At 38.6% G+C, this 60,948-nt stretch overlaps 7 protein-coding genes across 7 annotated transcripts; all 7 read left to right on the top strand.

The window, feature by feature from the left end:
• Nucleotides 1-2,927: 2,927 nt before the first annotated feature.
• Nucleotides 2,928-9,508, top strand: LOC306699412 (metalloreductase STEAP4-like). Its single transcript, XM_079164022.1, has 10 exons — nt 2,928-3,335; nt 3,705-3,812; nt 3,906-3,976; nt 4,078-4,165; nt 4,976-5,254; nt 5,365-5,459; nt 5,561-5,671; nt 6,867-6,909; nt 7,034-7,198; nt 8,755-9,508. The coding sequence occupies exons 1-10, from the start codon at nt 3,111-3,113 to the stop codon at nt 9,010-9,012; spliced, it is 1,443 nt and encodes a 480-aa protein (XP_079020148.1). The 5' UTR covers nt 2,928-3,110; the 3' UTR covers nt 9,013-9,508.
• Nucleotides 9,509-11,462: 1,954 nt separating this feature from the next.
• LOC306699584 (C-reactive protein-like) lies at nt 11,463-15,075 on the top strand. Its single transcript, XM_079164227.1, has 5 exons — nt 11,463-11,561; nt 11,757-11,811; nt 14,135-14,237; nt 14,331-14,628; nt 14,782-15,075. Exons 2-5 carry the CDS (start codon nt 11,757-11,759, stop codon nt 14,998-15,000), a joined length of 675 nt encoding a protein of 224 aa, XP_079020353.1. The 5' UTR covers nt 11,463-11,561; the 3' UTR covers nt 15,001-15,075.
• Nucleotides 15,076-16,710: 1,635 nt separating this feature from the next.
• LOC306699583 (C-reactive protein-like) lies at nt 16,711-18,975 on the top strand. The gene is made up of 5 exons (XM_079164226.1): nt 16,711-16,822; nt 17,062-17,116; nt 18,069-18,171; nt 18,265-18,562; nt 18,716-18,975. The coding sequence occupies exons 2-5, from the start codon at nt 17,062-17,064 to the stop codon at nt 18,932-18,934; spliced, it is 675 nt and encodes a 224-aa protein (XP_079020352.1). The 5' UTR covers nt 16,711-16,822; the 3' UTR covers nt 18,935-18,975.
• A 4,608-nt stretch (nt 18,976-23,583) lies between these two features.
• On the top strand, nt 23,584-33,793 carry LOC306700440 (uncharacterized protein). Its single transcript, XM_079165459.1, has 9 exons — nt 23,584-23,741; nt 24,678-24,780; nt 24,874-25,171; nt 25,325-25,535; nt 31,869-31,921; nt 32,143-32,197; nt 32,879-32,981; nt 33,076-33,373; nt 33,527-33,793. Exons 1-9 carry the CDS (start codon nt 23,687-23,689, stop codon nt 33,743-33,745), a joined length of 1,395 nt encoding a protein of 464 aa, XP_079021585.1. The 5' UTR covers nt 23,584-23,686; the 3' UTR covers nt 33,746-33,793.
• Nucleotides 33,794-48,174: 14,381 nt separating this feature from the next.
• Nucleotides 48,175-49,880, top strand: LOC306700439 (serum amyloid P-component-like; the record flags this gene model as incomplete). Its single annotated transcript, XM_079165458.1, has 4 exons — nt 48,175-48,229; nt 48,999-49,101; nt 49,202-49,493; nt 49,641-49,880. The coding sequence occupies 4 exons, from the start codon at nt 48,175-48,177 to the stop codon at nt 49,878-49,880; spliced, it is 690 nt and encodes a 229-aa protein (XP_079021584.1).
• Nucleotides 49,881-52,479: 2,599 nt separating this feature from the next.
• On the top strand, nt 52,480-54,163 carry LOC306700438 (C-reactive protein-like; the record flags this gene model as incomplete). The annotated part of the gene is made up of 4 exons (XM_079165457.1): nt 52,480-52,534; nt 53,278-53,380; nt 53,479-53,770; nt 53,924-54,163. 4 exons carry the CDS (start codon nt 52,480-52,482, stop codon nt 54,161-54,163), a joined length of 690 nt encoding a protein of 229 aa, XP_079021583.1.
• Nucleotides 54,164-56,790: 2,627 nt separating this feature from the next.
• On the top strand, nt 56,791-58,507 carry LOC306700437 (C-reactive protein-like; the record flags this gene model as incomplete). The annotated part of the gene is made up of 4 exons (XM_079165456.1): nt 56,791-56,845; nt 57,622-57,724; nt 57,823-58,114; nt 58,268-58,507. 4 exons carry the CDS (start codon nt 56,791-56,793, stop codon nt 58,505-58,507), a joined length of 690 nt encoding a protein of 229 aa, XP_079021582.1.
• Between the last annotated feature and the right edge of the window lie 2,441 nt (nt 58,508-60,948).

Raw genomic sequence — 60,948 nt, 5'->3', positions numbered from 1 at the left:
GCAGCAGGGGTCAGTAGGGAGATTTCACTGTAAATCTCTACAACGATCTCAACAATAAACCAATGAGAGAGAAAGAAAGAGACAGAGAGAGAGAGAAGGGGGGGAGGGGGGGGGGGGGTGGTGTAAGCACAGCTTGCAACACTGTTCCTGACTCTGTCCAAAGCCAAGATAGGTTTTACTAAGGATGTCATCTGCTGCCAACCAGCCAGCTGGACTTCATTTTCTTTTGTTACACTTTTAAACGGGCTTTGCCAGCTTAGACATGTTCTGAACAAATAGTGAGTACATGTGGGTTTGTTTTCTAGCCGGCCCTCTCATGTTCCTGCCTTAAGAAAAGCTGTTTTTAGATGTGGCCTTTCTGGCGGTGTCAGGTCACAGCCTGCAAACCCAAAGCATAACCTCAAAAGGATGGCTCATAGGGGGCTCATATGAGGACGCTCTGTGCCTCAAGGAAAACACAAACAGCAGATGTGTCTCGTGGAGGAGAAGTGAGAAGAGGGAAAAGTCAATGTACCAAATATCCTGCCTCAGACCAGAATGATTCTCACTCTCCTTTTTTGCACAGCAGCTCCTTGGCTTGGTCACACCTCAGATCCAGCTACCTCTACCCGCCAAACCCCTGCAGTAGTGTGCAACCATTCTCTAACAGGACACCCACCCCTCGTTCTATGCCATCTCCCTGTTTCTTTTTGACATCAAATCACACTCTGCAACAAATCTTTCCACTGTAGATTATTAATAATTCATCCCCTCAGACCATACTCTCCACTGAATAATTGCTATAGTTATTCATGTATCTGATAACCCATTACCTGAGGAGCATCTGCTCTGATAACCCCATCACTGAAGAAAACCTACACCACTTCTTCCTTCCCCCTCTTCCACTCAAGGTCTAAATTCCACTATGGCCCCAAACATTTGTTAGAGCTACTTTAAAAATAGCACAGAACCCTGCACTTTACTAAACACAACACCCTGCATTCAAAATAGTGTACGCAATTCTAGTACAATGATCTTGAAAGCAGGATGTTACTGTACAGTGTATTCATGCACCAGAATTCATTAGCATAGACTTGTGGGATAATGCACACTGCGTTTTGCTTAGACAATCAGATATTGTGCAGAGTAAAGCCAATCATGGTAATGGCTGTAGCCTGGGAGTACTGGATGGTCCAATCATCACCCTGGCCTGAGAGTGCCTTTTTCCAGACTTGACATTTGATATGTGATTGCTGCTTCCATTCAGTTTTGTTTTGATCATTAGAAATACTCCCACACTGTTCGAGGCGGAATTGTTTGGTGTGTTGCTCACGAGTACTTGACTGCAGCTCTTGTGCTCACTGAGGTCGAGCTCTGTTTTTTTGTGCCTGGGCTGTTACTGGTTGATCTTTGAGCTTGGCTTCAGAGAGGAATGAACTCTTGGTCAGTTATAACTGACCACTGGATGTGGGAAAAATGAAACCCCTAACCACAGCTCATAAATAACACTGACCTGCCAGATGTACATTCAACTTGAACACTTTTTCTATCAGACATCCTTTTGTTTACTTTTGTTGTTATTTGCTGATGCAAAAGGTCATGATTTTTATCTCAAGAGCATCACTTTACTTTAGGATCTTCTGGAGGAGGAGAAGTAATTGTTTACCAAACTGCAGAATTGTTGTTAAGTTCTCAAGCTGAATACTGGCCAAGATTCAAGATCAAATTTCATTACATTATCTCAATGGTGTGTATGTGTGTGTGTTAAAGTGAAATACTTTTATCTGTTTCTCATACAGACTCACACAAACACACATTGGCCACTTCACGAGGCAGCAGAGCAGAGGGAGTAATTAAAGTGTAGGACAGGTCACCAGACCCGCGGTTCACCTCAACCCTGAACACTGGAGCTATTCTGGACCTCTGGGAAAATAAGAAGGGCTGCACTCAGAGGCCAACTTCAGTTACCAGGCCTAAAAACATGAATTACTCATAGGGCCAACACAAGATTAGACTGTAATTGGTGCTTTGCCTGCTCACATGAATCAGCGAGTGCTTCTATTGACCACAATATCAGTGACTGATTATAAGGATTGTGTTCTTTCACTCCAGGTGCATGGCAAGTAACCGCCCTCTCTTAAACATGTGTGTTATTCAATTTTCCCACATGTCAAAGTAATTATGCACTTGGTAGGGCATGTGAATGTTACGGTCATATAATGGAGATAATGGGGGGGAAGAGAGGAGGGGGTTGGGAGCATTCCAGCACACTGTGTTTGCATACTGTGACCTCAACACGGTCCAGATGTGTGCGTTTGTGACCGTTGTGATGAGTAAACGGTCAGATAATCACATTCTTCTCTGAGTTGCACTAAATCCAGTACACTCGTTTGAGATTTAATTTTGTTTTAATTTATTTGCTTTTATTCTATGTAAATGCCTAAACCTGTTAAAATGTTTTTCAAGACATTAAGCTACAATTTTTTAAAATCTGTCTCATACTGTGCCAGTCAGAGCCTCTTGTGTTTTTTAGATGTGCATTTACTTCATAGTCCTTACATTAACTGGGACATCCACCTTCTGCTTTCCTCTGTATGTATTTCTTAATGTGTGTTGCTGCGACTTGGCTAAACCAGAAAACCACAGTATTTTGGCATACTGTAATGAATTTAGTTTTTTCCAGTGTTGCATAATCTGGCACAGAAGATTCAATGATTGCCCAGAAGAAGGCCATGATTGAAACTTTGCCACAATATTCCCCAGAGAAACCTTATCATACACAGCAGAGACAGACGTACCTCCCACCTTTGGAGTTTCCTTGGAGTTTCCCAGTTTAGGCAGACTTCAGCCTGGGAAGGGATGGGCTAATACAAAAACAAAATCAAGGCTGAAAAATCTGTCAGTCTAAAGAGCAATGAGCAAGACTGGACACATGGGCATGAGGGGCAGACAGTTGATTTGCTGATACTTGTTTTTTTACAGAAGAACCCAGAAGAGCTGTTATTTTGAAGACTATTACTTTGTTACATCTGCCTTGAATCTGGACACATTCTGACAAAAAAAGCTGGTGGAGTATTTTGTTCTGTCAAAACCAGTAGAGAGACCATCACTGTTTGTGTGAGACTGTGGCCATGTCGGCTGACAGACTGAGCAACGTGTCAAAGGAAGTGAAGCCAGAGAGTGTGTTGCTGCATCCTCTGGGCACAGCAGCTGCCCCTGAGCAGGAGCTGCTGTGTATCTTCGGGACGGGGGACTTGGGGCGCTCTCTGGGCCAGCGTCTGCTCCACTCTGGCTACAGGGTGGTGTACGGCAGCCGCAGACCTCACAGCTGTGGCCCCTTGCCTCAGGGAGCTCAGGTACTAAACAATGCATGACGTCTTCTCAAACTCTGGGATTCAACTTTTTTGCTGGCTTTTTTTTTGCTGATTGTTCAGAACATGAGTTGCATGATGGTCCTGAGTCAACTCAAACAACTGTGTCGATAAAAGTGCTGGAAAAAATAGAAACCGTTGTTGCCAGGCTTTGAAATTCGACTGAGCTAAACAAAGTCACTGATAATGTGTGATCATGCGTGTCTGCACATGTTGAGGCGTTTAATTTGTTCTGTTGTGTAGTATGTGTTTAACTAGAGTAAACTATCACTGAGCACGCTGAGCCTAAGCTGTGTTGCCACATGTAATGTTCATGCAATGTTCAACACAATAGTGTTTGTGTATGTTGTGCAGGCGACGAGCCACGAGGCAGCAGCCCAGTCAGCTGGTCTGGTCTTCATTTGTATTCACAGAGAACACTATGACTTCCTGGAGACACTTGCACCTCAACTCAAGGGGAAGGTACCTTGTTGCACATTCAGATGCCTTTGTGTAACGTAGCAGTTTGTTGATTTCTACTTTTTCATCCACTCTGCTGATTTCATTGATTGTAAGGTGCTGGTGGACGTCAGCAACAACCTCAAGAAGAATCTATACCCAGAGGCCAATGCTGAGTATCTGCAGAGGTAAGAGGAAACCAGGCACCACTGTAATGTCATTTCCTAAAATATTGGGACATCTCATACATCATGTGATTTGAATTACCACTGTGTTTGTTGTTCGTCAGGCTGATCCCTGGAGCTCATGTGGTGAAGGCTTTTAACACCTTGTCTGCCTGGTCCTTGCAGAATGGACCCTCAGATGCCAATAGACAGGTGCTGAATGTGTTTGAGATCTGTTGAAAAAAGTGCCAAATTAGGTTATTTAGGAATTAATTTTTTTTCTTCCTAATGGTGACATCTATTTTTGGAATTAAACTGTTCAGCACTGCTTGTCCCACTGCATTTTACAATTCTCTAATGTGATAACACAACGGGGCATTGACCAATGAGTTAAAAATAATAGTCTCTTTCAGACAGAAAAGTATTTCAGGCCAAACTATATTATTAACTCATTTTGAAGTTTTGATCAAACCAAATCCAAGTAAAAGAAGCCAAATCTGAAGAGTCAGCCTTGTGTCTTTGCTGTGAATGCCATCTCTGATGTATCCTTGAATCAATTAACTCCACAGTCTCTCTTAGATCTAAGCTCTCCGTCACGTGCTTTGTGCTCTTCCTCTGTACTGCAAAGCTGCAGCATATGTGGGTTTTTCATTCATTCCATTTTGATCTGGTTGTGCAATCCCAGAGGAAGGTAAAAAGCACACAGTGTGTGTGTTGGTGGGGGTGTATGTTTATGTTTATGTATGTGTGAGTTGGTGTATTTGGAGCACAGTCAACAACATCAAATCGGTGTTGACTGAGCATTGGTGTTAGTTGTTACCAGCTTTATTACAATAAATTTAGTATTTCATACAGAAAGCCTTTCCAGGTAGTGTTCAATCCTCTGGAGTCAAAACAATCCTTTCATCATTGCGTGTGCAAATGCATCAACATAAATGCATAAACATGAAATAATGAAGACATATACTCCCCACATGGGGCATTTGGAGTGCTTTAAATACAATGGGTGTTTTCATGCTACAGGTGTACCTGTGTGGGAACAGTGCTGAGGGGAAGCTGACAGTAGCAGAGGTGGCCACCAAACTGGGCTTCACAGCGCTGGATAAAGGGTCTCTATCAGCAGCCAGAGAGCTGGAGGACTTCCCCCTGCATCTTTTCCCAGAGTGGAGGTTACCGCTACGTGTGGCCGTCGGCCTCACTGCTTTATTCTTCTTCTACTTGCTCATTCGAGATGTCATCTACGCGTATGTTGAACAGGGGAAAGACATCTCCTTCAGAATCATGGTGTCCTTGGCCAACAAGGTAGAGTGTTTAGTGTCTGGTAAATTAGTGTAAGTTCCTCTTTAAAAGTAACTGACTTGAATCTGTCTTCCTCTCAGTAACCACTTTTGTGTTTATCCGTCATCTTTCAGGTGTTTCCCATTGTGTCTCTCATCATGTTGTCTCTGTGTTACCTGCCTGGTGTCATAGCTGCCTTCCTTCAGCTCTACCGAGGAACCAAGTACAGGTCAGAGATCAAAACTGGATGGACTGATATTTAGTGCCTGCAGAGAATACATACCAAAGTGTTTTATTGTATCCTACAAGTCAAAGTATGTTTTGTTTAAGGCGTTTTCCTGACTGGTTGGATCGCTGGATGCTGTGCAGGAAACAGCTGGGACTGGTGGCACTTGGCTTTGCTTTTCTACATGTGCTTTATACTCTCATCATCCCCATAAGGTATGTAACAGGTGCACACATCCTCATACTGGTTCATTCAATAAATGTTCAATCACATTTGTGTTGACAGTATCAACCGAAACAAATTACAACAGCTTTGAGCTAGTAATCATAACTGCAATTTCAACTGCAGTCAGTTGCGAGTTCATCAGGAACACAAAGATAAAACTAATCTATTTAACAGACAGCCCTGCATAAATCCTACTTTCATGACGGTTTTAAAGTTTAGTTTGTACATAAATATATGTAAATATGTTTATTTTTACCCTCATTGATCTCTAATCTGCTGACTGAGTGTGTGAAATAAATAAATAAATAAGGAAGTGACACAGGAAAGAGTTGTGAATTTTTTTGCAGTAGCTAGGTAGTTGCTAAATTGGAATGGAAGTGGATGGAAGGATTTTGATTGGCTGTTGCTAAGACTGAGCATGTATCTTCATTCATACCAGCATTTTCAAAGCTTTCGATCACATCTCAAAGTCCTTAGTTAACGTGTCACGTGTGACAGGAGGTTCAGGGATGTTGATAGCGAACTCCAGACAGCTAGAAAGTTACTTGTTGGTTTTCTGCGGCGTTACGATCAGCTGCTTCAAAAGACTGAGGCGTTTGCTTTGGCGATTCAGGGAGGTAACTAGGGTGTATTGAAGGTTTAACAGGGTATAATATATGTCACAGAGGTATTACTAGTAGAAATAGGAATGGCAGCAGTACTGTTAATGGCAGCAGTGGTAGTCACAGAGGAAGTAGTAGAAGTTGTCTTAGTAGTAGTAGTACTAGTGATAGCAGTAGCAGCAGAATGAAGAGTAGAGGCACTCACTCTTTAAGAAGCACTTAAAACTGAGATGTAATGCTACAGGTTGAATGAATTGTGATTGGGTTTTAAAATCTAGTGTATTAAATAACACATAATGATAAAAAATAAGGCATAGTGGAAACAAATGAGAGAAAGAAAGAGCTGTGTGATGCTGACCTGTCAATTGTGAAGATTAATTGCAGCACACAGAAAGACAATTTAAACCCTAAGTACCCTCAAGAAAGTGCAGCTAAATTACCAATCATTCAGAGTTATAATGCTAAACCACAGATGAATATCAATAACACTAGGAGTCTTTTTTTGTTAGTCATGGTAACTACTACCTTAGATATGTAAAATACTTAGGCCTGGTTTAAATGGTTTCATCCTTTTCTTCCCCAGATATTATGTGAGATTCAGGATCGCTGCCAGTACCATCTCACAGGTAAGACATGAATATACTTATTCATATACAACCAAATACATTCAGATCATTTTGCTTAATTCTGTACTGTTTCAGTACATAAATGGATTAAACATATATCCGTCCTGTTTACTGTTGCTTTAAGATCAGAGAAAACAAAACGTCAGTGTTTGACACCACCACGGCCTGGCGAGCTGACTCTTACTACTCCATGGGGATTCTGGGATTTGGCCTGTACCTCTTGTTGGGAATAACCTCTCTCCCCTCTGTCAGCAATGCACTCAGCTGGAGAGAGTTCAGCTTCATACAGGTAGATACTTGCATGTTTGTCTGAGTCATATGATATGTGGGTATCTGGATGTGTTAGAGTGTGAGCTTCAGTGTGTCTGCACATTCATAGGGACACATTATGGTCATAAAATACAAAACACTTCTTGGGCTGCATCTTGTTTACACGGACAATCATTGGCAGTTGCAACTGGAGGAATGTGGAATTTTTTTATTACAGTTTCCAGTGGTGCTGGCCCTATTGATTCCCAAGCAATCTGTCCGCCTTTCCATGAAACACACGCGTGTGTTTGTTCCCGTACGTGTTTTTACAGAAGTTGTTGAATCACAGATTCAACCTAAAATGACAGCGGTTTGTTTTTCTCAAAGAACTTCACCAACCCACAAATTGAGAAGGTACATATGTGTGTATACTCTCTAAATTGCTTTGCACTTGCACAACTTTTTTTTACAACATGGAAGACAGCTAAACCTTCACACCTTTTGTAGCCAACAGATTTGGTGCTCGTAGCTCATAAAAAGGAAACTGAATGGCATTCAAACACGTTGTTGGTAATTTTAGAGCCATTTCTATGATATTTCATGAGTATTTTTCTGAGAAAATGAATACAAACAAGCTCATCGGGAAAGAAAATTGGGACAACTGATTATCTCACCTCTACACTGTGGCCTTGAAAAGCTGCAAATGACAAACAGATTGATGATTCAGTTAACACAGAGATACATGCTCACAATATTAAACAGGCTCAGTAGGTATCCACTCACAATGTGCCCCGTTGGAGGTATTATAAAGTGCGTGATGAAATGTTCTGTCTACTGCCACGACAGTATTGCACCTGTGTATGCACTAGGCTGCTGAGATTCAGTTGGTGAAGAATTTTACAGAGAAGCTACGGGACAATATTTGCAAAGATATTCCCATCATGTCCATTAGCCAAGATTCCAGCTATGACTGAGAAGGACGATTGTGTGCGTCAGCCCAGATGGAAACAAGCTACGTGGGCCAGATGGCTGCTTCCAACTTCCCGTTGGATAACCTATTGAAAGTGTGTTGGTGTTATTTCCATCCTTCCCTTGCAAAAGCTTGTGATTGTTTTTACTCTTGCAGACACAAAAGTTTACCTTTTTTTCCCACTTTGACCAATCGAAAATGAAATCAGCCTCACTACAGGAAACAAACTAATTCATAAATGTAACTGGGTCATGTCAAGCTCATTTTCTCATTCCACACACCTCCCCTTTACTCAGGCCCAAATTAGAGCGATGCTTTAAATGTTAAGTTATTCATCAATTGTAATTTGGGGGGCATACATTATCTTTCACCACAGTCTTTAGGTGTAATTCATGTGTATGGAATGGATATACTTGCTTGTAAATTTGCAAGTGTGTATGTGTATGCATGGTCTCTATTAGTAGTGGAAATATCTGTGTGCACAAAGTAGATAAGTGTGTACACGTGTGTAGGTCAAACGCGTGTCTCTGTAAAGGTCAGTCTATCACTTAATAAGCCTTTACACAGTAATTAGGTGTGTAACTATGTGAATCGGTGAATGTCTAACTGCTTTTTCTCTCTTCCAGTCGAAGCTGGGATACCTGACAGTGTTCTTCTGTACCTTTCACACCTACTTGTACGGTTGGGACAGGTTCCTTAATTCCTCTTCCTACAAATGGTACACTCCTCCAGCCTACTTGCTCTGTCTGGTGGTGCCTTCTTTGTTGATTGTGCTCAAGCTACTGCTCCTCCTGCCCTGCGTGGACCGCAGCCTCATCCGCATTCGACAGGGCTGGGAGAGGAATGATCCAGAGGACGGCAGTGCGAAAGCACTGCTAACATAGAGACTATCAGAATTACTGACACAAAACAATGAGGCACAAGAAAACGCAGACACAAAGACCCTTGGCCTTCCAAAATCAACAGGTAACCCAGGGTCATTGTTTTGGATGTTATAGACAACTTACAATAGCAGAGACAAATGATTGGAACTCCTTTCAGTGTCTCATTGTGTAATCATCTTTTGTAAATACCCTGGAACAACATAAACAGTCAGGCATTAAAGCAGCCATACAGCATTTTAACACTAGTGTTTAATACTTTCACTATACCCAAGTACATCCAGAGTTATTACAGCCCCTAACTCTGAGACAGGCAACTTTGTTGCATTTCCCGAAACATCAGCAGCAACAGTTTGACTATTATATCTCAGAGTTTCTCTTCAACCTTCCTCTACAGTATATGGCGGCTTTTGTTTGTTGGATTTTCTTTGTATTTGTATTATTTTATTTTTTTTCGTATTAATGCTGCTATGTCAAATTGAACAACTGTTCAATAAACTCAAGCGTGAATGAACATAACTGTCTTCTACCTTCCATATATATTTCATCCTGTCTGAAAGCTCATTTAAACTCAGAGTGTCTCCCTAAAGAGCTGAGTGTGCTCTGTCTATGGTCCCGGTCTGATCCCTCTCCAGGGTTCATCCCTCTGGCTGATCTGATGCAGTTCTCCAGGAAACATTTGTTCTGAGTTTCAGGATCTCCCAAGTCACTACAGGATCTCATCACATCAGTGATGGAGGAGTGTGCAGACTCCTCCATCACTGAAGTCCTCTGCAGAGAGGATATCATATTTGGATGTGGCAGTATAGATTGGCCCTTGATGTTGTGCTGCAGCAAATCATTTTAGTTGATCATGAAGTGAGTGAAGAAAGCATATAACTGATAACTGGTAGTTGTTGGTGACACATGATCAAGCATTAATCAATACACTTGGACAAGCAGGCATGAAGACATGCAATATGTTGTCACATGCATGAATGCATTCAAAACACTGCACGAACACACACCTGTAGTGCAGGAAGAAAAAATAAAACATGCCTCAAACAAAAATACTCACCACATGGTGTCAAATCACTTTTAAAATAAACAATTTCAATTGTAATAATGAATGATTATGCTGCATTTTATGAATCATGCTTCTGTGTTTTCTCCTGTCAATGGAAAGGCCTTGACAGAGAACCATCTGCTATAAACTCTATATGCATATTTGACAATTTCACTATTTGCAAACTTTCCTATTAACCCTTTTACCAATAAAGTCAAACCTCAACTGGCTCAACAGGAGAGTGGGCTGGCTAAAGCAGCAATCACTGCCAGCCTAAGTGAATAAGTGAATATGTTAGGACATGCATACATTTGCTTCACTGGACACAGTTATTTATAGAAGAAAATGATCTACATATTAACTTGTGCAAAACAAAAGACAGGTATAACAATAAGTTAACTAAAAGGCTAAGTGGGATATCAAAAACGTTTTTGTTTACAATATTCTCTCATGGGAGCTGTGATCTTCCTCAAAGCTTCATTCTTTATTCATAAACCATGTGCAATGGTTGGGCCACATGGGGAGAAGTGTATAGTTCCTATTTTTCTGTTTGTTCCTGAAAATTCTGCAGAACTTTCACAAAAAAATGTCAACGCAACAGATTTTTTTATCTTCAATTCATGAGCATTTTTCCAGGTTTGTTCCTATAATGATTTTTAACATTAAATGTCTGAAAAAGTATTGGGTATATTTAGTGCATCTTGACACGATCGTCAGGTGTGGTTAAACATGAAAAAAAAAAACATAATCTCAGCTAACCCACCTTGGTGCAATGAAGGAAAACTCCAAACAGGAACAAATGAAGAAATAGACCACCGCCCAGTGAAAATTGCATTTCTACTGCATTTGTACTATACTTCACAAAAAACACATACATGAAAATGTTACAGTGAGAGTACAGATTGGCTATATATGTTGTAAAGTGTCAAGTCATTTTATCTGATCCATAGGTGAATGCAGAAAACATGAAACATCTCTGGTAACCGTTATGTGTTAGTCATGAGTGATCAACCTTTAATCTATGTGTGCGGATTCATTGTTGTGTACAGCTGATGCATTCAAATCACAACAGCATGCACAGTTGTTTGGGAACTATGTGAGAAAATATTGTACTCTTCAAGCAGTAATATAGTAATTCAAACCAATATGTATTCATATCAAATTCAGAAATAGTAAAAACAAGACAGAAATTTACATTTTTAGAATATTTCATATTTCTTATTGCAGTGATTCATTCTTTCTGAAAGAGAAAAAGTAAAAGCACAAAAAAGTGCCTCACTTCATTTCAGCTTCATGGAGTACCTCTAAAGAACGTGACTATTTCAACACGAGGATGCAGTGGAAAGTGGTAAACAGCATTTTACACAACAGGAATCTGAAGGCAAAAACAATAGTGTAGATAAGGAAGGAAACACAGAGACACGCAGACAGAAAAGAGGAAGCAGTGATTGCACAAATCTCACAATCCTGTTCATGCTGCACACAACATCCACACTCTGATTTCAAGGTAAGGAATTTAAAGTTATTGCATTATTTGAAAACCTTTTGTTTCATTTTATTTTTTACTTTTTCCACCTGCATTGTTTATTCTAGCAGTTCAAGATAAATAAGTTAATTAATTTGTTGTACATAGAGTACTAAAAGCAAATCAAAAGTGTCTTCAAATGAGTGTCTTCATGGTCTCTTTTCCCCTTTATATTAGATGAAGTGTTTTCTGCTGTTGGTGATATTGACAGCATGTGCTGCCACTCCTCAAGGTAAAAAAAAATCCGTATTTAACAGAGGGAATAACAAAAGGAAACATTGGAATATGTAGCAGTTTGTTGCCTTCTTCCTCAAATTTGCTCACACACTTGTCATGCAAAACTCTTTTAGACACAAGAAACATATTTATTCCAAATTCAAGGTTTTGCAGTATATTAATAGCAGATTTCTGAATTGGGCAAAATATGTCAGATATCTCTACTTATATTACCAATGTTGACTTAAAGCATATGTCTGCTACATTTGAGATAATACATTTATTATTTTCCATTTTCATTTAAATTTTCAAGTAACATTGTTCTACAAAATTACGGTTAACAAATCTAACATAACAGAAAAGTAAACAAGAGACTATTATGTTTTAATATCAAACATTTCCTTGACTCGACACAGCCAAAACACTGGTGCTCCTTCCAATTTCAATCATTGCATTTGAAGATTAAATTTACCTCTATATACTTGTGGAAAACAAATAGATACCAGGCAAAACAATAAGCAAACCAAAAAGCTAAGTGGAGTATCAAAAAGATTCATAATCACGGTATGTAGTGTCTCTATATCAGTGACGGGCCTTCTGTGCTGTCCTACTACAGTTGAATCAATCCAGCAAACCTGCAGCGGATCCACGCAATCCACCACACAAGAGCACAAGCCATTCAAATACTATTCATAACAACGACACGATAGACAAATGACCAGTAGTAACGTTACTATGTAAAAAAACAAACGCATTTTGTCACTTACCGAAACTTAAAGAGTTTAATCCCAGTACATTGTTTCAGTTCCAGTAAGAAGTCATTCTCGATTCATGGACGCCAGTGATGACAGTCGAGCCTCCCCAGTTGTATTTCGCTGGTTTATTGCGGCAGGTTCGCAGCGGGGCCAGGTTCGCAGCGGGGCTGGGATCCCACCTCCACCGGGGCACCCGCCGGCCGGTGCACACCGCACGCCGGGCCGCGGTTGTGGAGCTGTTTCCCTGCGAACGTGTTCGTTGAGTTGTAGATCCACTCGAGCCTCTCCAAAAGTTTTCAAATGCTATGGTGTCCTCAGGTTAGCGTAGCGTAGCTCCAAACACCAAGAGCTCAGTTAAAATGAAACACATTCCCAGCCATAAAATGTGCAACGCTTCTCCGACGCTATCAGCAAGAAATACCGTTCATACAAATCCTTTTCCTGGCTGAGTCAGGGCTGCCAGCTGTGGCGTTGACTGACCATTTCTTACGATGTCCAGCTTTTCCTGAAATGTCTTTCTTGAGAAAGACGTTGTCAGTAACTCCGCCACTAAATCCATTTCTCCTCCTTATTCAGCCATTGAGTGCTAAAAAAATAAAGCTCGGTAAAAAAATAAATAAACTACACCAAGCAAAACCCTAAACATTTTATAAATTCTTCCATATCTTTCAATTTGAACTCTTACTCCTCCAACTAAGCTCTGCTGGCTAGTTAGGTTTCGGTTCACAATAGTCATGTGCTCGCCCACTGACCAATCACAGCACACGCTGCACCTCACTGCAGAGCTGCACCTGAAAACTGAGCTGCCCGTAGTGCTGACGTAGTTGTAGGCCAGCTAGCCGCTCTGGCACGTCAAAGAATACGCCCAACATGTCAAACTAAAGATCTGATTGGTTGAAGACTATGACAATCAACAATATCGTCCCCATTCACTTAAACTGCACATGGATTCACCAGTGAGTCTGCAGGCCTCGGGCGTTTCTTCTTACCTAGAGACACAGACGTGAAATCTGATTGGATAAAAGCTCTACTTAAAACAAGCTGCATTGGAAGCAGAGCAACTGAGGAAGACAGTAGCTGTGCAATGAGAAAATAAGATAATGGGAAAAATATTTTTATAAATTATAATACATGTAGTGTATTTAAGAAAAATTATTAAATTATAAAATAGCTATAACTTTGTGATTCTGTTTAGGCCAGCAGAGAAGGCCTTGAAGGCCCTGACAGCCCACCTCTGCTCTATTTGTATAAGACATCATAGTTGACATCATAGCAAGTATTTTCCTTCCTCAAAGTGTTCTTATAAATCCTGAATGATGGCGTGCAGAGCAATGCTTACATGTTTGACAGAGTTAAACAGACAATGGTTCATATGGTACTGTTTCTAATACCGTGCAAGATGACGTTCATACAAAATATCATGTCATGTGTCACCACAATTTTTGAATAATATTGATAACGAAGATAATGTAAAATGTAGTTAGTCAACTTTTACACTGCTACACCATATGGCTGGAAATAGTAATCCATGCTGTCAAAGAAATCAATACATAAAAAAACTAAAACGTCGCTCTCTCTTTTCAGATCTTTCAGGTAAAATGTTCACCTTTCCACAAGAAACCAACACAGCTAATGTGAGACTGACAGCATCAAGACAGGATTTTGGTGCTGCAACCGTCTGTCACAGGTAAAACTGAATGCTCAAAATTTACAAAACAACCCATTGTATCTCTGACTGTGAAAAGTATCATGCATGATAATGTCTTTTCAATGCCTTCAGGTCCTTCACAGACCTTAAGAGAGACCACGTCCTTTTCTCTTTGGCCACACCCAGTAACTCCAATGACTTCCTGATTATCTGGGAAGAACCAAATAAAGAGATGGAGCCCCATATCAAGAATGCAAAGATAGAATATAAAGGGTTGGACTACAAGTCGAACATGTGGCACTCTATTTGTACAACATGGGACTCTGAGTCCGGACTGGTGCAGCTGTGGGTTGATGGACAACCTTCAATTAAGAAGTTTGCCAGCTCTGGATCAAACATCAGTGGCTCTACTATAATTATCTTAGGACAGGTACAGTTTTATTAATAAGCACCATAATAAATGATCTAAATAAACACATTTATTCTTGGTTTATTGTGTGTATCTAGTGTATAGATTTCAGTACAAATATTGTACAATTTAGCTTTTATTAATTGTATCTCAAACCACATTTGTAATCTACAGGAGCAGGATTCCCATGGTGGGGGGTTTGACTCGAAGCAGTGTTTCATTGGCATGATGTCTGATGTCCACATGTGGGACCACACCCTTTCCGCCTGTGAGATCCAGAAGTACATGGATGAACTAAACTTCACCCCAGGGAATGTGCTCAACTGGAGTGCGCTGGAGTTCCAGATCACAGGCAGAGTGCTGATAGAAGATAAACAAAAGACCTGTTACTAAAATTCTAAACAAAACTACAATAATTTGAGTTACGCAAATCAAGTGGCTTTGAAATATTTCTCAATAAAGTCCTGCTACAAAGGTGTGTCCTCACAGTCATCTTTATTGTGTGGTTAAACACAAAAATGTTCGTCTAGAGGCAGAAATGTTGGATTCTAATGCTGTGTTCACACCAAACGCAATGTGATTTTTTTGCGTGACAAGATTACATACAAAGTCTATGCAAAGACGCAAAAGGATGCGGGTAGAAGCAAAATCTATGGATGCTAATGCATGCCACGAATACTCGCAAGTTGAATTTTTTCAACTCTGACGCAAAATTTGTGTGACGCTGTGAAAGCCTATCAGCGTTGAGAATATTGTAGCCATAGGTGGGCACCGGGAGCTCTATGATACCTCATATTAGTAGAGACCGGATGAAACTATGTGTATAAACCATATGGTACAGGGAATGGTTTGACAGAGAACCATCTGCTATAAACTCTATATGCATATTTGACAATTTCACTATTTGCAAACTTTCCTATTAACCCTTTTACCAATAAAGTCAAACCTCAACTGGCTCAACAGGAGAGTGGGCTGGCAAAACACGGCAATCCCTGCCAGCCTAAGTGAATAAGTGAATATGTTAGGACATGCATACATTTGCTTCACTGGACACAGTCATTTATAGAATAAAATTATCTACATATGAACTTGTGAAAAACAAAAGACAGGTATAACAATAAGTAAAGTAAAAGGCTAAGTGGGATATCAAAAACGTTTTTGCATACAATATTTTCTAATGGGAGCTGTGATCTTCCTCAAAGCTTCATTCTTTATTCATAAACCATGTGCAATGGTTGGGCCACATGGGGAGAAGTGTATAGTTCCTATTTTTCTGTTTGTTCCTGAAAATTCTGCAGAACCTTCACAAAAAAATGTCAACGCAATTGATTTTTTTATCTTCAATTCATGAGCATCTTTCCAGGTTTGTTCCTATAATGATTTTTAACATTAAATGTCTGAACAATTATTTGGTATATTTAGTGCATCTTGACACGATCGTCAGGTGTGGTTAAACATGAAAAAAAAACATAATCTCGGCTAACCCACCTTGGTGCAGTGAAGGAAAACTCCAAACAGGAACAAATGCAAGAAATAGACCACCGCCCAGTGAAAATTGCATTTCTACTGCATTTGTACTATACTTCACAAAAAATACACATAAAATGTTACAGTGAGAGTACAGATTGGCTATATATGTTGTAAAGTGTCAAGTCATTTTATCTGATCCATAGGTGAATGCAGAAAACATGAAACATCTCTGGTAACCGTTATGTGTTAGTCATGAGTGATCAACCTTTAATCTATGTGTGCGGATTCATTGTTGTGTACAGCTGATGCATTCAAATCACAACAGCATGCACAGTTGTTTGGGAACTATGTGAGAAAATATTGTACTCTTCAAGCAGTAGAATAGTAATTCAAACCAATGTGTATAAATAGTAAAAAAAAAGACAGAGATTTACATTTTTAGAATATTTCATATTTCTTATTGCAGTGATTCATTCTTTCTGAAAGAGAAAAAGTAAAAGCACAAAAAAGTGCCTCACTTCATTTCAGCTTCATGGAGTACCTCTAAAGAACGTGACTATTTCAACACGAGGATGCAGTGGAAAGCGGTAAAGAGCATTTTACACAACAGGAATCTGAAGGCAAAGAAATATTGTAGATAAGGAAGGAATCACAGAGACACGCAGACAGAAAAGACGAAGCAGTGATTGCACAAATCTCACAATCCTGTTCATGCTGCACACAACATCCACACTCTGATTTCAAGGTAAGATCTACAAATGACAAACTGCTAAATATTGGAATTTGAAGTTATTGTAATATTTGAAAACTTTTTGTTTTATTTATATTCATACTTTTTCCACCTGCATTGTTTATTCTAGCAGTTCAAGGTAAATAAGAGTTTATACATGTTTTGCACATAGAGTACTAGTAGCAAATCAATTCAATCCATTGGAATAAAACCAAAATGAGTGTCTTCATGGTCTCTTTTCCCCTTTATATTAGATGAAGTGTTTTCTGCTGTTGGTGATGTTGACAGCATGTGCTGCAACTCCTCAAGGTAAAAAAAATCCGTATTTAACAGAGGGAATAACAAAAGGAAATGTTGGAGTTTGTAGCAGTCTGTTGCCATTTACCTCAAATTTGCTTACACACTCGTCATGCAAAACTCTTTTAGACAAATCGCATATTTTTTTGTACTATATTAATAGCAGATTTCTGAACTGGGCAAAATATGTCAGATATCTTTACTTATATTACCAATATTATCTTTAAGTATATGTCTGCTACATTTGAGATAAAACATTTATTATTTTCCATTTTCATATAAACGTTTCAACTAACATTGTTCTACAAAATTACAAGAACTTACGGTTAACAAATCTAACATAACAGAACAGTAATCAAGACTATTTTGTTTTAATATCAAACTTGGATGTTTTAATGATTTCATAACTGTTGTTAATTTGTTTAATTGTGGACATTTTCTTGACTCGATACAGCCAAAACACTGGTGCTCCTTCCACTTTCAATCATTACTGCATTTGAAGATTAAATGTACCTATATACAGTATACTTGTGCAAAACAAATAGATACCTGGCATAACAATAAGCAAACTAAAAAGCTAAGTGGAGTATCAAAAAGATTTTTAATAACGGTATGTAGTGTCTCTATTTGTATACGACATCATAGTTGACATCACAGCAAGTATTTTCCTTCCTCAAAATGTTTTTATAAATCCTGAATGATGGCGTGCAGAGCAATGCTTATATGTGTGACAGAGTTCAACAGACAATGGTTCATATGGTACTGTTTCTAATACCGTGCAAGATGACGTTCAACCAACATATCATGTCATTTGTTACCATGGTCTTTGTATAATATTGATAACGAAGATAATGTATAATGTAGTTAGTCAACTTTTACACTGCTACACCATATGGCTGGAAATAATAATTCATGCTGATGAACAAATCAATATAAAAAAAAAATCGCCCCTTTCTTCTTTCAGATCTTTCAGGTAAAATGTTCATCTTTCCACAAGAAACCAACATAGCTAATGTGAGACTGACAGCATCAAGACAAGGTTTTGGTGCTGCAACCGTCTGTCACAGGTAAAACTGAATGCTCAAAATGTACAAAACAACCCATTGTATCTCTGACTGTGAAAAGTATCATGCATGATAATGTCTTTTCAATGCCTACAGGTCCTTCACAGACCTTAAGAGAGACCATGGCCTTTTCTCTTTGGCCACATCCAGTGACTCCAATGACTTCCTGATTTTCTGGGACGAAGCAAATAAAGAGATGGAGGCCCATATCAAGAGTGCAAAGATAGAATATAAAGGGTGGGACTACAAGTCGAACATGTGGCACTCTATTTGTACAACATGGGACTCTGAGTCCGGACTGGTGCAGCTGTGGTTTGATGGACAACCTTCAATTAAGAAGTTTGCCAGCTCTGGATCAAACATCAGTGGCTCTACTATAATTATCTTAGGACAGGTACAGTTTTATTAATAAGCACCATAATAAATGATCTAAATAAACACATTTATTCTTAGTTCATTGTGTGTATCTAGTGTATAGATTTCAATAAAAATATTGTACAATTTAGCTTTTATTAATTGTATCTCAAACCACATTTGTAATCTACAGGAGCAGGATTCCCATGGTGGGGGGTTTGACTGGCAGCAGTCTTTTACTGGCATGATGTCTGATGTCCACATGTGGGACTACACCCTTTCCCCCTGTGAGATCCAGAAGTACGTGGATGAACTAAACTTCACCCCAGGGAATGTGCTCAACTGGAGTGCGCTGGAGTTCCAGATCACAGGCACAGTGCTGATAGAAGATAAACAAAAGTTGTGTTCCTAAACTTTAAAACAAAACTACAATAATTTGAGTTACGCAAATCAAGTGGATTTGAAATATTTCTCAATAAAGTCCTGCTACAAAGGTGTGTCCTCACAGTCATCTTCTTTGTGTGGTTAAACACAAAAATGTTCGCCCAGAGGCAGAAATGTTGGATTCTAATGCTGTGTTCACACCAAATGCTATGTGATTTCTTTGCGTGACAAAATTACATACAATGTCTATGCAAAGACGCAAACGGATGCTAATGCATATGACACGGAAACGCGCAAGTTGAACTTTTTCAACTCTGATGCAAAATTTGTGTGACGCTGTGTCGCGAAAGCCTATCAGCGTTGAGAATATTGTAGCCGTAGGTGGAAACCCAGAGCTCTGTGATACCTCATATTAGTAGAGACCAGATGAAACAATGTGTATAAATGGATGTGTATAAACCATATGGTACAGGGAACAATAGCATGCCACACCCTGGACAGGCAGATATGGGTAATCTGAAATGACATGAAGGCAGAATGGCAACACCACTAACAAATCAAAAAAAAGGTATGAATTAGCTTGCATGCTTGTATTAAGACTAAATACAACCCTTTGGCTTAAGTATTTTTTGATTCAGGTGGCTATCTGAGATTACTTTGTCGTCTGACATTTGCAGTAAAGTAGCTTCAAAATAAAAATGTGACATTCACCATTATTTCAAAACATTCAGGGATACACCATTCATCATTAATGTCATTCTGCAATCTGTGTGATTATGATCCCAAACATTATTTCCTGGTCTGTTTAAATATAATAGTTTTTCAAAATAAGTTATGAATCCGACAAGAGAAAAAATAAAAAAGTGAATCAACTGGCCACATGTAATGCTTATCACTGCATCTTTACCAGTGGCGGGCCGTGTGTTTTACACCTGGGCCTTCAGTGCTGTCCTACTACAGTTGAACCACCTCCTAATAACCTCAATATGACGCCACAGCTACGGGCTATCATTTTTTGTGTGTAAAAACGTCATATTTCCAAAACACTGCAACATTTGACAAGTGAAATAAAATGTTACATGAAGCTCAGCACCTATGAGGGCTACAAATACACTAACTGCAGAGTGCAGATACATGAATACACGCAAAACTATAAAGGCTGCAGGTCTATCACTATGACGCAGCATGACGGGATGCTGCGTCATTAACGAGTAATGCATATAATCAAAATTAATGTAATTAACACAATGACAAGAACAAACACACAAGAACCAGTCACATATATTTATATGACAACAAAGCAGGTAGAATAACATAAAACCCAAATAACACGATTCAACAGGCCTCTGCACATTCTAGCAAAACTGCGGCGCTGAAACATGCATTCATCCACACACTCGAGGGCAACATTCAAATATTATTCACATCAGAGGGAACAATATTAACCAGATCATAAAAACGACACGATAGAAAAATGAACACAGTAGTAACGCTACTGCAGATGTAAAAAAACAAAAGCAGTTCACTTACCAAAGCTGCTGTTCACTATTTAAAGACAAAATCCATCCTCCTTTCTTTGATTACAAAGAGTTTAATGCCACTGTTGTTCAGTACATCTGTGCGTTTCAGTTCCAGCAAGAGGTCCTTCTCGATTCAGGGACGCCAGTGATGACAGTCGAGCCTCCCCAGTTGTATTTCTCGAATATGTTTTAATGCGTTTGAGGATTGAAAATGTCCACTCGACAGAGGCAGTAGATATTGGGATTGTCACCGCCAAACATGCCAAAACGCAAACAATTTTATGTCACGTAAAAACTTCTTACATATCTTTAAACTTTAACTCTTACTACTACCAAGTTCTGCTAGCTAGTTTCACAACAGTCACACTAGCCCACTGACTAAAGCCTATTTTTTTACTTAGAGACAGCATTGGGGCGAAATCTGATTGGATAAAAGCTCTACTTAAAACAAGCTGCGCTGGAAGCAGCGCAACTGAGTAAGACAGTAGCTATGCAATGAGATAATAAGCTAATGGGAAAAATATTTAGAATCCATGTAGTGTATTTATGAAAAATAGTTAAATTATGAAATAGCTAAAACTTTGGGATTCTGTCAGTGTCTAGGCCAGCAAAGAAGGCCTTGCTGGCCCACCACTGCATTTTGTATATAGTATGTGACACAATGGCAATGTGTAGGCTTATGTAACTACCCTGGAACAACATAAAGACTCAGGCATTAAAGCACAGCATTTTAACACTATTTTTAATACTTTCACTATACCCAAGTACATTCAGAGTTATTACAGCCCCTAACTCTGAGACAGGCGACTTTGTTGCATTTCCCTAAACATCAGCAGCAACAGTTTGACTTTTATATCTCAGAGTTTCTCTTCAACCTTCCTCTACAGTATATGGCAGCTTATGTTTGTTGGATTTTCTTTGTATTTTATTTTTGCATCTTTCTTATTAATGCTGCTATGTCAAATTGAACAACTGTTCAATAAACTTAATTAAGCGTGACTGAACATAACTGTCATGCCTCTTTTTTCCCCCTTCCATATATATTTCATCCTGTCTGAAAGCTCATTTAAACTCAGAGTGTCTCCCTAAAGAGCTGAGTGTGCTCTGTCTATGGTCCCGGTCTGATCCCTCTCCAGGGTTCATCCCTCTGGCTGATCTGATGCAGTTCTCCAGGAAACATTTGCTCTGAGTTTCAGGATCTCCCAAGTCACTACAGGATCTCATCACATCAGTGATGGAGGAGTGTGCAGACTCCTCCATCACTGAAGTCCTCTGCAGAGAGGATATCATATTTGGATGTGACAGTATAGATTGGCCCTTGATGTTGTGCTGCAGCAAATCATTTTAGTTGATCATGAAGTGAGTGAAGAAAGCATATAACTGATAACTGGTAGTTGTTGGTGACACATGATCAAGCATTAATCAATACACTTGGACAAGCAGGCATGAAGACATGCAGTATGTTGTCAAATGCATGAATGCATTCAAAACACTGCAGGAACACACACCTGTAGTGCAGAAACAAAAAATAAAACATGCCTCAAACAAAAATACTCACCACATGGTGTCAATCACTTTTAAAATAAACAATTTCAATTGTAATAATGAATGATTATGCTGCATTTTATGAATCATGCTTCTGTGTTTTCTCCTGGCAATGGAAATGCCTTGACAGAGAACCATCTGCTATAAACTCTATATGCATATTTGACAATTTCACTATTTGCAAACTTTCCTATTAACCCTTTTACCAATAAAGTCAAACCTCAACTGGCTCAAAAGGAGAGTGGGCTGGCTAAAGCGGCAATCACTGCCAGCCTAAGTGAATAAGTGAATATGTTAGGACATGCATACATTTGCTTCACTGGACACAGTCATTTATAGAAGAAAATGATCTACATATTAACTTGTGAAAAACAAAAGACAGGTATAACAATAAGTAAATGTGGGATATCAAAAACGTTTTTGTTTACAATATTCTCTAATGGGAGCTGTGATCTTCCTCAAAGCTTCATTCTTTATTCATAAATCATGTGCAATGGTTGGGCCACATGGGGAGAAGTGTATAGTTCCTATTTTTCAGTTTGTTCCTGAAAATTCTGCAGAACTTTCAGAAAAAAATGTCAACGCAACAGATTTGTTATCTTCAATTCATGAGCGTCTTTACAGGTTTGTTCCTATAATGATTTTAAACATTAAATGTCTGAAAAAGTATCTTGACATGATTGTCAGTTGTGATTAAACATGCAAAAAAAAAACATAATCTCAGCGAACCCACCTTGGTGCAATGAAGGAAAACTCCAAACAGGAACAAATGCAAGAAATAGACCACCGCCCAGTGAAAATTGCATCGCTACTGCATTTGTACTATACTTCACAAGAAATACACTTAATTAAAATGTTACAGTGAGAGTACAGATTGGCTATATATGTTGTAAAGTGTCAAGTCATTTTATCTGATCCATAGGTGAATGCAGAAAACATGAAACATCTCTGGTAACCGTTATGTGTTAGTCATGAGTGATCAACCTTTAATCTATGTGTGCGGATTCATTGTTGTGTACAGCTGATGCATTCACATCACAACAGCATGCACAGTTGTTTGGGAACTATGTGAGAAAATATTGTACTCTTTAAGCAGTAATATAGTAATTCAAACCAATGTGTATACATATCAAATTCAGAAATAATAAAAACAAGACAGAAATTAAAATATTTAGAATATTTCATATTTCTTATTGCAGTGATTCATTCTTTCTGAAAGAGAAAAAGTAAAAGCACAAAAAAGTGCCTCACTTCATTTCAGCTTCATGGAGTACCTCTAAAGAACGTGACTATTTCAACACGAGGATGCAGTGGAAAGCGGTAAACATCTTTTTAATCAACAGGAATCTGAAGGCAAAGAAATATTGTAGATAAGGAAGGAAACACAGAAACGCAGACAGAAAAGAGGAAGCAGTGATTGCACAAATCTCACAATCCTGTTCATGCTGCACACAACATCCACACTCTGATTTCAAGGTAAGATCTACAAATGACAAACTGCTAAATATTGGAATTTGAAGTTATTGTAATATTTGAAAACTTTTTGTTTTATTTATATTTATACTTTTTCCACCTGCATTGTTTATTCTAGCAGTTCAAGGTAAATAAGAGTTTATACATTTTTTGCACATAGAGTACTAGTAGCAAATCAATTCAATCCATTGGAATAAAAACAAAATGAGTGTCTTCATGGTCTCTTTTCCCCTTTATATTAGATGAAGTGTTTTCTGCTGTTGGTGATGTTGACAGCATGTGCTGCAACTCCTCAAGGTAAAAAAAATCCTTATTTAACAGAGGGAATAACAAAAGGAAATGTTGGAGTTTGTAGGAGTCTGTTGCCATTTACCTCAAATTTGCTTACACACTCGTCATGCAAAACTCTTTTCGACAAATCGCATATTTTTTTGTACTATATTAATAGCAGATTTCTGAACTGGGCAAAATATGTAAGATATCTTTACTTATATTACCAATGTTATCTTTAATCATATGTCTGCTACATTTGAGATAAAACATTTATTATTTTCCATTTTCATATAAAATGTTCAACTAACATTGTTCTACAAAATTAGAAGAATTACGGTTAACAAATCTAACATAACAGAACAGTAATCAAGACTATTATGTTTCAAAATCAATCTTGGATGTTTTAATGATTTCGTAATTTTTTTAATCGTGGACATTTTCTTGACTCGATACAGCCAAAACACTGGTGCTCCTTCCACTTTCAATCATTACTGCATTTGAAAACTAAATGTACATCCAGTATATTTGTGCAAAACAAATAGATACCCGGCATAACAATAAGCAAACCAAAAAGCTAAGTGGAGTATCAAAAAGATTTTTGATAACGGTATGTAGTGTCTCTATTTGTATACGGCATCATAGTTGACATCACAGCAAGTATTTTCCTTCCTCAAAATGTTTTTATAAATCCTGAATGATGGCGTGCAGAGTAATGCTTATATGTGTGACAGAGTTCAACAGACAATGGTTCATATGGTACTGTTTCTAATACCGTGCAAGATGACGTTCAACCAAAATATCATGTCATTTGTTACCATAATCTTTTTATAATATTTATAACGAAGATAATGTAAAATGTAGTTAGTCAACTTTTACACTGCTACACCATATGGCTGGAAATAATAATCCATGCTGATGAACAAATCAATATAAAAAAAAATCGCCCCTTTCTTCTTTCAGATCTTTCAGGTAAAATGTTCATCTTTCCACAACAAACCAGCACAGCTAATGTGAGGCTGACAGCATCAAGACAGGATTTTGGTGCTGCAACCGTCTGTCACAGGTAAAACTGAATGTTCAAAATGTACAAAACAACCCATTGTATCTCTGACTGTGAAAAGTATCATGCATGTTAATGTCTTTTCAATGCCTACAGGTCCTTCACAGACCTTAAGAGAGACCATGGCCTTTTCTCTTTGGCCACACCCAGTTCTGCCAATGACTTCCTGATTTTCTGGGACGAAGCAAATACAGAGATGGAGGCCCATGTCAAGAATGCAAAGACAGAATATAAAGGGTTGGACTACAAGTCGAACATGTGGCACTCTATTTGTACAACATGGGACTCTGAGTCCGGACTGGTGCAGCTGTGGTTTGATGGACAACCTTCGATTAAGAAGTTTGCCAGCTCTGGATCAAACATCAGTGGCTCTACTAGAATTATCTTAGGACAGGTACAGTTTTATTAATAAGCACCATAATAAATGATCTAAATAAACACATTTATTCTTAGTTCATTGTGTGTATCTAGTGTATAGATTTCAGTAAAAATATTGTACAATTTAGCTTTTATTAATTGTATCTCAAACCACATTTGTAATCTACAGGAGCAGGATTCCCATGGTGGGAGGTTTGACTTGAAGCAGTGTTTCATTGGCATGATGTCTGATGTCCACATGTGGGACTACACCCTTTCCCCCTGTGAGATCCAGAAGTACGTGGATGAACTAAACTTCACCCCAGGGAATCTGCTCAACTGGAGTGCGCTGGAGTTCCAGATCACAGGCAGAGTGCTGATAGAAGATAAACAAAAGTTGTGTTCCTAAACTTTAAAACAAAACTACAATAATTTGAGTTACGCAAATCAAGTGGGTTTGAAATATTTCTCAATAAAGTCCTGCTACAAATGTGTGTTTTCACAGTCATCTTTATTGTGTGGTTAAACACAAAAATGTTCGCCCTGAGGCAGAAATGTTGGATTCTAATGCTGTATTCACACCAAACGCGATGTGATTTCTTTGCGTGACAAAATTACATAGAAAGTTTATGCAAAGACGCAAAAGGATGCGAGTAGATGCAAAATCTCGCCGGGCGGCGTGAGGGGACGCTAATGCATGACGCGAATACGTGCAAGTTGAACTTTTTCAACTCTGATGCAAAATTTGTGTGACGCTGTGTCGCGAAAGCCTATCAGCGTTGAGAATATTGTAGCCGTAGGTGGAAACCCAGAGCTCTGTGATACCTCATATTAGTAGAGACTGGATGAAACAATGTGTATCAATGTATGTGTATAAACCATATGGTACAGGGAACAACAGCATGCCACTCCCTGGACAGGCAGATATGGGTAATCTGAAATTACATGAAGGCAGAATGGCAACACCACTAACAAATCAAAAAAAAGGTATGAATTAGCTTGCATGCTTGTATTAAGACTAAATACAACCCTTTGGCTTAAGTATTTTTTGATTCAGGAGGTTATTTGAGATTACGTTGGCGCCTGTCTTTTGCAATGAAGTAGCTTCAAAATGAAAATGTGACATTCACCAGTATTTCAAAACATTCAGGGATACACCATTCATCATTAAATGTCATTCTGCAATCTGTGTGATTATGATCCCAAACATTATTTCCTGGTCTGTTAAATGTAATAGTTTTTCAAAATCAGTTATGAATCCGACAAAAATGTTACATGAAGCTCAGCACCTATGAAGGCTACAAATACACTAACTGCAAACTGCAGATACATTTTATACGCAAAACTATAAAGGCTGCAGGTCTATCACTATGACGCAGTATGACGGGATGCTGCGTCATTAACGAGTAATGCATATAGTCAAAATTAATGTAATTAACACATTGACAAGAACAAACGCACAAGAACCAGTCACACATATTTATATGACAACAAAGCAGGTAGAATAACATAAAACCCAAATAACACGATTCAACAGGCCTCTGCACATTCTAGCAAAACTGCGGCGCTAAAACACGCATTCAGCCACACACTCAAGGGCACCATTCAATTATTATTCACATCAGAGGGAAAAATATTCACCAGATCAGGGGTCTTCAACGTTTTTTAGGCCAAGGACCCCCAAACTGATAGAGAGATGGAGCAGGGACCTCCGACTATATATATTGTATACAATTGTGTTTTATATTAAACTGGGCATAGTGCCATGTATAAACATACCTTGTTATTGTGAAGTCAATGCTAAGTTATTCAAATAATATACAGGTTCATATATTCATGTTTTTGTTTTAAACATGTGCAAGGTACAGTGAGTAGGGTGGCCGTGCCACTGCCATTAAAAACATACCTTGTCAACTGCTACCAATGCCAATATCAACATTGTCTGTCAATTGCATGATAATCATGAATACAAGCTAATCAAATCGACGTTTTTATTTTAAACATAAATGTGGAAACCAAAATGAGTGATGGCCTATTAGTGCCACTACCATGCATAAACATACCTGTTATCTTGCATACAATGCTGGACTATTAAAATAATAGGCAGATTCATATTTTAAAGAAAAAAGAACTATATCATAAAAAAACGACACGATAGACAAATTAACACAGTAGTAACGCTACTGCAGATGTAAATACAAAAGCAGTTCACTTATCACTTGCTCCTTTCTTTAATTACAAAGAGTTTTATGCAACGGTTGTACATCGGTGCGGTTCAGTTCCAGCAAGAGGTCCTTTTCGATTGCCATGGACGCCAGTGATGACAGCCGAGCCTCCAGTTGTATTTCTTTAAGACGTTTTAATGTGTTTGATGACTGAAAATGTCCACTCGACAGAGGCAGTAGATATTGGGATTGTCACCGCCAAACATGCCAAAACGCAAAAAACTGTAATGTCACATAAAACCTTCTTCCAATCTTTAAACTGTAACTCTTACTACTACAAAGTTCTGCTAGCTAGTTTCACAACAGTCAGACTAGCCCACTGACCAATCAAGTCGCACGTTAATGCTGACGTACTTGGCTCTGCCAGCTAGAAGGCTCTGGCATGTCAAAGAATACGGCCAACATCCATCCATCCATCCATTTTCCTCCGCTTATCCGGGGTCGGGTCGCGGTGGAAGCAGGCCAAGCAGGCCAGGCAGGCTGACCCAGACTTCCCTCTCGCCCACAACATTTTCCAGCTCATACTGGGGATAATAGGCTTAAGTAACTATCCTGGAACAACGTAAAGACTCAGACATTAAAGCAGCCATACAGCATTTTAACACTAGTGTTTAATAATTTCACTTTACCCGTGTACATCCAGAGTGCGCATACATGGAATTTGACTCCGGTTACACATTACTCTCATCGTACATACACGCACATGAAATATACAATAAACAAGAGAAATATAAAAACAAGGACATTAAAGACAACAAGTAGAACAGAGAAACTAAGCATAAACATTTAACATTTAAATACTATGTAAGGTATAAATATATATCTAAGAATATATATGAGCATAAAGAACAACACAATGACAATGGACAATGGATTTGGGATATTAGTGCAGAAGGTGATAATAGTGCAAGTAGTGCAAATGAAGATGCAATATGTCTGTTTACTTGTTCATGAGAATGACGGCCACTGGAAAGACGCTGTTCCTGTGTCTGGTGGTTTTGGCGTACAGAGCTCTGTAGCGCCTACCAGAGGGGAGGAGTTGGAACAGCTTGTGTCCAGGGTGTGAAGGGTCAGCAGTGATCTTTCCTGCCCGTTTCCTGACTCTGGACGTGTACAAGTCCAGGATGGGGGGCAGGCTGGAACCATTGATCCTCTCTGCAGACCTGACAATCCGTTGTAGTCTGTTTCTGTCCTGTTTAGTGGACGAGTCAAACCACACAGTGATGGAGGAGCAGAGAACAGACTGGATGATGGTGAAGTAGAAAAGAATCAGCAGCTCCTGAGACAAGTTGAACTTCCTGAGCTGGCGCAGGAAGTACAGCCTCTGCTGGGCCTTATTCCTGATGGTGTCGTGTTTGGGGGCCCACTTTAGGTCCTGAGAGATTGTGGATCCCAGAAACCTGAAGGTCTCCACAGCCGACACAGTGTTGTTGAGTATGGTGAGGGGGGGCTTAATACATCAAACACACAATGAACACACAATACCGTGTTCCCGTTCAAGCTAGGTGCTTAACCGTTAATGAAGAAACTCTTATTGCAGAGGAATATCTTATGAGCACTTTTCTTTTAGTCTGCACCATCAATTATCTTACTTTTCTTTATGTGAAGTCAATTGAGTTACTATACTCTGACAAGATTTGTATCTGCTTCCGGATTCGCCAGGACTTCAAAATAAAGGACCCAAAACGTAAAATGTTACAATGGAAAATAATAAATGTATTATCTCAAATAAAGCAAAATAAAAGCTAGCAGGAAGTCATTATCTTAAGTAACTAGCAAATAACGGTTTGTAGGAAATAGTCACCTTATTAACAGAACCTCTCGGGAGTTATTTACACCTTAAAATTAAGCAAAACACAAACAAGACGATGACACACACGATGACTTAACTAAGCCCAGACACCGTAAGTAAGCCTTGCGGTGAGATGACTTTGTGGCCGACGGTGTGGTCCTTCTGAGTTCCTCGGTTGAACTCAGGCTGCGCAGCTCCGTGCTGGGCGATAATAAAACTCTCTGTGGCAGAGAATTTCTTCGAAAGTCAAGGGAATTCTCGTCCTTGGAACCGGCATAAAGTCAACTTGATTTCTCTGAAGAATCCGTTTTCTTCACGTCTGCAGGCAAATTGTCCTTCTCTTTTAAGGATGCAAAACAAAAATGGAAACTGTTGGTATTCGTCCCGCGAATTGAAGACTGGCCTAGGGAATCTAAAAACAAGCAACGTTACTGTGTGCTTCCATACCCTGACGGAGGTCAGAGGGACAAGCGGTGCATTCAGGTACATTCAGTGATTTTGTAAGTTGGCGGCATCCGGTCGTAAAACCGGAAGTCCCGCCTCGGCATCCCTGGCCTCGTCCAATGAGAGCAGCTCTGAGTTCTCTCAACCGAACTACCTCAGAATTTCACAAGTAGATGTGAAATGGGGTTTGAGTGCCATCTCTAACTGCAATCAGGCCTCTGAATGAACATACAGGCCCGATCCCTATGTTTCAAAGCACATGGTCCCAACTCAACCTTGAATCTATGGGTGCGGATTCTTTGTTGTGTACAGCTGATGCATGTGAAACAAAGATGAAAACATTCAAATCACAACAGCATGCACAGTTGTTTGAGAACTATGTCAGAAAATATAGTACTCTTCAAGCTTAAGTATAGTAATTTAAACCAATATCCTGATACCACTCCTGTAAAATTAGCCTAAAACGCCTATCCAAGGCATACCCAAAGTAAATTGAAAGCTGTTATTGAACCATTGCATTGTTTTGGTCTCTTTTGAAAGGTAACACTGAAGTTTTTTCCCCAACAGTCAGAATCACTGTAAGTGCTACTGGCATTGAGTAATAGAAGTTTAAACACACTGAAGTAGAAGGTTTTTATTTTCGCCTGAATATTTTTTTGCAAACAGATGCCTGCAGATGACTATAGCTGGGACTTATTAGCTGGAAAACACAATGGGACCACAGCATGAAGCCTCACCTAGTCCCAGTTCAAATTTGATAACAATACCACAGAAAATGAATATTTTACACATGTTTTTCTGAGGGTATGTCTAGGCGTTTTCCAAAAAAGGCCATTTGGAGACGCTTGTTAACCATGGTCACATACCTAGGCTAAAAAGGCCTAACCCACTCCTGATCTGAAGCTACATCATATGATTGCCTATTATGTAATGTATAAGTTATTTTGCCATTATTCACTTTCTTAAAGTCTCCAAAACTCTCAAAAACCACACGTTTTACGCACGGACGCAGGGAGCTGACCTTCGCTGTCACGCAGTGACGTCCTGTGTTGTGGCTCTAAATCCACCCACTGAAGCTGTATATCGTTATTTTTAAAATTGTATTGGCTATATGAAGCATCAGTAATCAGAACGATTGGTTGCAATTGGCTTGGTCTTTACACGAAAGAAGAGGGGCAGGCACTTACATGCGAACTGGAGTTACGACAGAAAATACATAAATAATTAGGCATATCTGCCGGCTAATTTGAAATGATGCATGTTAGAAAAATTCACCCGAGACCGATGGAAAATCATCTAACAATAGGCCATTTATTCTTGCAAGAAGGAGACAGAGTTGATTCACATACAGTATACATGGATCAAGGCTGCTCAGAGGTCTGACTCTGAGCTTTGGATATTTGTTCCAAGTAAACAATAGTGTCACATGCAATCTATGTTACAAAATCACAACACACACAAATTGCCTTCATTCAGCATATTCTAAGTATCAGGACACTTTCACAATTCGTTCTAGTACAAAGGTCACTTTTATCATCGGAAGACGCCAGACTAAACAACTGTGGCGTTTAACGTCAGAGGACACATAAGGACACCAGACTGTGTAAGCACACCTTATAATTGGTCATTTAGATTTTCCCCAATAATGCAACAGCAGTCCGTGCGTATTTATTCGCGTAATAATGTGTTTTGGACTGAATATTTTACTGAATTGGATCGTCTGGACCTTTACCAATGTAACAAGACCGTTTTTGTTGGAATATTATCGATGGGTGGATTACTATGAGGCTTCATAAGAGAGTTGCCTCAATTTTGTAATTGTTTATTTGTTGGTGGTCTGACATATCTGTTGATTGTACCTGCTGTTGTAATTGTATCTTGAAATGGTTTCCATAAATCGAATCACAAGAATCTTAGCTTTCCAAAGATTTGTCGCATCAGTACCTATACATAGCAGTGGTGTACATAACACAGATGTACACTTAACACTGTTACCCTGCGTTAACAGGATATGTATACATATTAAATTCTGAAATAGTAAAAACAAGTCAGAAATTTTAATGTTTTGAATATTTCTTATTGCAGTGATTCATTCTTTCTGAAACACAAAAAGTAAAAGCACAAAAAATTGCCTCACTTTACTTCAGCTTCATGGAGTACCTCACAATGAGGTGACTATTTCAACATGAGGAGGACTTTGACTGTAAATTCTGTTGACTCAGTGGAAAGCGGTGAAGGAAACACAGAGACACGCAGATATAAATGAGGAGCAGTGATTGCACAAAACTCACAATCCTGCACACAACATCCAGACTCTGATTTCAAGGTAAGATCTACACATGACAAACTGCAAAATATAGGAATTTAAAGTTATTGTATTATTTGGAAACCTTTTGTTTTATTTATATTTTTTTTTTTACTTTTTCCACCTGCATTGTTTATTCTAGCAGTTCAAGGAAAATCTGATTTAATTAATTTGTTGCACATAGAGTACTAAAAGCAAGTAAAAAGTGTTGACTTCATGGTCTCTTTTCCCCTTTATATTAGATGAAGTTTTTGCTGTTGTTGGTGATGTTGACAGCATGTGCTGCAACTCCTCAAGGTAAAATAAAATCCTTATTTAACAGAGGGAATAACAAAATGAAATGTTGGAGTTAGTAGTAGTTTGTTGCCATTTTCCTCAAATTTGCTCACATACTTGTCATGCAATACTCTTTTAGACACAGGAAACATAATCTTTTCCAAATTCTAGATTTTGCAGATTTTCTTGACTCGATACAGCCAAAACACTGGTGCTCCTTCCACTTTCAATCATTACTGCATTTGAAGATTAAATGTACTGTACCTATATACAGTATACTTGTACAAAACAAATAGATACCCGGCATAACAATAAGCAAACCAAAAAAGCTAAGTGGAGTATCAAAAAGATTTTTAATAACGGTATGTAGTGTCTCTATTTGTATACGACATCATAGTTGACATCACAGCAAGTATTTTCCTTCCTCAAAATGTTTTTATAAATCCTGAATGATGGCGTGCAGAGCAATGCTTATATGTGTGACAGAGTTCAACAGACAATGGTTCATATGGTACTGTTTCTAATACCATGCAAGATGATGTTCAACCAAAATATCATGTCATTTGTTACCACAATCTTTTTATAATATTTATAACGAAGATAATGTAAAATGTAGTTAGTCAACTTTTACACTGCTACACCATATGGCTGGAAATAATAATCCATGCTGATGAATTTAAAAAACTCCCTTTCTTCTTTCAGATCTTTCAGGTAAAATGTTCACCTTTCCACAAGAAACCAACACAGCTAATGTGAGGCTGACAGCATCAAGACAGGATTTTGGTGCTGCAACCGTCTGTCACAGGTAAAACTGAATGTTCAAAATGTACAAAACAACCCATTGTATCTCTTGTCTGTGAAAAGTATCATGCATGATAATGTCTTTTCAATGCCTACAGGTCCTTCACAGACCTTAAGAGAGACCATGGCCTTTTCTCTTTGGCCACATCCAGTGAGTCCAATGACTTCCTGATTTTCTGGGATGAAGTAAATATAGAGATGGTGGCCCGTGTCAAGAATGCAAAGATAGAATATAAAGGGTTGGACTACAAGTCGAACATGTGGCACTCTATTTGTACAACATGGGACTCTGAGTCCGGACTGGTGCAGCTGTGGTTTGATGGAAAACCTTTAATGAAGAAATTTGCCAGCTCTGGATCAAACATCAGTGGCTCTCCTATAATTATCTTAGGACAGGTACAGTTTTATTAATAAGCACCATAATAAATGATCTAAATAAACACATTTATTCTTAGTTCATTGTGTGTATATAGTGTATAGATTTCAGTACAAATATAGTACAATTTAGCTTTTATTAACTATATCTCAAACCACATTTGTAATCTACAGGAGCAGGATTCCTATGGTGGGGGGTTTGACTTGAAGCAGTGTTTCATTGGCATGATGTCTGATGTCCACATGTGGGACTACACCCTTTCCCCCTGTGAGATCCAGAAGTACATGGAAGGACTAAACTTCACCCCAGGGAATGTGCTCAACTGGAGTGCGCTGGAGTTCCAGATCACAGGCAGAGTGCTTATAGAAGATAAACAAAAGTTGTGTTCCTAAACTTTAAAACAAAACTACAATAATTTGAGTCACGCAAATCAAGTGGGTTTGAAGTATTTCTCAATAAAGTCGTGCTACAAATGTGTGTCTTCACAGTCATCTATATTGTGTGGTTAAACACAAAAATGTTCGCCCAGAGGCAGAAATGTTGGATTTTAATGCTGTGTTCACACCAAACGCGATGTGATTTCTTTGCGTAACAAAATTACATAGAAAGTTTATGCAAAGACGCAAAAGGATGGGAGTAGACGCAAAATCTCGCCGGGCGGCGTGAGGGGACGGTAATGCATGACGCAAATACGCGCAAGTTGAACTTTTTCAACTCTGATGCAAAATTTGTGTGACGCTGTGTCGCGAAAGCCTATCAGCGTTGAGAATATTGTAGCCGTAGGTGGAAACCCAGAGCTCTGTGATACCTCATATTAGTAGAGACCGGATGAAACTATAAATGTATGTCTATAAACCATATGGTACAGGGAACAATAGCATGCCATACCCTGGACAGGCAGATATGGGTAATCTGAAATGACATGAAGGCAGAATGGCAACACCACTAACAAATATAAAAAAGTTAGAAATTAGCTTGCATGCTTGTATTAAGACTAAATAGAACCCTTTGGCTTAAGTATTTCTTGCTTCAGGAGGTTATTCGAGATTACGTTGGCGCCTGTCTTTTGCAATGAAGTAGCTTTACCTTTAGATCCCGAGCGGAGCCCAATTGGGCTCTAGAGGGGGGAAGAAGAGTGTACACATGTAATACAAATCACTTTTGAGAACGAATTAAATGATATTTTAAAATATTTCAAAAACGTACATGACAAAGAGATTTTGATCAAATGGACCATGTAACCTATTGTAATCACTCAAAAACATATATATACACAAAGTACTTCAAGGTACTACAAGTACTACCACAATTTCACCTATTTCTCACCAGGAGAAGCCGAGCAATGTTCTCCGTTATCAGTCCCAGCCGCGATCTACGGCACTTTCACACAAACACTTCATATCCAGGACCACGAGCAGAACACACTCTATCGAACTATCGCCTCCAAATTATTCTACTTTAAACCATTAGAAAGTTACTATTGATCTGCCACAGATATCAACTCAGCCCATCATCATAAATATTGAAACGCTCCGTACCTTTTAGATGTTTCCTGGATGAAAATCAAAACAAAAAAAGAATAATCCATGCCGGCATATCGAAGCCGTCTCTCTCCTCTGCTGGTAAAAAAACGTAGTCTCTACGAGCTCCTATGACGAATGAATAATAATTTCAGTTTTGGCCAATGGGTTTGACCCATGGGGGCGGATCACAGTTTTCGATTATTTTATTGGCTTAAAATTCTGTCAAACAACTCAAATAACAAATCACTACAATGCCCAGATTCTTCCGGGTTCAGAACTGTAAGAATTGCGCAAATCGGCCAATCACAGGCTGTGTTAGGTTCATATACATCCCGTAAAACTGAAATTCTGACAAAAATTAGCCATATTTTACAGGTTTTTATATAGCACAGGCTCTCAAAATGATGCCAAACTGCTGTATTAGATAGATTGAACACTATTAGTGATAAAAGAAGTGAAATAAATAGTTATATAGTATTTAAAAGTCCAATAAAAGAGCTATATTGGCTGCTTCTAAAATCAGAATTGACGTTGGCTGACCAAAGCCGACCTGTACACCGGCATTGATTTATCAGGCATACTTCACTCTATCAAAGCCAATTTTTTTTTAAAAAGGACAAAAGACATCTTGTGATATGATTTGAGAGAGTTTAAGCCTTGGACTGCATCATTTCAAATCAATAAAAGTGCTTTTCTTTTCAGGCGAACCTGAACATTTTTTATTTGAGCTGTGTGTTATATTCATTCAGCATTAACCAATAACATATACACTGATATGTACATATATTAAAAAACTATCACAAGTGTTAGTGTTATAATACCATTGAAATTATTCAAATAGACCTTGTAGTTAGCGAGATAAGCCCCTTAGAGTGTGGGTATGAAATGTTCGAGCAGAGGGCTGAAAATAGGCTTAGTGGTTAAAAGGTAATAAAAATGTGACATTCACCAGTATTTCAAAACATTCAGGGATACACCATTCATCATTAAATGTCATTCTGCAATCTGTGTGATTGTGATCCCAAACATTATTTCCTGGTCTGTTAAATGTAATAGTTTTTCAAAATCAGTTATGAATCCGACAAAAATGTTACATGAAGCTCAGCACCTATGAAGGCTACAAATACACTAACTGCAAACTGCAGATACATTTTATACGCAAAACTATAAAGGCTGCAGGTCTATCACTATGACGCAGTATGACGGGATGCTGCGTCATTAACGAGTAATGCATATAGTCAAAATTAATGTAATTAACACATTGACAAGAACAAACGCACAAGAACCAGTCACACATATTTATATGACAACAAAGCAGGTAGAATAACATAAAACCCAAATAACACGATTCAACAGGCCTCTGCACATTCTAGCAAAACTGCGGCGCTAAAACACGCATTCAGCCACACACTCAAGGGCACCATTCAATTATTATTCACATCAGAGGGAAAAATATTCACCAGATCAGGGGTCTTCAACGTTTTTTAGGCCAAGGACCCCCAAACTGATAGAGAGATGGAGCAGGGACCTCCGACTATATATATTGTATACAATTGTGTTTTATATTAAACTGGGCATAGTGCCATGTATAAACATACCTTGTTATTGTGAAGTCAATGCTAAGTTATTCAAATAATATACAGGTTCATATATTCATGTTTTTGTTTTAAACATGTGCAAGGTACAGTGAGTAGGGTGGCCGTGCCACTGCCATTAAAAACATACCTTGTCAACTGCTACCAATGCCAATATCAACATTGTCTGTCAATTGCATGATAATCATGAATACAAGCTAATCAAATCGACGTTTTTATTTTAAACATAAATGTGGAAACCAAAATGAGTGATGGCCTATTAGTGCCACTACCTTGCATAAACATACCTGTTATCTTGCATACAATGCTGGACTATTAAAATAATAGGCAGATTCATATTTTAAAGAAAAAAGAACTATATCATAAAAAAACGACACGATAGACAAATTAACACAGTAGTAACGCTACTGCAGATGTAAATACAAAAGCAGTTCACTTATCACTTGCTCCTTTCTTTAATTACAAAGAGTTTTATGCAACGGTTGTACATCGGTGCGGTTCAGTTCCAGCAAGAGGTCCTTTTCGATTGCCATGGACGCCAGTGATGACAGCCGAGCCTCCAGTTGTATTTCTTTAAGACGTTTTAATGTGTTTGATGACTGAAAATGTCCACTCGACAGAGGCAGTAGATATTGGGATTGTCACCGCCAAACATGCCAAAACGCAAAAAACTGTAATGTCACATAAAACCTTCTTCCAATCTTTAAACTGTAACTCTTACTACTACAAAGTTCTGCTAGCTAGTTTCACAACAGTCAGACTAGCCCACTGACCAATCAAGTCGCACGTTAATGCTGACGTACTTGGCTCTGCCAGCTAGAAGGCTCTGGCATGTCAAAGAATACGGCCAACATCCATCCATCCATCCATTTTCCTCCGCTTATCCGGGGTCGGGTCGCGGTGGAAGCAGGCCAAGCAGGCCAGGCAGGCTGACCCAGACTTCCCTCTCGCCCACAACATTTTCCAGCTCATACTGGGGATAATAGGCTTAAGTAACTATCCTGGAACAACGTAAAGACTCAGACATTAAAGCAGCCATACAGCATTTTAACACTAGTGTTTAATAATTTCACTTTACCCATGTACATCCACAGTGCGCATACATGGAATTTGACTCCGGTTACACATTACTCTCATCGTACATACACGCACATGAAATATACAATAAACAAGAGAAATATAAAAACAAGGACATTAAAGACAACAAGTAGAACAGAGAAACTAAGCATAAACATTTAACATTTAAATACTATGTAAGGTATAAATATATATCTAAGAATATATATGAGCATAAAGAACAACACAATGACAATGGACAATGGATTTGGGATATTAGTGCAGAAGGTGATAATAGTGCAAGTAGTGCAAATGAAGATGCAATATGTCTGTTTACTTGTTCATGAGAATGACGGCCACTGGAAAGACGCTGTTCCTGTGTCTGGTGGTTTTGGCGTACAGAGCTCTGTAGCGCCTACCAGAGGGGAGGAGTTGGAACAGCTTGTGTCCAGGGTGTGAAGGGTCAGCAGTGATCTTTCCTGCCCGTTTCCTGACTCTGGACGTGTACAAGTCCAGGATGGGGGGCAGGCTGGAACCATTGATCCTCTCTGCAGACCTGACAATCCGTTGTAGTCTGTTTCTGTCCTGTTTAGTGGACGATGTTGAGGCTGAAACTGGTGGAGGAAGCGCAAGGCCGCTGCTGTGTTTACTTCTTTCTGCGCAGGCGCATCATAAAGTAACTCGATCCGGTCCAAATTCAAAACAGTATTTAATTAAACAATGACGACTGTAAACTGATGATGACAATTACAAACTATAATACACTATCGATAGTATGCATCTCGAGAGCAGAGACCACGTGCAACTCCACTCACAGGCCCGACCAAGTCGGATCCTGCAAAGCGAACTACCATGGCCCGGCGCACGTCCTCGCAAACAGTCCTTTTATGTCCTTTGATGGTCGTAAAGTGTCCGGAATCTGTCGTAAAACACAAAGGCCGTCTTCTGGGGTCAGTGATTGGCTTCCAATCGCTCTGACGCCTCCTTCATCGATCCGCTGCTCATCTCAATGGCTGGACCCCTTGTGACATCACCTCTGACATCACCTCTGACCTGGGACCGCATGGTCTTACCCAGGAGTGCTCTCTGTTTTATGGCCGTCTGCTTCCCTTCAGTTGTCTCCGGTTCTCCTCCTCCTTCCTTGGCCATTTGTCCAGCACCTCTGCGTCCCCTTTGATGTCTCTGCCTCATGGCTCAGAACCCCCATAACGATGTGACTGTACTTTGGTTCAACACTTCCAATGATTATGTTAAAAGACTCCTACAAGTAAACTTATTGCAAACATATAATATCTTCTATAAGTAAACATCCTGTAAACCTATATTACATTCCATAAGTAAATATATTGTGACTCTTAACATAATTTACATTCTCATCATTGTGACAATTTCATTCACCACTAGGGGTGCTATAAATTCTACTAAATAATGCTTTTAATTCTTAAATTCTCCACAACGAGTCAAACCACACAGTGATGGAGGAGCAGAGAACAGACTGGATGATGGTGAAGTAGAAAAGAATCAGCAGCTCCTGAGACAAGTTGAACTTCCTGAGCTGGCGCAGGAAGTACAGCCTCTGCTGGGCCTTATTCCTGATGGTGTCGTGTTTGGGGGCCCACTTTAGGTCCTGAGAGATTGTGGATCCCAGAAACCTGAAGGTCTCCACAGCCGACACAGTGTTGTTGAGTATGGTGAGGGGGGGCTTAATACATCAAACACACAATGAACACACAATACCGTGTTCCCGTTCAAGCTAGGTGCTTAACCGTTAATGAAGAAACTCTTATTGCAGAGGAATATCTTATGAGCACTTTTCTTTTAGTCTGCACCATCAATTATCTTACTTTTCTTTATGTGAAGTCAATTGAGTTACTATACTCTGACAAGATTTGTATCTGCTTCCGGATTCGCCAGGACTTCAAAATAAAGGACCCAAAACGTAAAATGTTACAATGGAAAATAATAAATGTATTATCTCAAATAAAGCAAAATAAAAGCTAGCAGGAAGTCATTATCTTAAGTAACTAGCAAATAACGGTTTGTAGGAAATAGTCACCTTATTAACAGAACCTCTCGGGAGTCATTTACACCTTAAAATTAAGCAAAACACAAACAAGACGATGACACACACGATGACTTAACTAAGCCCAGACACCCTAAGTAAGCCTTGCGGTGAGATGACTTTGTGGCCGACGGTGTGGTCCTTCTGAGTTCCTCGGTTGAACTCAGGCTGCGCAGCTCCGTGCTGGGTGATAATAAAACTCTCTGTGGCAGAGAATTTCTTCGAAAGTCAAGGGAATTCTCGTCCTTGGAACCGGCATAAAGTCAACTTGATTTCTCTGAAGAATCCGTTTTCTTCACGTCTGCAGGCAAATTGTCCTTCTCTTTTAAGGATGCAAAACAAAAATGGAAACTGTTGGTATTCGTCCCGCGAATTGAAGACTGGCCTAGGGAATCTAAAAACAAGCAACGTTACTGTGTGCTTCCATACCCTGACGGAGGTCAGAGGGACAAGCGGTGCATTCAGGTACATTCAGTGATTTTGTAAGTTGGCGGCATCCGGTCGTAGAACCGGAAGTCCCGCCTCGGCATCCCTGGCCTCGTCCAATGAGAGCAGCTCTGAGTTCTCTCAACCGAACTACCTCAGAATTTCACAAGTAGATGTGAAATGGGGTTTGGGGGTTTGAGTGCTATCTCTAACTGCAATCAGGCCTCTGAATGAACAAGTATGTAAGTTCTAAGTATCGGGGCACTTTCACAATTCGTTCTAGTACAAAGGTCACTTTTATCATCGGAAGACGCCATGAAGTATTGACGCCGTCTACAACTTTATTTACCATTACAAGCAGTGCTGATAGAAGACAAACAAATGTTGTGTTCCTAAACTTTAAAACAAAACTACAATAATTTGAGTTTTGCAAATCAAGTGGGTTTTTCAATAAAGTCCTGCTTCAAAGGTGTGTCTTCACAGTGTGTTATTGTGTGGTTAAACACAAAAATGTTCGTCCAGAGGCAGAAATGTTGGATTCTAATGCTGTGTTCACACCATTGCATGACGATATTACATACAAAGTCTATGCAAAGACGCAAAAGGATGCGAGTAGATGCAAAATCTCGCCGGGCGGCGTGAGGGGACGCTAATGCATGACGCGAATACGCGCAAGTTGAACTTTTTCAACTCTGATGCAAAATTTGTGTGACGCGAAAGCCTATCAGCGTTGAGAATATTGTAGCTGTAGGTGGAAACCCAGAGCTCTGTGATACCTCATATTAGTAGAGACCGGATGAAACTATGTATGTCTATAAACCATATGGTACAGGGAACAATAGCATGCCATACCCTGGACAGGCAGATATGGGTAATCTGAAATGACATGAAGGCAGAATGGCAACACCACTAACAAATCAAAAAAAAGTTAGAAATTAGCTTGCATGCATGTATTAAGACTAAATACAACCCTTTGGCTTCAGTATTTCTTGCTTCAGGCTGTCTTTTGCAGTTAAGTAGCTTTAAAATAAAAACTTTCAGGGATACACCATTCATCATTAAATGTCATCTGTGTGATTATGATCCCAAACATTATTTCCTGGTCTATTTTCATATCCTAGCTTTTCAAAATCAGATATGAATCCAAGGCAAGAGAAAAATAAAAAAGTGAATCAATTGGCATGTAATGCTTATCACTCTGCATCTTTACCCAGGTATTTAGCCGACCACATTGTCTTGGTTTTGTCTTGCTGCACAGACACTCTTTTCAGACTACAACTAAAAGGCGGTGTTGATTATGTAAGGGGGTAATCATTTTCTTTTTTTAACATGTTGGGCATAACAACTTTATGAAGATCATATAGGGGCTGTGGATCTGTCAGCTTGTTTTACATTTTCTCTGCCCCCTATCCCACTGGCCAAATGTTGATAAACGCAGCTTTAAATGAGTTTTGATATTTCTATCAATTGCACTGATCTCTTTTTTAGACACATAAATATATCTTCATTCAATGGGACAGCAATACTTTGTAGTCACTCCCTTATATGTGAACGGGCCTATTCTTAGAATATTGGCACAGGGCTAAAGTTTCTCCACATTTCATCACTTTGACAGTCCTTTGATAGTAAATCACACACACTGACATGGACTTTTGATTGTTCATGCGAGTCATTCTGTGCAGCCAGATGCTGGCAGTCTCTCAATCAATAAAACTACTAGTCTGTCCCATGGATCCACATTCATAATGAGAATGCTACAGAGGCTGGTAATTAACAAAGCCATGTGGGCACATAAATTACCAAACCTATTTTTCTGGAGAAGCTACCCAGACACTTCACTTTTATTGAAACTTCTCATTGAGCTCATGAGAAGAAACTGACTGACAAAGAGTCCGGACCATTCTGTATACATCTGTTTTGGCACCATTCAGCATTTACATGTACCTTCCACGGACAAATACTGAGTGAATTCTTCATGACATTTAGAGCATGACATGTGTTTTTAACCACAATTTACTTATGCTCTTGGACACACTACAACCGGTAGAACAAGGAAACAGCTAGGCTGACTGTCATGGAGACTATTATCTTCCTCCCAATATGAAATTGATTTGAGTACATGTTGGTTTGTAGAGGAAGATGCAAATTTCTCTCACTGTTCAACATTTACATGAGCCGTGAACATGTGATATTTGAGAGATTATTGTTCACTTAATGTGCTTAGCTCACACAGGTTTTCTGTAAGGGGACTTTAATATCCTGACCTGCCTGACCCTTAAAGAAGTTGTGCACTTCCCCTTTGTTGCTACTTTTTCCCTTTGTAATTCCAAAGTAGTATAGTTCTAAAGAGGGGAAAGTTTACTTGTTTCTGTACTTCACTAACAATATTTATGTCTTGCTTTTGCCTCTTGAGAAGGTACCTTTGATTCATATATCTTGTGAAATTGCATTTGACTAATAATGGGCTCCAAATGAGGGATGATTGTTGACACCTGAGTTAAAGTGGCACTAATTCCAGAGATTCTCCCTGATTGGCCACAAACAGCAGTTGGCAGGTTACAAAAGGTCTTGGAAGACAGCAAACTGGTTGGTCTGGGTTTTTCCACACTCAAGGAAAAGAGATTCTCCCTGATTGGCCACAAACAGCAGTTGGCAGGTTACAAAACGTCTTGGAAGACAGCAAACTGGTTGGTCTGGGTTTTTCCACACTCAAGGACAATGGAGCACACTATCAACCATCCTCAAGTACAACTATGTCTTTATCTGAAGGAAGTGAAAGATTCTACAGTCATGTTGGCACCTCTGTTGGGTGGTTATTTGGCACAGTGGTGCTTATTTGAGCTAAATGTTAATGTCAAGCTAATATTTGTTAATTATCACAAAAAAGTACAGCAGAGGCTGATGGGAATGTGATAAGTTTTGCATGTATTTAGTAAACCAAATATGGTCACAAAAATATTGTCACTTCATATTGCACCAAGGAACAGCAACTGCTGCTGGTGAAGAAATACTTTGGCGCATAACTTGTCATAAAACAGCAAATAGGGGATTCAACTTAAATGTGTATATTGCTGAGATCAAAGACATCTGCAATGAATACATAAAAATAATGACATTTAAAGCGGATGATGTTGTACAGAGTTGGGATAACTATTTTCCTCTGTTTCCAGTATCTGTGCTATGCTAAGCTAACTGACTACTGGATCCAGCAACAGTACATGTTTAAGGCAATCTTATATACAATAAATTTATAATTGTCTCATCTTACTCTTGGCAAGTCAGCGAATAAGTGTATTTCAAATTTCTAACTATTCCTTGTGATATGTTGTATGTGTTCAAACAATACATCGTAAACATGTAGTGTTCTAAAATAGCTGTTATATCAAATTACTATTTCTTGTATTTGAGGCAAGATCTAAATATTTTAGATTTTTGAAGTTGTAAAGTTGTATTGTGATTAATTATTTCTGCAGCTCAATAACTAGCTACGCTTAACAATTACATGTCCTAATTAAGGAAATTGTAAATAATATATTGGATATCACATAAAGACTTCACTTACTCTGTTTCTGGAATGATTAGAAAAATTAATTTATTGTGGAATCATAAGTTATTGCCGCAAAAAGCAGAAGCTGATAAGCAGCTGTAAGGAGTGTAATAATAATTGAATACTGTATATTAAAATGTATCTTGCCAAAAATAGGAAAATCTCTACCATAAATATCTTTATAGTAAATATAAAGTTGTTTTCTGGATTTAATGCAAGGCAACTATGACTTTGAAATTAACTAATTTCTCTTCAGCATGACTGTTGAATCTCTGAGTCAGTGTCCATTAGCTAGTGCACAATGATTGCTTTAAGCTGCAGCAAGTGTTCCTGTTAAAGTTGTACTCAGCTGTTTATTTATGCTTATATAGAAGTGAGCCTTCGTAGCTGGAAATAAATAATCATATTAGGGGTTTCACGGTTGTCTAGTTGTGTAAAATTAAACATGAGTGCAAATGCTAAATGTAATCTAGCTTGTTTCACAGTTTTTCTGTATGTTGCTACATCTTAATTCTTTCCTAAGGCAATGTTGGAATACTCTATCTAACTTATACATCACACACTCACACACACACACACACTCGCACTCACACACACACACAACCCAACAGCAGGAAATTGGTTAATATCAAAAGCAGTTATTTGGTAATAGGAGAACAAAACAATGTGAGAGGCTGTAAGGAATTGCAGATTGTGTGTGCAGATAATGCTGTTAGATGCTAGATAACAGGATGCCTCTGACTAAATGTTCTGCTTTGGGCAAAAAAGAGGCTGCATATTTCTCTTGTAGCACAAGACTCTGTCATGACGACAGCTGCTCCATCCTCCTCTCTTCCCTGCTCTGCATCTCTATCATCTGACAAAGTTCTTTTTTGCACATATTAACTTCTCATGTCCTTCCCACCTGCTATGCGGCCTTGCCCACATGTTGTCACTACTGAGTCCGAGTCACATGTGAACCCAGCTGCTCTACATTAACCTTATTCACTCAGCATGTGAATCACTATCCAAAATATTTGTTTGTACACTGTGTTCTTTTAAAAATACCACTAGGCAAACCACTAGTAATAAACTTGTCACATTGACACATTAATTATAGCTGTGCTTTTTAAATCATCCAATGTGTACGTACTGTAATTGCAATGGTATGTGTCTGATCTTGTTTTCTTCTTTTGCAGTCCAAGATGAGCCATCTGACACCAGGCCTCATGCAAGAACAAGCCAAACAAACTGATTGTCCTCAGTAGTTAGGCCTTTTCTTGGACTGGAATTTTCTCTTATAGGTAGAATCAAAATCCCCCCATTGTCCAAACCTGTCAAACCAGTGATTTGCTTTTCACCACAGGGAAAAAAACACAACAATGGCCTGAAATTGTTATGCCTGAATACGATAGCATAAAGACAAACTCGATGCATAAAAAATATTCTGGTTACATCATCATTATCATTATCATCATCAATTTACTGAGAGTTTTTGTTCTACTTTCTGATTTTCATTGACATTTTTCAGCAAAACTGTATTTTATCAGTTAAATGACCAGTGGCCGCTGAGTTCACCAGTTGGATTACTGTGTGATAAAAGTTGTTACTGTACTTTACTGCGGCAGTGAGGATCCTCTTTGCCTTTCTTTGTGTTTTGTTTTCTTAACTAACCCACACACATGTATTCACACACATACACGCTTACATTACCAACAGTGGACTGTCATGTTATTCCAACCAAATGTGGACTTGTGTTTCTGGTCAATTTAAAAAAAAAAATTTAATTCAAAATGTACTTTTAGGGTAATTTTCCCAGTGTATTACTGTAAATGTGCTTTTGAATTTATTTTTAAGAAATTGCCAAGAGGGGACCTGCATCCTTGAATGAAGTCTACATGTCAAAGAGGGGACTTCAATATATTGCATTTATCTGTGACCCCAATATTATAAGAAATAATCATGGCAACTTTAAATGAGAATTATATTTTAACTGCAAATCCGAAGTTAATTGGCTGCATGCACTAATATCATGGATTACAGTATTTGCAACAAGTTTACTTTATCTAATCTTAAATCATATAAAACATTTTAAGGTTACATTTTAAAGATTGATCACAAGAGTACATATTTTCTCCATGGGGAATTCATATTCTGCTGTGGAATTGTTCATTTTAAAGGGGTCCCCTTAATCCTGTTGATTAGATTTAATTTTGTATTTGCTCTTGATAACCCAATTGTAGGCAGGTTTTATGATCTCAAAGTTAAGTGTCAAATCACCATCAATGCATGTTAACAGCTTAGTATTCAGCTACAGTGATATATAACATGGCATCCCGACTAAAATAGTTACCGAATAGTAAACTATGCATTTTAAAGGGGTTCCCTTCATCCTGTGGATTAGATTTAATTTTGTATTTGCTCTTAATAACCCAATCGTAGGCAGAGTTTGAATCTACTACACTTTGTTGTGGCTGTTCTGGTAACTTAGGGTCATTCATTTTAAATGAATTCATAAATATAGCAAGGTGAGATTGAACATACTGATTTTACTGTTTTTTAATACGGATAATTTGCTGTGCTAATTTCCTCCTTATTCATCCATTAATTGAATGTTGCTTCTGTCAGTCTTAAAACAAGAGGGGACCTACTAGTCATATCAATTGTGTATAATATTAATGCTCTGGACAATACACATTATGTGGGTATTATCTTGCAGTGAAAAAGTATTCTATTTTGATGTAAATCAAATAATTGTTTGTTCAAATAACAGAAATGTTAACTCAACATGTACAGTTTAAATGATACACACACATATACAGATATACGCCATTAAGATTATTCATATACATGTGGTATATTAAGCGTGGCCTCCTGTGTGTGTCCATTGCGGAGTCTATCGTGGCAAATTTTGAGAATGAATCCACAGTTTGGTTATTGGTCCCTGATCCCAGGGTGGTGCCTCGTTATAATTAATCTATGTTAATAATCCTATTGTTATGAACAATGTTATTAATATCAATCATTATTTTTTGATCATTATTAAACCTGCTCCTGCCAGTTCCCAACATGTAATATATCTAAATATATGTAAATATGTATAAATATGTGTGTGTATGTGTGCGTGTGAAATAGCACTTTTTATCAGATATAAACATCTTTGAAATTTTAGAATGTAACAATTAGTTTATGATCACCAAAGTAAACTTTAGTGTGATTGAAGAGTGTTCCTCTCTCTCTCTTGTTCACCAACTACATCTTATCTTGTCTGGAAGCTCTGGAAGCAGAGAGTTTTCCCGGCTGACTTGAGTGTGCTCTGTCTCGTTGTCTTGGTCTGATCCCTCTCCAGGGTTCATCCCTCCAGCTGATCTGATGCAGTTCTCCTGGAAATATTCGCTCTGAGCTTCAGGCTTCTCCTCTGTTACTATAAGATCTCATCACATCAGTGGAGAGAGGAACGTGCAGCTCTACCATCACTGAAGTCCTCTGCAGAGAGATTTAATATCTGGTGAGGCAATCAAAACATGAATCAATCAAACAAAAACAATGGTGTCCTTCCATCCTATATATATGGACCAAATATTTCTATGACTATCCATGACTACACACCTTTGTGAAGAAATGTCCTATGTTAAAGTCTGTCAGCATGATCTTGCAGATTATTGACATAGTCTTGAATTGTCTGATGTCCTTAAAACTCCACCTGATAATTCATTGCTGCCCTTCATTGCCCTGCCAGCAGCATGTACCATAAGGTTTCAATGAGCTACTGTCATGATTAGGCTTTGCCTTCTGTGTTCTGTGTCTTTGTGTAGCTCCACACCCGCCTCACTCTACCTGTCCGCCACTCCCTTCACCTGCCTCTGATCATTAATCAAGCACTCCTCCTCATCAGCACAACTCCCCTCACCTGTTCAAGCCACTATTTAAACCCGTTTGGCTCGTCCTGCTGCCGGTTTTTCAGTCTGCCTGCCCTGTCTCGTTCTGCCGGATTTTCCCCCTCATTTATTGTCTTGCGCTTGGACTCCCGTGTTCTGGTAACGATTCCTATTATTGTTCAATACTTATTAGAACCTGTTCCTCACTTCTGGTCCTGCATTTGAGTCCACCACCACACCCTGTGATAGCTACATGTAGCTGGTTCTTCAATCTCAGAAAATGAAACATTTTGTAAGATGCTGTGACTTATTATTGTGTTGATAGGCCAAAAACCTTTTTAAAAAATGCTCTCCAAAAACGAAATGTGCCTCCTATTATAATAACCAGTATGGTCTGCTTTTGTCCATGTGTACAGAAAACAAGTTCAGCAGAATTTCCACATGACCTTTTACTGATAATTTGTCATAATGAGGGTGTATACAAGGAAGTAATACATTAAAATTACATAAGCAGGGAGGGTATAAATATAGCTACTCTTCACTGTTTTGCACGACCTCCTGACACAGACTCAAAGGTAAGATCAAAATACATTCAGAGTATTAATTAAGGTCACTGCACTTTTTTAACCTGTATTGTGTTGTATACTGTGTCATGCAATTGTGTAAGTGTACACTGGTAGTACCGTCTCAAGAGAATTTGATTTAGTGGATTTACACTAGCATTTCCCTTAATGTCTTATTTGTCTTTGTATCAGATGGCATTTCTTCTTTTCCTGGTGATGCTGACAGCATGTGCTGCAAGTCCTGAAGGTAAAACATATATGCTTAATTAACAAAGGGAAAACAAGAGGAAATTTCACATACTTACACATATAGACCGTGTCATTCACCTTATTATTTACACTTTCTGAAATGAATAGGATAAAACAGCTATATATTGCAACTTTGAAAAACATGAGGAATGTGTCTCAATTACATATGTTGAGTAAATCTACTATGCTTCTCATTTTAGGTTAAATGTTATACAAATATTTTAACATTATAATAGAATTTTATTCAACTCTTTTTAATTTGTTTGTTTTATACTGTACAGGATAAATTTATTTAGTGTATTGTAAAATATGTTATACTTATACACATTTATCATATTCCAACCGGACATTAATTTGTTTAATTCAGACTTAACATCAAAGCAGGTGTTCTTTCCACTTTCTGAAAGGAATTAATTATTCTGTTTGCAGGAGAAACCCACCTTTAAATCTGTGCAAAACAGAGAAGGGATTTTGTTAACCATGCATGTTTACTTGCTTCCTAAAATCTTCATAAGATTCATGAATCTTAAATGATGAAGTGGCCACATGGGGAGCAGTTCTCATACGTAACCCAACAGATTTCAAGAATCAGTGGTTCATTTGCGTCCGTATGTTCCACATTTTTTGTAAAAAGACTTTCACCAACCAGTAGATTCAACAGGTTCTGGGGTTGTTATCACATCTGAAATACTTTGCATTGTATGATATATAATTTGTTCATCGGCTTACATGGACATTTAGCATTTTTCTGTCTTCTTTTTTTGTAGATTTGTCTGGTAAAATGTTCGTCTTCCCAGAAGAAACCAGTACAGCTAATGTGAGATTGACAACATCAGTACACAATTTCAGTACTGTAACGGTCTGTCTCAGGTAATGTTTTAAGTGCAAAATGATTGAATGAACTTACTTTATTCTGACTATAAAAGCATCATATTTGATTTTTTTTTTGTCTTTCTTTCAATGCCTGCAGATCCATTACAGACCTCAGCCGAACCCACGCGCTATTCTCTCTGTCCACATCCTCTGCTGACAATGCCTTCCTGATATTCAAAACTGCTGCAAGTGATGTGATTAATCTCTATATCCAGAATATAAGGACAGGATTTGGAGGGCAGGACTACAAACTGAACGCATGGCAGTCTATTTGTTCTACATGGGACTCTGAATCTGGTCTGGTGCAGCTGTGGTTAGATGGAAAGCCTTCAATTATGAAATTTCTTGGTGGATCAGAAATCACAAACCCCATTGCTATCCTCGGACAAGTGAGTTTAATTGATGAACATAGTTCATAGAATTCTAGACATTTCTGTAGATTGATACATTTTATGTTGATTTTAAGTCTCTAAAGTAATTTTTAAAAGAAATCAGCAAGTAAATGTTTTTATCTTAACTCTTTGCAATCACTACAGGAGCAAGATAGCCATGGCGGGGGGTTTGACAGTAAGCAGTCTTTTGTTGGCATGATGTGTGATGTCCACATGTGGAACTACGTCCTTTCACCCTGTGAGATCAAGCGCTACGTGGATGATCTAAACTTCACCCCAGGGAATTTGATCAACTGGAGGGCGCTGGAGTACACGTCCATGGGAAGAGTGCTGATAGAAAACAAACAAACACCATGTTGCATGCCCACAAAATGCAAGGACTAAATTTAAATTTCTTTTGAATGTGAAATGCAAATGCCATGTTGACTTTAAAAGAGTGGCAGAGGTCTGCCTTGTCTACTGCTTTTTGGGTGATGTTTTCCTTGACAGTTCATTAAAATTGGCACATGTTGCAGTCCCGTCTCATGTCCATCCTTTGATATGAATCATTTAATAAATTTCAGCACTTCAGTGGAAGGCTGGGGTTCCCTGAACATTGTTGGCCCCTTGATATCAGCTCAAGAAGCCTTGATGCAACACATTTCTTTTAATCTCTAGCATGTTTCAGGGGCCCAATCCAGTTTTGTGTCCCCACGGTGCTACAAGAGCTTGACTTCCTAGGTTATGTCTGTCTTTGTCCTATGGGCAACTATTCTGGTGAATTGTGCATTTTAAAGGGGTCCCCTTAATCCTGTGGATTAGATTTCATTTTGTATTTGCTCTTAATAATCCAATCGTAGGCAGAGTTTGAATCTACTACACTTTGTTGTGGCTGTTCTGGTAACTTGGGGGCATTCATTTTAAATTAATTCATAAATATAGCAAGGTGAGATTGAATTTATTGATTTTTAATATAGATAATTTGCTGTGCTAATTTCCTCATTCATCCATAAATGAATATCGATGTTGCTTCTGTCAGTCTCAAAACAAGAGGGGACCTACTCGCAAATTCTAAATTGTGTATAATATTAATGCTCTGGACAACACTCATGTATTATCTTGCATTGCTGGAATCTATCTTGCAGAGAAAATCTATTTTGATGTAAATAAAATAGTTTGTTCATATGTTTCAACATGTACAGTTTAAATGAAACACATATACGCCATTAAGATTATTCATATACATGTGTATTTAGTGTGGCCTCCTGTGTATCCATTGCGGAGTCTATCGTGGCAAATTTTGAGAATTAATCCACAGTTTGGTTATTGGTCCCTGATCCCAGGGTGGTGCCTCGTTATAATTAATCAATGTTAATAATCCTATTGTTATAAACAGTGTTAATAATCATTTTGTAATACCAAACTTGCTCCTGCCAGTTCCCAACATGTAATATAAGTGTGTGTGTGTGTGTGTGTGAAATAGCACTTTTTATCAGATATAAACATCTTTGAAATTTTAGAATGTAACTATTAGTTTATGATCACCAAAGTACACTTTAGTGTGACTGAAGAGTGTTTCTCTCTCTCTCTTGTTCACCAACTATATCTTATCTTGTCTGGAAGCTCTGGAAGCAGAGAGTTTCCCGGCTGACTTGAGTGTGCTCTGTCTCGTTGTCTCGGTCTGATCCCTCTCCAGGGTTCATCCCTCCAGCTGATCTGATGCAGTTCTCCTGGAAACATTGGCTCTGAGCTTCAGGCTTCTCCTCTGTCACTATAAGATCTCATCACATCAGTGGAGAGAGGAACGTGCAGCTCTACCATCACTGAAGTCCTCTGCAGAGAGATTTAATATCTGGTGAGGCAATCAAAACATGAATCAATCAAACAAAAACAATGGTGTCCTTCCATCCTATATATGGACCAAATATTTCTATGACTATCCATGACTACACACCTTTGTGAAGAAATGTTCTATGTTAAAGTCTGTCAGCATGATCTTGCAGATTATTGACATAGTCTTGAATTATCTGGTGTCCTTAAAACTCCACCTGATAATTCATTGCTGCCCTTCATTGCCCTGCCAGCAGCATGTACCGTAAGGTTTCAATGAGCTACTGTCATGATTAGGCTTTGCCTTCTGTGTTCTGTGTCTTTGTGTCGCTCCACACCCGCCTCACTCTACCTGTCCGCCACTCCCTTCACCTGCCTCTGATCATTAATCAAGCACTCCTCCTCATCAGCACAACTCCCCTCACCTGTTCAAGCCACTATTTAAACCCGTTTGGCTCGTCCTGCTGCCGGTTTTCCAGTCTGCCTGCCCGGTCTCGTTCTGCCGGATTTTCCCCTCATTTATTGTCTTGTGCTTGCACTCCCGTGTTCTGTTAACGATTCCTATTATTGTTCAATACTCATTAGAACCTGTTTCTCACTTCTGGTCCTGCATCTGAGTCCACCACCACACCCTGTGACAGCTACATGTAGCTGGTTCATCAATCTCATTAAGTGAAACATTTTGTTAGATGTTGTGACATATTATTGTGTTGATAGGTGTAATGATCTTAGCCAAAAATCTTTTTAAAAAATGCTCTCCAAAAACAACATTTGCCTCCTATTATAATTACCTGTGTTACCAGTATGGTCTGCTTTTGTCCATGTGGACAGAAAACAAGTTCAGCAGGTTTTCCAGATGACCTTTTACTGATATTTTGTCATGAGGGTGTGTACAATGAAGTAATACATTAAAATAACATAAGCAGGGAGGGTATAAATATAGCTACTCTTCACTGTTTTGCACGACCTCCTGACACCGACTCAAAGGTAAGATCAAAATACATTCAGAGTATTAATTAAGGTCACTGCACTTTTTTAACCTGTATTGTGCTGTATACTGCGTCATGCTATTGTGTAAGTGTACACTGGTAGTTAATACCGTCTCAAGAGAATTTGATTTACTGGATTTACACTAGCATTTCCCTTAATGTGTCTTTATTTGTCTTTGTATCAGATGGCATTTCTTCTTCTCTTGGTGATGCTGACGGCATGTGCTGCAAGTCCTGAAGGTAAAACATATATGCTTAATTAACAAAGGGAAAACAAGAGGGAATTTCACATGCATACACATATAGACCGTGTCATTCACCTTATCATTTAAAAACAACACTTTCTGAAATGAATAGGATAAAACAGCTATATATTGCAACTTGAAAAAACATGAGGAATGTGTCTCAATTACATATGTTGAGTAAATCTACTATGTTTCTCATTTTAGATTAAATGTTATACAAATATTTTAACATAATAGAATTTTATTCAACTCTTTTTCATTTTTTAAGTTTGTTTTATACTGTACAGGATACATTTATTTAGTGTGTATTGTAAAATATGTTATACTTATTCACATATATTCCAACCAGAATTGTTCATTTGTTTAGTTCACAGACTTGACATCAAAGCAGGTGTTCTTTCCACTTTCTGAAAGGAATTAATTATTCTGTTTGCAGGAGAAACCCACCCTTTAAATCTCTGCAAAACAGAAAAGGGATTTTGTTAACCATGCATGTTTACTTAGCTTCCTAAAATCTTCATAAGATTCATGAATCTTAAATGATGAAGTGGCCACATGGGGAGCAGTTCTCATATCTACGTATGTTCCACATTTTTTGTAAAAAGACTTTCACCAACCAGTAGATTCAACAGGTTCTGGGGTTGTTATCACATCTGAAATACTTTGCATTGTATGATATATAATTTGTTCATCAGCTTACATGGACATTTAGCATTTTTTTGTCTTCTTTTTTTGTAGATTTGTCTGGTAAAATGTTCGTCTTCCCAGAAGAAACCAGTACAGCTAATGTGAGATTGACAACATCAGTACCCAATTTCAGTGCTGTAACTGTCTGTCTCAGGTAATGTTTTAAGTGCAAAATGCTTGAATGAACTTACTTTATTCTGACTATAAAAGCATCATATTTGATTTTTTTTGTCTTTCTTTCAATGCCTGCAGATCCATTACAGACCTCAGCCGAAACCACGCGCTATTCTCTCTGTCCACATACTCTGCTCACAATGCCTTCTCAATATTCAAAACTGCTACAAGTGATGTGATTAATCTCAATGTCCAGAATATAAGGACAGGATTTGGAGGGCAGGACTACAAACTGAACGCATGGCAGTCAATTTGTTCTACATGGGACTCTGAATCTGGTCTGGTGCAGCTGTGGTTAGATGGAAAGCCTTCAATTAAGAAGTTTGTTGGTAGATCAGAAATCACAAACCCCATTACTATCCTCGGACAAGTGAGTTTAATTGATAAACATAGTTCATAGAGTTCTAGAAATTTCTGTAGATTGATACATGTTGTGTTCATTTGAATTCTCTAAAGTATTGATTTTTAAAAGAAAAATCAGCAAGTAAATGTTTTTTATCTTATTTCTTTGCAATCACTACAGGACCAGGATAGCCATGGCGGGCATTTTGACAGGAAGCAATCTTTTGTTGGCATGATGTGTGATGTCCACATGTGGAACTACGTCCTTTCACCCTGTGAGATCAAGCGCTACGTGGATGATCTAAACTTCACCCCAGGGAATTTGATCAACTGGAGGGCGCTGGAGTACACGTCCATGGGAAGAGTGCTGATAGAAAACAAACAAACACCATGTTGCATGCCCACAAAATGCAAGGACTAAATTTAAAAAGGTCTTTTCTTTTGAATGTGAATTGCAAATGCCATGTTGACTTAAAGAGTGGCAGAGGTCTGCCTTGTCTACTGCTTTTTGGGTGATGTTTTCCTTGACAGTTCATTAAAATTGGCACATGTTGCAGTCCCGTCTCATGTCCATCCTTTGATATGAATCATTTAATAAAATTCAGCACATCAGTAGAGGGCTGGGGTTCCCTGAACATTCTTGGCCCCTCGATATCAGCTCAACAAGCCTTGATGCAACACATTTCTTTTAATCTCTAGCATGTTTCAGGGGCCCAATCCAGCTTCGTGTCCCCACGGTGCTACAAGAGCTTGACTTCCTAGGTTATGTCTGTCTTCTTTGTCCTATGGGCAATTATAATGGTGAATTGTGCATTTTAAAGGGGTCCTGTTAATCCTGTTGATTAGATTTCATTTTGTATTTGCTCTTAATAACCCAATCGTAGGCAGTTTGAATCTACTACACTTTGTTGTGGCTGTTCTGGTAACTTAGGGGCATTAATTTTAAATTAATTCATAAATATAGCAAGGTGAGATTGAACATACTGATTTTTAATACGGATAATTTGCTGAGCTAATTTCCTCATTCATCCATAAATGAATATCGATGTTGCTTCTGTCAGTCTTAAAACAAGAGGGGACCTACTAGTCAATTCTAAATTGTGTATAATATAAATGCTCTGGACAACACACATGTATTATCTTACATTGCTGGAATCTATCTTGCAGAAAAAAAATATTCTACTTTGATATAAATCAAATTGTTTGTTCAAATAAATATTTCCTCAACATGTACAGTTTAAATGAAACACACACAAACATATATGCCATTAAGCTTATTCATATACATGTGGTGTATTAAGCTTGGCCTCCTGTGTGTGTCCATTGCGGAGTGTAGCGTGTGGCAAATTTCGATAATTAATCCACAGTTTGGTCATTTGTCCCTGATCCCAGGGTGGTGCCTCGTTATAATTTATCTATGTTAATAATCCTATTGTTAACAGTATTATAAATATCAATCATTTTTTGAATACCAAACCTGCTCCTGCCAGTTCCCAACATGTAATATATATAAGTGTGTGTGTTTGTGTGTGTGTGAAATAGCACTTTTTATCAGATATAAACATCTTTGAAATTTTCAAATGTAACAATTAGTTTATGATCTCCAAAGTAAACAGTGTGATAGAAGAGTGTTTCTCTCTCTCTCTCTCTGTTGTTCACCAACTATATCTTATCTTGTCTGGAAGCTCTGGAAGCAGAGAGTTTCCCGGCTGACTTGAGTGTGCTCTGTCTCGTTGTCTTGGTCTGATCCCTCTCCAGGGTTCATCCCTCCAGCTGATCTGATGCAGTTCTCCTGGAAACATTCGCTCTGAGCGTCAGGCTTCTCCTCTGTCACTATAGGATCTGATCACATCAGTGGAGAGAGGAACGTGCAGCTCTACCATCACTGAAGTCCTCTGCAGAGAGATTTAATATCTGGTGAGGCAATCAAAACATGAATCAATCAAACAAAAACAATGGTGTCCTTCCATCCTATATATGGACCAAATATTTCTATGACTATCCATGACTACACACCTTTGTGAAGAAATGTCCTATGTTAAAGTCTGTCAGCATGATCTTGCAGATTATTGACATAGTGTTGAATTATCTGATGTCCTTAAAACTCCACCTGATAATTCATTGCTGCCCTTCATTGCCCTGCCAGCAGCATGTACCGTAAGGTTTCAATGAGCTACTGTCATGATTAGGCTTTGCCTTCTGTGTTCTGTGTCTTTGTGTCGCTCCACACCCGCCTCACTCTACCTGTCCGCCACTCCCTTCACCTGCCTCTGATCATTAATCAAGCACTCCTCCTCATCAGCACAACTCCCCTCACCTGTTCAAGCCACTATTTAAACCCGTTTGGCTCGTCCTGCTGCCGGTTTTCCAGTCTCGTTCTGCCGGATTTTCCCCTCATTTATTGTCTTGTGCTTGGACTCTTGTGTTCTGTTAACGATTCCTATTATTGTTCAATACTCATTAGAACCTGTTTCTCACTTCTGGTCCTGCATCTGAGTCCACCACCACACCCTGTGACAGCTACATGTAGCTGGTTCATCAATCTCATTAAGTGAAACATTTTGTTAGATGTTGTGACATATTATTGTGTTGATAGGTGTAATGACCTTAGCCAAAAACCTTTTTAAAAAATGCTCTCCAAAAACATGTGCCTCCTATTATAATTACCTGTGTTACCAGTATGGTCTGCTTTTGTCCATGTGGACAGAAAACAAGTTCAGCAGGTTTTCCAGATGACCTTTTACTGATATTTTGTCATGAGGGTGTGTACAAGGAAGTAATATATTAAAATAACATAAGCAGGGAGGGTATAAATATAGCTCCTCTTCACTGTTTTGCACGACCTCCTGACACAGACTCAAAGGTAAGATCAAAATACATTCAGAGTATTAATTAAGGTCACTGCACTTTTTTAACCTGTATTGTGGTGTTTACTGTCATGCTATTGTGTAAGTGTACACTGGTAGTTCATGCCGTCTCAAAAGAATTTGATTTAGTGGATTTACACTAGCATTTCCCTTAATTTCTCTTTATTTGTCTTTGTATCAGATGGCATTTCTTCTTCTCCTGGTGATGCTGACAGCATGTGCTGCAAGTCCTCAAGGTAAAACATATATGCTTAATTAACAAAGGGAAAACAAGAGGGAATTTCACATGCATACACATATAGACCGTGTCATTCACCTTATTATTTACAAACACTTTCTGAAATGAATAGGATCAAACAGCTATATATTGCAACTTGAAAAAACATGAGGAATGTGTCTCAATTACATATGTTGAGTAAATCTGTTTCTCATTTTAGATTAAATGTTATACAAATATTTTAACGTTATAATAGAATTTTATTCAGCTCTTTTTAATTGTTTGTTTGTTTTATACTATACAGGATACATTTATTTAGTGTTTATTGTCAAATATGTTATACTTATACACATTTATCATATTCCAACCGGACATTAATTTGTTTAGTTCACAGACTTTACATCAAAGCAGGTGTTCTTTCCACTTTCTGCAAAGAATTAATTGTTCTGTTTGCAGGAGAAACCCACCTTTAAATCTTTGCAAAACAGAAAAGGGATTTTGTTAACCATGCATGTTTACTTGGCTTCCTAAAATCTTCATAAGATTCATGGATCTGAAATGATGAAGTGGCCACATGGGGAGCAGTTATCATACGTAACCCATCAGATTTCAAGAATCAGTGGTTCATTTGCGTCCGTATGTTCCACATTTTTTGTAAAAAGACTTTCACCAACCAGTAGATTCAACAGGTTCTGGGGTTGTTATCACATCTGAAATACTTTGCATTGTATGCTATATAATTTGTTCATTAACTTACATGGACATTTGGCATTTTTCTGTATTCTTTTTTTCTAGATTTGTCTGGTAAAATGTTCGTCTTCCCAGAAGAAACCAGTACAGCTAATGTGAGATTGACAACATCAGTACCCAATTTCAGTGCTGTAACTGTCTGTCTCAGGTAACGATTTAATTGCAAAATGCTTGAATGAACTCACTTTATTCTGACTATGAAAGCATCATGTTTGATTTTTTTTGTCTTTCTTTCAATGCCTGCAGATCCATTACAGACCTCAGCCGAAACCACGCGCTATTCTCTCTGTCCACATCCTCTGCTCACAATGCCTTCCTGCTATTCAAAGCTGCTGCAAGTGATGTGATTCAACCCCATGTCCAGAATATAAGGACAGGATTTGGAGGGCAGGACTACAAACTGAACGCATGGCAGTCTATTTGTTCTACATGGGACTCTGAATCTGGTCTGGTGCAGCTGTGGTTAGATGGAAAGCCTTCAATTAAGAAGTTTGTTGGTGGATCAGAAATCACAAACCCCATTACTATCCTCGGACAAGTGAGTTTAATTGATAAACATAGTTCATAGAATTCTAGAAATTTCTGTAGATTGATACATGTTGTGTTCATTTGAAGTCTCTAAAGTATTGATTTTTAAAAGAAAAATCAGCAAGTAAATGTTTTTTATCTTATTTCTTTGCAATCACTACAGGACCAGGATAGCCATGGCGGGGGCTTTGACAGTAAGCAGTCTTTTGTTGGCATGATGTGTGATGTCCACATGTGGAACTACGTCCTTTCACCCTGTGAGATCAAGCGCTACGTGGATGATCTAAACTTCACCCCAGGGAATTTGATCAACTGGAGGGGGCTGGAGTACACGTCCATGGGAAGAGTGCTGATAGAAAACAAACAAACACCATGTTGCATGCCCACAAAATGCAAGGACTAAATTTAAAAAAGGTCTTTTCTTTTGAATGTGAAATGCAAATGCCATGTTGACTTAAAGAGTGGCAGAGGTCTGCCTTGTCTACTGCTTTTTGGGTGATGTTTTCCTTGACAGTTCATTAAAATTGGCACATGTTGCAGTCCCGTCTCATGTCCATCCTTTGATATGAATCATTTAATAAAATTCAGCACATAAGTGGAGGGCTGGGGTTCCCTGAACATTGTTCGCCCCTCGATATCAGCTCAACAAGCCTTGATGAAACACATTTCTTTTAATCTCTAGCATGTTTCAGGGGCCCAATCCAGCTTTGTGTCCCCACGTTGCTACAAGAGCTTGACTTCCTAGGTTATGTCTGTCTTCTTTGTCCTATGGGCAATTATTATGGTGAATTGTGCATTTTAAAGGGGTCCTCTTAATCCTGTTGATTAGATTTCATTTTGTATTTGCTCTTAATAACCCAATCGTAGGCAGTTTGAATCTACTACACTTTGTTGTGGCTGTTCTGGTAACTTAGGGTCATTCATTTTAAATTAATTCATAAATATAGCAAGGTGAGATTGAACATACTGATTTTTAATACGGATAATTTGCTGTGCTAATTTCCTCATTCATCCATAAATGAATATCGATGTTGCTTCTGTCAGTCTTAAAACAAGAGGGGACCTACTAGTCAAATCTAAATTGTGTATAATATAAATGCTCTGGACAACACGCATGTATTATCTTACATTGCTGGAATCTATCTTGCAGAAAAAAAATATTCTACTTTGATATAAATCAAATTGTTTGTTCAAATAAATATTTCCTCAACATGTACAGTTTAAATGAAACACACACAAACATATACGCCATTAAGCTTATTCATATACATGTGGTGTATTAAGCGTGGCCTCCTGTGTGTGTCCATTGCGGAGTGTAGCGTGTGGCAAATTTCGATAATTAATCCACAGTTTGGTCATTTGTCCCTGATCCCAGGGTGGTGCCTCGTTATAATTTATCTATGATAATAATCCTATTGTTAACAGTATTATAAATATCAATCATTTTTTGAATACCAAACCTGCTCCTGCCAGTTCCCAACATGTAATATATATAAGTGTGTGTTTGTGTGTCTGTGTGTGTTTGTGTGTGTGTGAAATAGCACTTTTTATCAGATATAAACATCTTTGAAATTTTCAAATGTAACAATTAGTTTATGATCTCCAAAGTAAACAGTGTGATAGAAGAGTGTTTCTCTCTCTCTCTCTCTGTTGTTCACCAACTATATCTTATCTTGTCTGGAAGCTCTGGAAGCAGAGTTTCCCGGCTGACTTGAGTGTGCTCTGTCTCGTTGTCTCGGTCTGATCCCTCTCCAGGGTTCATCCCTCCAGCTGATCTGATGCAGTTCTCCTGGAAACATTCGCTCTGACCTTCAGGCTTCTCCTCTGTCACTATAGGATCTGATCACATCAGTGGAGAGAGGAACGTGCAGCTCTTCCATCACTGAAGTCCTCTGCAGAGAGATTTAATATCTGGTGAGGCAATCAAAACATGAATCAATCAAACAAAAACAATGGTGTCCTTCCATCCTATATATGGACCAAATATTTCTATGACTATCCATGACTACACACCTTTGTGAAGAAATGTCCTATGTTAATGTCTGTCAGCATGATCTTGCAGATTATTGACATAGTCTTGAATTATCTGGTGTCCTTAAAACTCCACCTGATAATTCATTGCTGCCCTTCATTGCCCTGCCAGCAGCATGTACCGTAAGGTTTCAATGAGCTACTGTCATGATTAGGCTTTGCCTTCTGTGTTCTGTGTCTTTGTGTCGCTCCACACCCGCCTCACTCTACCTGTCCGCCACTCCCTTCACCTGCCTCTGATCATTAATCAAGCACTCCTCCTCATCAGCACAACTCCCCTCACCTGTTCAAGCCACTATTTAAACCCGTTTGGCTCGTCCTGCTGCCGGTTTTCCAGTCTGCCTGCCCGGTCTCGTTCTGCCGGATTTTCCCCTCATTTATTGTCTTGTGCTTGCACTCCCGTGTTCTGTTAACGATTCCTATTATTGTTCAATACTCATTAGAACCTGTTTCTCACTTCTGGTCCTGCATCTGAGTCCACCACCACACCCTGTGACAGCTACATGTAGCTGGTTCATCAATCTCATTAAGTGAAACATTTTGTTAGATGTTGTGACATATTATTGTGTTGATAGGTGTAATGATCTTAGCCAAAAATCTTTTTAAAAAATGCTCTCCAAAAACAACATTTGCCTCCTATTATAATTACCTGTGTTACCAGTATGGTCTGCTTTTGTCCATGTGGACAGAAAACAAGTTCAGCAGGTTTTCCAGATGACCTTTTACTGATATTTTGTCATGAGGGTGTGTACAATGAAGTAATACATTAAAATAACATAAGCAGGGAGGGTATAAATATAGCTACTCTTCACT

This window comes from Pholis gunnellus (assembly GCF_910591455.1).
Source record: "Pholis gunnellus genome assembly, chromosome: 8".
NCBI lineage: Eukaryota > Metazoa > Chordata > Actinopteri > Perciformes > Pholidae > Pholis > Pholis gunnellus.
The sequence above is the reverse complement of the archived record's forward strand: the minus strand, read 5'-3'. Positions and strand labels throughout refer to the sequence as shown.

What these genes read in the sequence shown, in the direction of transcription:
- LOC306699412 (XM_079164022.1), top strand. Translation starts at nt 3,111, where the DNA reads ATGTCGGCTGACAGACTGAGCAACGTGTCAAAGGAAGTGAAGCCAGAG. An exon ending in CCTTGCCTCAGGGAGCTCAG is followed by an intron (nt 3,336 to 3,704) that starts GTACTAAACAAT and finishes TATGTTGTGCAG; the next exon opens with GCGACGAGCCACGAGGCAGC. An exon ending in TACCGAGGAACCAAGTACAG is followed by an intron (nt 5,460 to 5,560) that starts GTCAGAGATCAA and finishes GTTTTGTTTAAG; the next exon opens with GCGTTTTCCTGACTGGTTGG.
- LOC306699584 (XM_079164227.1), top strand. Translation starts at nt 11,757, where the DNA reads ATGAAGTGTTTTCTGCTGTTGGTGATATTGACAGCATGTGCTGCCACT. An exon ending in ATGTGCTGCCACTCCTCAAG is followed by an intron (nt 11,812 to 14,134) that starts GTAAAAAAAAAT and finishes CTCTCTTTTCAG; the next exon opens with ATCTTTCAGGTAAAATGTTC. An exon ending in CTATAATTATCTTAGGACAG is followed by an intron (nt 14,629 to 14,781) that starts GTACAGTTTTAT and finishes TGTAATCTACAG; the next exon opens with GAGCAGGATTCCCATGGTGG.
- LOC306700440 (XM_079165459.1), top strand. Translation starts at nt 23,687, where the DNA reads ATGAAGTGTTTTCTGCTGTTGGTGATGTTGACAGCATGTGCTGCAACT. An exon ending in GCTGCAACCGTCTGTCACAG is followed by an intron (nt 24,781 to 24,873) that starts GTAAAACTGAAT and finishes CAATGCCTACAG; the next exon opens with GTCCTTCACAGACCTTAAGA. An exon ending in ATCCAGACTCTGATTTCAAG is followed by an intron (nt 31,922 to 32,142) that starts GTAAGATCTACA and finishes CCTTTATATTAG; the next exon opens with ATGAAGTTTTTGCTGTTGTT.
- LOC306699583 (XM_079164226.1), top strand. Translation starts at nt 17,062, where the DNA reads ATGAAGTGTTTTCTGCTGTTGGTGATGTTGACAGCATGTGCTGCAACT. An exon ending in ATGTGCTGCAACTCCTCAAG is followed by an intron (nt 17,117 to 18,068) that starts GTAAAAAAAATC and finishes TTCTTCTTTCAG; the next exon opens with ATCTTTCAGGTAAAATGTTC. An exon ending in CTATAATTATCTTAGGACAG is followed by an intron (nt 18,563 to 18,715) that starts GTACAGTTTTAT and finishes TGTAATCTACAG; the next exon opens with GAGCAGGATTCCCATGGTGG.